This window comes from Petromyzon marinus, chromosome 5, assembly GCF_048934315.1.
Source record: "Petromyzon marinus isolate PM22_M1 ecotype Great Lakes invasive population chromosome 5, UKy_Petmar_22M1.pri1.0, whole genome shotgun sequence".
Lineage (NCBI taxonomy): Eukaryota > Metazoa > Chordata > Hyperoartia > Petromyzontiformes > Petromyzontidae > Petromyzon > Petromyzon marinus.
In genome coordinates this window covers 3,108,747-3,159,566 of record NC_133671.1, presented here as the reverse complement: position 1 = coordinate 3,159,566, position 50,820 = coordinate 3,108,747, and the positions used below count along the sequence as shown (strand labels likewise).

The 50,820-nt window shown below is 49.3% G+C and overlaps 1 protein-coding gene across 3 annotated transcripts; it reads right to left on the bottom strand.

Moving 5' to 3' along the window:
* Nucleotides 1-8,033: 8,033 nt before the first annotated feature.
* MAP2K7 (mitogen-activated protein kinase kinase 7) lies at nucleotides 8,034-50,306 on the bottom strand. Of its 3 annotated transcripts, none has more exons than XM_032946701.2 (14): nucleotides 50,096-50,306; nucleotides 40,306-40,350; nucleotides 33,736-33,854; nucleotides 30,533-30,729; nucleotides 28,696-28,762; nucleotides 27,282-27,395; nucleotides 25,581-25,700; nucleotides 22,676-22,783; nucleotides 20,557-20,736; nucleotides 18,737-18,817; nucleotides 16,598-16,740; nucleotides 16,414-16,459; nucleotides 14,973-15,136; nucleotides 8,034-12,068 (listed from the first exon to the last, which is right to left on the bottom strand). In XM_032946701.2, exons 1-13 carry the CDS (start codon nucleotides 50,235-50,237, stop codon nucleotides 15,008-15,010), a joined length of 1,491 nt encoding a protein of 496 aa, XP_032802592.1. In that variant the 5' UTR covers nucleotides 50,238-50,306; the 3' UTR covers nucleotides 8,034-12,068; nucleotides 14,973-15,007. The 3 variants fall into 3 exon arrangements, with proteins under 3 accessions (XP_032802592.1, XP_032802591.1, XP_032802593.1); XM_032946700.2 differs by having other exon boundaries at nucleotides 8,034-12,071; nucleotides 50,096-50,305; XM_032946702.2 differs by lacking the exon at nucleotides 40,306-40,350 and having other exon boundaries at nucleotides 8,034-12,071; nucleotides 50,096-50,304.
* Between the last annotated feature and the right edge of the window lie 514 nt (nucleotides 50,307-50,820).

The following is a 50,820-nucleotide window of genomic DNA, read 5'->3' as shown; positions in this document are numbered from 1 at the left end:
ATTCAAATGTTCATTGGCAAACTTCAGACGGGCATGTATATGTGCTTACTTGAGCAGGGGGACCATGCGGGCGCTGCAGGATTTCAGTCCTTCACGGCGTAATGTGTTACCAATTGTTTTCTTGGTAAATATGGTCCCAGCTGCCTTGAGATCATTGACAAGATCCTCCCGTGTAGTTCTGGGCTGATTCCTCACCATTTTCATGATCATTGCAACTCCACGAGGTGAGATCTTGCATGGAGTCCCAGGCCGAGGGAGATTGACAGTTATTTTGTGTTTCTTCCATTTGCGATAATCGCACCAACTGTTGTCACCTTCTTACCAAGCTGCTTGGCAATGGTCTTGTAGCCCATTCCAGCCTTGTGTAAGTCTACAATCTTGTCCCTGACATCCTTGGAGAGCCCTTTGGTGTTGGCCATGGTGGAGAGTTTGGAATCTGATTGATTGATTGCTTCTGTGGACAGGTGTCTTTTATACAGGCAACAAGCTGAGATTAGGAGCACTCCCTTTAAGAGTGTGCTCCTAATCTCAGCTCGTTATCTGTATAAAAGACACATCGGAGCCAGAAATCTTTCTGATTGAGAGGGGTCAAATACTGTTTTCCCTCATTAAAATTCAAATCAATTTATAACATTTTTGACATGCGTTTTTCTGGATTTTTGGTGTTATTCTGTCTCTCACTGTTCAAATAAACCTACCATTAAAATTATAGACTGATCAGTTCTTTGTCAGTGGGCAAACGTACAAAATCAGCAGGGGATCAAATACTTTTTTCCCTCACTGTAGTGAAGTGGCATAGAATCAGAAATGTAGCAGCATAGCGCTGGCTGCTGGCGGGGAAGGGGGTCTGCGGCTTACAGCAGCCCTGACGTCGGCAGACCAGGATATACACCAGACGGGATCCAGAGGAAAGGTCACAGAAGGGGCACACCAAGAACCTGCTGGTAGGTTCTAGAAAGAGGGTGTGGCCGGGGGTGGAGCCAGGCGACGCTGACAGTATAAGGGCCCCTGTAGGGGACCTCGGGGCTGTCGTATGGAGTGGGATCTCCGTCGTGCTGCTGAAATTTTCACCCTTCTTCTCGTCATTCATCTCGTTGTCTTCACCATCCTTCTTGTCGTCATTTCCGTCTTCACCACCTCGGGGCGTTAGCAGTCAGGCAGCCTACCAAGTGTCCTGACTGAGTAACGTCGGTGATCATAGACAGACTTATTATAAAGTGTTAACCCCGATGGTGCTTGTTAATAAAGTGCCTCTAACTCTTATTCGTCTCTGAGTTAGTCAATACGCATACATAGAATTGACCCTATAGCCAGTCTCCCTATGCAACCAGTAGTGTAAATTCACCCTATATCCATTCTCCCTACTCTACCGAACGCGTGAATTTACCCTATAGCCATTCTCCATACTCTACTGACAGTGTGAATTCACCCTATAGCCAATCTCCCTACTGTACCGACAGTGTGAATTCACCCTATATCCATTCTCTATACTCTTACCGGCAGTGTGAATTCACCCTATATCCAGTCTCTCTACGCGACCGGCAGTGTAAATTCCCCCTATATCCAGTCTCCCTACTCTACCGACAGCGTGGATTCACCCTATAGCCAGTCTCCATACTCTGCCAGCAGCGTGAATTCACCCTATAGCCAGTCTCCCTACTCTACCGACAGCGTGGATTCCCCCTACATCCAGTGTCCCTACTCTACCGGCAGTGTGAATTCACCAAATATCCAGTCTCCATTGTTCTGCCTCACGGCAGGTGTGGGGGTGTGTGTACATAGAAATTTCTTGTATTTATGTTGAGTGTGGTCACGTGACAGGAAGTTACAATTTAAGATTTTCTAAGCCATGCGGCAGGGTGTCAGCCATTGCACAGAGTATAAAATGAAGGCACAAAAAGCGTCTTAGTGAAGACAGGTGCATCTGTTCATTTTGGGCTTTAAGATGCATTGTCTGCAAGTTCGTTTATGTTCTTATAATACTGGGAATGCTTTGATTTAAAGCTTTCGTGACTGCAGGGATTCATATTCTTGTTTTTTTTTTAACTGCCACTTTGTTAAAATTTTCTTGCTGTGGTTTTCACATCTGATGATGATTGCTTGTGTTGCAGTCGAAACGTCGTGAGAATTTTATTGTTTTATGTTTTTATTATTTTATTGCTTCCCTTCAACGTGACTTTAACGAAAGAACCAAGAATACTGGGAATGCTGTTATAATGTTATAATGGCCGTTATAATGCTGTAAATGCCTTTTAAATGCTGTTAAATTAAATTTCGATTTGAAGCTTTCGTGACTGCAAGGATTCATCTTCTTTGGTTCTTTCGGTAAAGTCAGACAGACAGTCTCGTCCCTTCACCTGATGAAGGCCGCTTGTGTTGTGGCCGAAACGTCATGAGAATATTATTGTGTTATTTTATTTTATCAATTTATTATTTTATTCTCATTCTACGTGACTTTACCGAAAGAACCAAAGAAAATGCTGTTAAATTGTTATGATAAATATGAGGCCTAGTTAACAACGAAGCCTGCCACTTGCATCATTGTGAATGTTACTTGTAATTGAATAAGTCGAGTCAGACTTGTACCCGTGTATCTTGAGAGCAAGGATGACAAAATATCTCACCCACAGTTCAGTGTTATGTGCAACGCTGTACATTTAGGCTGCAGTATGGTGATCACACGATGTGGCCTTATTTAACACAGTAGCCTATTCTCTTGTATAACTATTCAGTACTAAGGTAGGTGCCTGGTCCGTCCAGGATCTATTGTTGAGTTTCATGTTATCTAAGACAATGTTATAATGCTGTAGTGTTCATTCATTGTATTTATATTTCCAAGTATTAACAGATGCTGTATTTGTGCTGTGTTTTTCCATCAGTTTTACCTCGTTCAATTAATTAAATACGTCTGGAGTCAGATGTTCACCCTGGTTCAAGGTTTATTGAATGCGAGGTTATCTACTCGGATAGTGGTGCAACGCAGCACACAGCGAGGCCAAGACAGTAAAAGACAGTCTTGTTGGAGCTCCCAAAAAGCCAGCTCCTCAGGCTTGGAGTTCTCAAGCAGCCAGCTCTAGAGCAAGTAAGATGTTAGATGCGAACTCAGCAAACCTTAGAAATATAGTCCGATGCAACCCAGTCGGCCAACAACACAGTTAGACACTAAACCTGGTTGAGCACGTATTTCAAAAGACTGCTAAATCTTGCGGTCATCTTCTAGGTTGAACACACCAATGTAAACAGAGGATAAGGACTCGTGAACAGACACGAGGTACAAGATAGCAGAGATACAAAGACAGAGAAGACACACAGGGAAAGGTGTTTTGGTCAATACAGAGGGACACAACGAGCAACACCACACCAAGAGACATACACACACGGAGAGGCACACACAGAAGGTCGCCCTGTGTTGCGTTCGAAACGTCGTGATCTATTTTAATTATATTTAAATTGTATTTCTACATACGTGACTTTACCGAAAGAAGCAATGAGCAGAGTATCCAAAGAGCTGTACGTCTCGACCCGCTCTTACTACACGAACCTAATCGTCGACCAGAGGGGCCACTTGCAGCTACTTGGGGAGCGCGAGAGCTCAAAGCTCTCCCAAACTAGAGCTGCAGCCAAGCAGGCACAAAGACCCCCCTTCAAGCCACGGTAGACTTTAATTGAGCCTAGACAGGGAGTCACACTCGAAGTGCTAAAAGCAACCCCAACAAAAAATTACCCCACAAAAAAATCACTGAGACGAGGTAAGCCGACAGCGAGTGGGACGGTAGCAACAAATATGCAACGCAAAAGCTGATCCCACCGCGCATTCTTTGTACCTCATAGCAAGTGGGGAGATGCTAACTCGGCCACTAATAACCACACGAGATGTCGGTGTGCGTGCGTGTACGCGTGCTCCGCGCGACGAAGACGGCATTCGTAGCTTCGCGCGTCACGCGGGACAGGTTTAACGATCATTGGGCGCGTGCAGTGTGGGACGAGTTCATTTGTATTTGAACGGGGAGGAGTAAATTTGGTGAACGCGGAAAGACGCCACGTGGTGGTGGCTCGCGAGGACTGCAATTTGGGATCCTCTGACTGCTTCCAACAGCAAGACTCAAAACGGACTCAAGAATTTAAGAGCGGTAGAGAACCTATGCCTGTGGGCCAAAGAGTGCCCACTACTTCAATTCATATGGCCCATCACAGCCACAAGCGGCCTACCACTGAGAAATGGCCCACAAATAATAATTTCTCAGGAACTGCAAGAGCCCCTTACAGGAACGGAATGAGCCTGAGCTGTGTGAATGTGTGGTTGTCACCAATGATATTTGACAGTCTTGTTCCACCCTCGGTGAGGAAAAGGTTTATGGAACCCAAGTTAACCATCCTATACACGCACAATTGTGAAATCAGGGCCGTGCCAATCCGTTCATGCTGAAACATGTGAACAATAAACGTTATCAACACGCATAGGGACTGTAGTAAGTGTAGTGTGGTAAAATACGCGGTGTGCACTGCTGCCCGAGGGCAACTGAAGGCAGGCAGGTGCGCGTGTGCAACGTGAGGTTGCACGTGCAAACCGCCACCTCATTAACGGGAGATTCGGTTGCAGACGGGGTCGGTCCAGGGTTGTACGCTGGCACCGGAGGTGTCGCCTGAGAGACGTGCGATAAGGAGTGATTGATGGCCTGACAGGCGCCAGCCTGTCGGGCCCTAAAGAGACACAAGGGAGGAGCTGGATCATTTGGAGGAGGATATAAGGGGGTGTGTGAGAGCGGAGCGGGAGTTCGGGTTCTGGGACCAAGGGGAGGACATCTCGCCGCTGCCACTCAAGCCAGGGTCGGACCTCAACCCTCACGAGTCGCCGGGCGGGTGATGGTTGATCCCCCCCCCCCCCCCCCCCCCTGGATCGGACGAGTGAGTGGGTCTGAGGGAACGTAGGCGAGGGCAGCGGCGCAGAAGGAGAGAGCTGTGTGAGCGCTGCTGCGTGAGCGAAGCCTCTGTGTGAGTGAAGCCTCTGTGTGAGTGAAGCTTCTGTGTGAGTGAAGCCTCTGTGTGAGTGAAGCCTCTGTGTGAGCGCTGCTGTATGAGCGAAGCCTCTGTGTGAGTGAAGCCTCTGTGTGAGCGCCACTGTGTGCAAGCCTCTGGGTGAGCGCTGCTGTGTGCAAGCCTCTGTGTGAGTGAAGCTGTGTGCAAGCCTCTGTGTGAGCGCTGCTGTGTGCAAGCCTCTATGTGCAAGTCTCTGTGTGAGTGTCGCTGTGGGCAAGCCTCTGTGTGAGCGCTGCTGTGTGCAAGCCTCTGTGTGAGTGCTGCTGTGTGCAAGCCTCTGTGTGAGCGCTGCTATGTGCAAGCCTCTGTGTGAGCGCTGCTGTGTGCAAGCCAACTGTGTGAGCGCTGCTGTGTGCAAGCCTCTGTGTGAGTGAAGCTGTGTGCAAGCCTCTGTGTGAGCGCTGATGTGTGGAAGCCTCTGTGTGAGTGAAGCTGTGTACAAGCCTCTGTGTGAGCGCTGCTGTGTGCAAGCCTCTAAGTGAAGCTGTGCAAGCCTCTGTGTGAACACTGCTGTGTGCAAGCCTCTGTGTGAGTGAAGCTGTGTGCAAGCCTCTGTGTGAGCGCTGCTGTGTGCAAGCCTCTGTGTGAGCGCTGATGTGTGCAAGCCTCTGTATGAGTGCTGTGTGGAAGCCTCTGTGTGAGTGCTGCTGTGTGCAAGCCTCTGTGTGAGTGCTGCTGTGTGCAAGCCTCTGTGTGAGCGCAGCTGTGTGCAAGCCTGTGTGAGCGCTGCTGAGTGCGTCTGTGTGAGTGCTGCTGTGTGCAAGCCTCTGTGTGAGCGCTGCTGTCTGTGTGCAAGCCTCTGTGCCAGCGCTGCTATCTGTGTGCAAGCCTCTGTGTGAGCGCTGCTGTGTGGAAGCCTCTGTGTGAGTGCTGCTGTGTGCAAGCTCTGTGTGAGTGCTGTGTGCAAGCCTCTGTGTGAGTGAAGCTGTGTGCAAGCCTCTGTGTGAGTGCTGTTGCGGAAGCCTCTGTGTGAGCGCTGCTGAGAGCAAGCCTCTGTGTGAGCACTGCTGTGTGGAAGCCTCTGTGAGCGCTGCTGAGTGCAAGCCTCTGTGTGAGTGAAGCTGTGTGCAAGCCTCTGTGTGAGCTGCTGTCTGTGGAGCTGTGAGTGCGCAGCTGCTGAGAGTAAGAGCTGCCGCAGGCAGGTCAGCGAGGTGTAAAGCAGATAGGGGAAGTTGGTCAACAAAGTGACCGTATAGACAGAGATAGGAGTGCATACAACTGGTGCAAGAGTAATAAAGTGTACGCAGGTGACTTGGAACGTGTCCGACTGAGTGAGCGCTGTGTGGAAGCCTCTGTGTGAGCGCTGATGTGTGCAAGCCTCTGTGTGAGCGCTGCTGTGTGCAAGCCTCTTTGTGAGTGAAGCTGTGTGCAAGCCTCTGTGTGAGCGCTGCTGTGTGCAAGTCTCTGTGTGAGTGCCGCTGTGGGCAAGCCTCTGTGTGAGCGCTGCTGTCTGCAAGCCTCTGTGTGAGCGCTGCTGTGTGCAAGCCAACTGTGTGAGCACTGCTGTGTGCAAGCCTCTGTGTGAGTGAAGCTGTGTGCAAGCCTCTGTGTGAGCGCTGCTGTGTGCAAGCCTCTGAGTGAAGCTGTGCAAGCCTCTGTGTGAGCACTGCTGTGTGCAAGCCTCTGTGTGAGCGCTGCTGTGTGCAAGCCTCTGTGTGAGTGCTGCTGTGTGGAAGCCTCTGTGTGAGCGCTGCTGTGTGAAAGTCTCTGAGTGAAGCTGTGCAAGCCTCTGTGTGAGCACTGCTGTGTGCAAGCCTCTGTGTGAGCGCTGCTGTGTGCAAGCCTCTGTGTGAGTGCTGCTGTGTGGAAGCCTCTGTGTGAGCGCTGCTGTGTGCAAGTCTCTGAGTGAAGCTGTGCAAGCCTCTGTGTGAGCGCTGATGTGTGTAAGCCTCTGTGTGAGCGCTGCTGTGTGCAAGCCTCTGGGTGAGCACTGCTGTGTGCAAGCCTCTGGGTGAGCGCTGCTGTGTGCAAGCCTCTGTGTGAGTGAAGCTGTGTATAAGCCTCTGTATGAGCGCAGCTGTGTGCAAGCCTCTGTGTGAGCGCTGCTGTGTGGAAGCCTCTGTGTGAGCGCTGCTGTGTGCAAGCCTCTGTGTGAGCGCTGCTGTGTGCAAGCCTCTGTGTGAGTGCTGCTGTGGAAGCCTCTGTGTGAGCGCTGCTGTGTGGAAGCTCTGTGTGAGTGCTGCTGTGTGCAAGCTCTGTGTGAGTGCTGTGTGCAAGCCTCTGTGTGAGTGCTGCTGCGGAAGCCTCTGTGTGAGTGCTGCTGAGTGCAAGCCTCTGTGTGAGCACTGCTGTGTGGAAGCCTCTGTGAGCGCTGCTGAGTGCAAGCCTCTGTGTGACGGACGCTATGTGCAAGCCTCTGTGTGAGCTGCTGTATGTGGAGCTGTGAGTGCGCAGCTGCTGAGAGGAAGAGCTGCCGCAGGCAGGTCAGCGAGGTGTAAAGCAGATAGGGGAAGTTGGTTAACAAAGTGACCATATAGACAGAGATAGGAGTGCATACAACTGGTGCAAGAGTAATACAGTGTACGCAGGTGACTTGGAACGTGTCCGACTGAGTGATTCTACACAACACTATAATAACACTGGCTCTTCTCAGCGGCATATTTGGGCATACCCACACACGCGGACATTTCCCTCACCGTTACGACCAAGGAACGCATGTTGCAATAATCTGTGGCTAGCAATGGGCCAAATTTCAGTGGACATCGCAAATACCAGTCTGAAGCCTGAATATTTAAGCACAGCCGTTTCCAACATGCAAAGTTATTCAAATGTCTAAATCCTAAAAGCAGTAACCATGTCTCCAGCGATCCAATAAAATGCAGGTGCATAATGGCCGTGGCCTTTACATTTTAAATAACGTTGCATCAAGCATGTAGCCCGTATTCAAGGTGTTCCCTTTCAAATGCACATCATCCCACAATTATGTGAAGATTGCACGCACCTTTGTAGTTTAGTAGGTCTCATCGCATGCAATACATTTTTACAGGAGCACCAACCAGCTTGGGACAGTAGTTTATTATATTCAAGCATGTTGTAAAGGAAGTCCATTGACGTATTGTCCATGTGTAGCCAACACGTTGAAAGCATATGCTACCACATCACTCATGGGTTTAAGGGGTTGGGTACGTATGTACAGTGAGGGAAAAAAAGTATTTGATCCCCTGCTGATTTTGTACGTTTGCCCACTGACAAAGAAATGATCAGTCTATAATTTTAATGGCAGGTTTATTTGAACAGTGAGTGACAGAATAACAAAAAAATCCAGAAAAACGCATGTCAAAAATGTTATAAATTGATTTGCATTTTAATGAGGGAAATAAGTATTTGACCCCCTCTTAGAAAGATTTCTGGCTCCCAGGTGTCTTTTATACAGGTAACGAGCTGAGATTAGGAGCACACTCTTAAAGGGAGTGCTCCTAATCTCAGCTTGTTACCTGTATAAAAGGCACTTGTCCACAGAAGCAATCAATCAATCAGATTCCAAACTCTCCTCCACCATGGCCAAGACCAAAGAGCTCTCCAAGGATGTCAGGGACAAGATTGTAGACCTAGACAAGGCTGTAATGGGCTACAAGACCATTGCCAAGCAGCTTGGTGAGAAGGTGACAACAGTTGGTGCGATTATTCGCAAATGGAAGAAACACAAAAGAACTGTCAATCTCCCTCGGCCTGAGGCTCCATGCAAGATCTCACCTCATGGAGTTGCAATGATCACGAGAACGGTGAGGAATCAGCCCAGAACTACACGGGAGGATCTTGTCAATGATCTCAAGGCAGCTGGGACCATAGCCACCAAGAAAACAATTGGTAACACACTACGCCATCAAGGACTGAAATCCTGCAGCACACGCTAGGCCCCCCTGCACAAGAAAGCACATATACATGCCCGTCTGAAGTTTGCCAATGAACATCTGAATGATTCAGAGGACAACTGGGTGAAAGTGTTGTGGTCAGATGAGACCAAAATGGGGCTCTTTGGCATCAACTCAACTCGTGTTTGGAGGAGGAGGAATGCTGCCTATGACCCCAAGAACACCATCCCTACCCTCAAACATGGAGGTGGAAACATTATGCTTGGGAGGTGTTTTTCAGGACAACTTCACCGCATCAAAGGGATGATGGACGGGGCCATGTACCGTCAAATCTTGGGTGAGAACCTCCTTCCCTCAGCCAGGGCATTGAGAATGGGTCGTGGATGGGTATTCCAGCATGACAATGACCCAAAACACACGGCCAAGGCAACAAAGGAGTGGCTCAAGAAGAAGCACATTAAGGTCCTGGGGTGGCCTAGACAGTCTCCAGACCTTAATCCCATAGAACATCTGTGGAGGGAGCTGAAGGTTCGAGTTGCCAAACGTCAGCCTCGAAACCTTAATGACTTGGAGAAGATCTGCAAAGAGGAGTGGGACAAAATCCCTCCTGAGATGTGTGCAAACCTGGTGGCCAACTACAAGAAACGTTTGATCTCTGTGATTGCCAACAAGGGTTTTGCCACCAAGTACTAAGTCATGTTTTGCAGAGGGGTCAAATACTTATTTCCCTCATTAAAATGCAAATCAATTTATAACATTTTTGACATGCGGTTTTCTGGATTTTGTTGTTGTTATTCTGTCACTCACTGTTCAAATAAACCTACCATTAAAATTATAGACTGATCATTTCTTTGTCAGTGGGCAAACGTACAAAATCAGCAGGGGATCAAATACTTTTTCCCTCACTGTACATGATGCAATTCATTTCTTTCTCCGAGTTAGGGTCGCCACGTTTCCAATTGTAGGCCAAACATGAATATACTTCTAAATCAGCCGAGGTCCATCAAAATGTGAACAATGTCCTGCAATAGTTCCAACTCAACACCCCACCAGATCTCGGTACAAATGAATTCCTGCCACCTGAGCACAGACACCAATTCCCGGAGCGTCCGGGTAACACGCGGGGGGGGCAGGTGGCGACCCTACTCCTTGAGTGTCTGGCTTCGCCGAGTACGATTCCTTTCGCCAGCAATTTAGGTCTATACACCGAACTCAAAAAGGCACAAAGAGCAAATAAAGACATTTGCAGGAGGTACTTGAACAATGCATAGTGCAAGTCACTGCCGTAATGTGCACACGTATATATGGACGTGACCACCTCTGCTGCCAGTTCCGTTATACACAAAACCCCAATGGGGGGGGGGGGGGGGGGGGGGGTAGCACCGCTGCATTGCCAATGATGAGTGAGGCAAATTTTGAAAGCAGGGAGCAAAGATCATAATTGACGTTGGGCAAAAGCGCGGAGTGGTAGCGCAGTGGCAGGCGCACTGCACTGTGGGTCCTGGTGATCGCAGTTCAATTCCTGGCCGAATAATATTTTACTGTGTTTTCTGGGAGTGATATCTGCATTGGTCTCCCCCCCCCCACCTCACCAACCCACACTGCCCAGCGTGAAACACGGCCCAACAACAACGCCGCCGCCCATGACCTACAGAACACGGAGACGCCTCCATCCAGCGGTGGATTGACAAAGGGCAGTGAATTATTACAGTGACCAAAAATTAACGAGACCCACAAAAAGAAACAAGATCGATAACATTACTTTACATTTCTGTTGAGGGGCCATGTGCCTTTTGCATGCGCGCCAATTGGGATTCCAAAAGATGGGCCGCCGCCATAAATTTGCAATGTCTCAACATTTATAGGAGCTGTTGCGGCATGCTGGGTCTGTGCGACATTGAGAGAGCCCACAGGGTAAAATTGTGGGCTGCCTCGGATATTTTAAGCCAATAATCCCGTGGCGGTATTGTATGGTTTTAAATCGGTATCATGGCACTTTGCGAGATTCTCAGTGCCACCTCCAGAGAAATAACTCGTGGGAGTTATACACATCTACTGCCCCTACATGTGTGCACCTCCTGACAAGGTGCGAGTGTGTTTACATCTTTTCGTTCGGTTCGGCCTCGTGTACTCTGCATCTGGTGTCAGCTGACATTTTGGTCTATGGCCTGCTACGTTTCAAAAAAAGACAAAGATCCCCCGTATCGCCCGAGCAGACTGTAGGGGCAAGTGCAAGCACCTATGAAGGCCAGAACGGTACACGAGGGGGTGGGTGGCCAGCACCATGACCGACCGCCTTTGCCTCCCCCATAGGCGATGTTTACTACACACCACACCAGGTACTAATTTGAGGCTGAGTCGACCTAGGGGAGACCGAGGACCGGTATTGGCCGTGAGCGGGAATCGAACTGAGGTCGCCGGGTTCATAGCGCTGCACGTATGCAAAAAGAACATCGGCAGTTTCTGAAGAACTGCACTCTGGGTCTCCTTGGTCTTAAGTTACCATCAACAAACGTGTGAGCAAACAGGCAGGCAGCAGTGATACAGAGATGGACAACCGTGGACCGGTTTTACACTTCGTGTTGTTTGAAACTTTTTTTTCCGAGCCTGAATTTATAAATTTGACTATGGCCTGCTTCCAAAATTAACTCTCAGGATATCAATAATTCAGAGATGTCAAAATTGCAGCTATCCTGTGCTAGCCAATGGCGTTGCTGCACGTCACTCATTTGATCGATCAGCACGTGACAGTACGAGGGTTGTCGCAGCTGCTCGTGGATCCAAGAGAAGCCGCCACCTGGCTGGATCAACCCCCGGACACACGCGCACTATTACGCTACGGAGAGATGCGCGTGTGAAACCGTGTGTATGCATGCAATACAATTTGTACAGCCTCATTTTTAGGATTTTTAGTTTTTATAACATAACAATGTAAAAATGTACATGATTGTAAGTGCACCCGCTCACACATGCACGCTACATGTTCTGTACAAGCTGCTCATGCTCTAAAGTCAGCACACAATTGTCCGTTTCGTTCCACCGCACGGTATTTCCAGGATTTAGAGGTCGGGCTTCCGACCTGCATTGCCCACAGTGCGATCACCGCTGCAGCAAGTTCACTGTACAACTTTGTTTTCGAATTATCCACTTCACTTCGTGGAACTAATTTGTGCTGCGCTGCAGAACGTCAGCTTCAGTCAACCGCACCTGATCCTTATTCTGCTGCAGAGGAGACACGCATACACAAAGCACAACATTCAAGACGTCATCGCGGCCACGGCCATCGGCACCCCCACAACGCATCACCAACGCTTTCTACCCTCCACCGGATCCGGCAGCTGCTGCATGGTGGACATGATGTACAGGCCACCACGGTCTGCCCTGAGAGTATCCCACAAACTGCCCTTAGGTCTTCTCTTTCCCTTGGTCGCCAAACCCGTGGAGACCACTCTGGGCCCTGTCGCGGAAATTGGCCCTCCACCCATCTTATGTACGTTGAATGCCTGTTGCACCGTACGTAGCCAAACGTGCTAACCGGAGGTGCGCGCACATCCCACTCGGCACAATTATTTTGCCTCATCGCATTTGCAACATTAAGCTGCCCCGTGCTCTTCATGCTTTCCCACCTACCACAACATTAACCACTGAAAATTGTAAATGCAAAACAGAATTTGGCGGCTGGAGATTTTATTTCATTGGTTTGCAATACAATTTTATGAGCAGAGGTACCAAGGGGAAGGAGTTTTGATCAGATACCACCAAAATTACAAAGCTATGCAGAGAACGCTGTAGGTTTGACAAGGTTGTACAGTCTGTGGAGTACAACAGACACATCTAACAAAAATATTTCTTTGAATAATTTCGGTCATTTACTCAGAAGGGCCTCACCTAGTCTCAAGACACTTTTTTTGCAAGAGGTTCCTTGCTAAGTCTGTGCATTTGAGGGCAATGCTGCTTTGTGCAATTCTAATTGAGTAGTTAATTCAGGTAATTTTTCAGCAATGGAATGTTTGGCCAATACCAGTTACATTGTGTGTTTACTTCATGGGAGGAAACTGTAGAATGCAGAGAAAACAAAGACTGATACACACAAACTCGCACAAACACAAAGATCCCCTGTATAACATTAACAGACGGTCGCAGCAAGTGCTGTTAGTTGCGCACTTATGAAGGCCAGAACGGCACATGAGGCGGGTGGGTGGCCAACACCACGCCCGGCCGTCTTTGTCTCCCCAGTGCTGATGTTCACCCACACCAGGTACTAATTTTTAAGGCTGAGTGGACCAGGGGGAGGTTAAGGAACCGGTCAAATTATTCTCCACTGTTATTGGATGATAGCGGGAATCAAACTCTTTTCATCGGGTTGTTGCCCAGTGCATTAACCACTGTGCTACCGTTCCCCGCACAACAACAGCCGCCATTCGCCAGTAAGTGGCGGTGACGACACCAGTGCTTGTGCCAGGCTAGGTGTGCTCTGAGGCCACGTGAAGTGTCGAAGGCTTGCAGACAAGTCACGGGAAAGAGACCCAGGTACACATGGCTTGACTGACTGAGATGACCGGCAGATACAGCACCTGTGTCCCTTACTGTGCCAAGTTGCTTTTTATCTGCCCGGCGCTCCGTTGTGAGCGTCGCTCCACCACCCTCCGCTGTTGTTGGAGGGTAACTGCCTTCAACTGCCCAGCAGCATCCTTCATAGGGGCCGATTTTGACACTGCTGGTGCCAGTCCTCGACAAGACCAATCAACTCCATCCTCCTGTACCGCATCAGCCCATCATCTCTTCTCGAGCCTGTGCTGCATCCATTTAGGTAAACAGCATTACGCAGCTGATGAAAAGATGCCACTCGACTGATTGGGAGTGAGACCTCTGCTGTCAAACCGGAGCTGGTCATAAGCACATCGTCCAGGTACAGAAACTTCACCACTCTCTCTGATAGTAAGGCACTATATTTTAGTGAATGCGCCAAGGTTCAACATCAGTCTCCAACTCCTTCTCAGGGTGAACAGCAATTACAAGATCGTAAGCATATGTAGCATGGTTGACCAATAGGGAGCCATCCCTTGAACCCCACCCAAGCATCGATCAGCCTCCCATTGAATCTTTACCAGATGAAATTCCTTTGGTAAAGCCATGGAAAGCTTCTCGAACGAGGTGGTCGAAAGAGATGTTAAATAATGTAGGAGCCAGTGGACATCCCGGTCGCACCCCCAAGGTGAACAAGGAATGGCTCGGACTCCCAGCTACGCAGCTTTACCTGGGCCCACCCACCACCATGAAGGTCAGGGACATCGAAAGTACAAAGAATAATCCAGAGCCCTGGCCTATGCATGATATCATAGGCCTTGACCAGGTCAATAAAGCGGAGATGTAGGTCCTGTTGAAATTATCTCCACCTCTGCTACAGCACATGGACAGAGAATATGGCATCTGTGCAGGACCGCCCTGGCCTGAAACCACATTAGGGCTCCGCATGTCTTCCTTCAGAATGCATTGCAACGTGATGTTGAATTATCCTTTCCAGGACCTTTCCCAGCACACTCAGGAGGGAGATGCCCCGATAGTTGCTACAATCAGTACAGTCCCGCCCCCTTTTAAATGGCGACCACAATAGCATCCTTCCAATCCTGCGGAGCCCGTCCTGTGGTTCAGACAGTTGTGATGCGATGTAGGACAGTCTGCATACAGATGCCACCCTCTCTCAGCATTTCCCTTTGGAGATGATCTCTTCCGAGTGTTTTTCCCCATCTCAATACTCTGAATCGCTCCTCATACTGCCTCAGCAGATAGCACATCAACCAGCCACTCAACGAGGGTGGCTACTTTCTCCAATATTTAAGGCACTGCAGCCCCAGGAAGTTCATCCCCACCTTGCCCCATGGTGTTATCTGGGTTGAGGTATTTGCCCTCCCCTTTCCACTCGTACACACTCATTCACCCACTCACTCTGCGGAGCAGGCGAACATACAACCGCGCAGAAAGGCGCCTGAGTCAGGGAGTCGATCCCAGGTCCTTCTCGCCGCTGAGGCGCAAGCGTTACCACCGCGTCGCCTCGCCGCCCGAAGCAAGAGTGTGCGAATGGCGGCATCTGAGAGAGCGGTGTGCGCGTGCGAGGAGGGTTACATGGCTGGCAGTGGGCCCGGAGTGGCCGTTGTCGTCTATCGCAGGGAGAAGGGCTGCGCGTGCGATGGAGCCGCGCGCGGAGACTCCGTGGAGGCCATGACGTCGCGGAACCACGTGGCCACGTCCACCTCCACTCGCTCGTACCGCCGCAGGAACGCGTGCTCCTGCGCGTGCGCACACGCCAAGAAGGCATCGGCGTGGATCTCGCGGACGAGACGTTAACTACCTCGCCTGCTATGCAGGTCGTGGGTTCGATCCCAAGTTTGCACGTTCTCCCTGTGGTCGCGTGGATTTTTCTCCGGGTCCCCCGGTTTTTCCCCCCAAATCTCGAATCAACATCACCACGCGTTTAGAGTTTTGGCTGGTATACATGGCCACGTGATAAGCCACTTCATTGAGCTATCATTTGTGGCCTAAGTCGCTTCTGAATAAGAGCTACATAGCTCAGTGGGCCGTACCTGGTCAAATGAAAAGTCAAATCAATCCAAATTTGCCTTTAAGGTACCCAATCTGTTGAGCCCAAAAAAAAGATTTTCCAGCCAGGAAAGTAACTTTCACAAGTTTAACTTTCCTCGCGTCTGACATTTCATTTTAACTCTCTCGCCGTGTATTATTCGTGGTGTACCTATGCCTCTCAATTTGCAATCCAACGACTGACACGGCAAGTGCAAGCGAGCAAACAAAAATGTGACTTGCGACAAGAAATATTCATTCCCCATCCCAACTCTCCAGGATTACAAAGCACCCGTAACATCCCATTACTTTGCGTGCACGTTTGTGTGTCTGATTCTTCTGATTGCATGTTCTCGTATGCATGCACTTTCATGCCTGCGTAGGTTTGCGTGTGTGCGCGTGATATACATGCGGGTTATGGTAATCAAGTGCTGCGTTAGGAGATCAATTGAAAAAATGTTGAGAAGAACATCCCTATCGATGGGACCTTTTTGCCAGTATCCAAGATGTTTACCCTTTCTCGCAATAAAACAGGTGTTAAGATATTTTTAGCTCTTTCGGTAAAGTCACGTTGAAGGGAAACAATAAAATAAAAATATATATAAAACAAACAAAAAATTCTCGCGACATTTCGACCATAACACAAACGATGACGACCGTTTGTGTTATGGTCGAAACATCGTGAGAATTTTGTATTGTTTTATATATATTTTATTATTTTATTGTTTCCCTTCAACGTGACTTTACCGAAAGAGCTAAGAATATGAATTATTGCAGTCACGAAAGCTTTAAATCAGGTGTTAAGATGTTCAAACACCAAATTAGATACCTGTGGCAGAACATGCAAACAAACATTCTCTAACAGGAGCTTGCTAACAGCCCTCGTATCCAAAAAGTCTATTTAAGGCTTTATGGGGAATCTTCGTCTTTGCTTTTCATACATAAACGTGTTTAGGTGCTTTTGCTAAGATGCTGTGTGTACATTCACCAAGAGCTTGTTGTACTTTGGCCGTTTGCGATGATCTTTCGTAAGGCTGTCGAGAGACAAAAACATAACTTAGAAATGGCAGAGACGCCTTCGATGCGAGGACGGAAAGATAGTAAAAAAACACGGCAAAAACCCGGACGTCACCGGAAGGTGCACGTGGGCAACCGTGCAGTGTGCGAGGTACCAGTCCTTTACGAACGCCTGGAAGTCAAGTGAGAAGCCCATGTCGCTTGGCAGGAGAGGAGGGTCTTCTTGAAGGACCTTGGTTAGCACCTCAAAATCTGTCTTGCAGTTCTGGTATGGGAACTGTCCCGTGGCCAGCTCCACCTACACCCCCAAGCAGAGCATCACTGGATTAGTATTGCGTCTGTTGACCCAGGAAACCCTCACTGAGTCTCAAGACATTTTTCAGGAAAGTTCCGCCAGGTTTTGGCAGCATGGGGAGATGTTTGTTCGTGTAATCCCAAGTGAGAAAGAAAATGTGCAGGTAAATTGTCAGCATTGGGATGTTTTGCCAATACCATACAAAACAAAGTGGCAACGTAAACAAACAAAAAAACTCCACGCAGAAAGGCGCAGCGGTCGGGAATCGTACCCAGGTGCTTTGTGCCTTAGGCACGTTATTGTTACTACCGCGCCACCCTGCCACCCAAAGGCATACGCAAATGCAACCTACGGCTGGGCAGGATGGAGCAGCAGAGTGGAGACGTTTCTATACCTAGGCAGTGTGCTTATGACCAGTTCTGGCTGAGCAGCTGAGATCTCGCTCCAAATCAGTTGAGTGACATTACCTTTTCCTCGGTTGCATAATAGTGTGTGCAAGCTACCTAGCCTATGGTTCCATATGAAGCTTTGGGTCTTCTCTGCCACAATTATGCCCTCCCTTCCCTATTCTTGCAATATGTGGACCCCTCTAAAGGAGCATCTACGTCCGTCTGGCCTGCCTATAATCAATCAATCATGAGTTTAACATGGTTGGCTTGTGTGAGGAGCTCAGGTATCCTTGAAAGATCTGGACACAATACAACCGGTGAGCTCCTCCAAGGCTGTGTTGGCTGGGTCACGTAGCCCACATGTCCTGCCACCGCATTCCCAAGCATCTTCTGTTTGGCCAGATATAGGGGGCTAAATGGGTGCAGCATGGCTGGAAAAGACATGGACTGATGTGGTACAAGAGGATGTGAAGCTGATTGGACATGCTGATAACTAGTGCCAGCGGTGTCAATATCAGCTTCTGTGGAGGATCGTGAAGGACACTACTGGGAAGTCGAAGGCAGTTGCCCTCCAGCAACAACGAAGGCCAGCGATGCTCACAACAACGAGCAAAGCGCCATGTGGCGGCAACGCAGCGAGGTGGCAGAGTACAGGTGGGGTATTAGTCAACCCACAACACCTAAGCCACTTGTCAGTGAGCCTTTGACACTTTAAGTGGCCTAAAAGTGTATCTTAGCCTGGCACAAGTGCTGTGGTAACATCACTGCCACTACGTGCCAATTGGTAGCTGTTGTTGCTGTCGTAATGTGTTGAGTTTGTTGTCCTTCACCCGCATCTCCGATTAGCACGGTTGGCTACGTACGGTGCGAAAGAAGTTCAACATACATACAAACATACGTGTGCATGGTGTAGCGAATGTCGTGTGTGTGGTGTGGTTTTGTTTGAAGTGGTGTATGCAGTGCGGTGTACACTCAATTATTCAGAATATATTTTAACAATTCAGGATCACGATTGGAACTCCGGAATCGATGAGTTTGGTGAGAAGCGAAAACAGTGAAGAGACGAGGGTCCGCCAGTGCATCATGACATGCGAGGGCTGTTCAAGGCCAAGTGAATAACGGTGTTCAGGCCAGGATGACCATGTGAGGTATGAGGAATATGCGGCCATGGAGGACACAAGGGAGGAGACTGGCCATGAGTGCGGCGCACAGAGAAAGCGACACGTTTGAAATACGTTTCGCGTAACCAGACGAGAACTCAAGACACTGGGACAGTCTCATGTGCAAGAGTCGTCTGGGTCACCACAAGGGCAAAATCAAAAACGTAATGAACTAAATTCAATAATAACGCAATGAGAGTAAAAACAGCCGGACAGAAATCATAGCCAAGACAAATGCATTATAGGATTTATATATCCAAAAGTAAAAAAAAATAACCAACCTTGATTAAAATTAACTTCCTATAGCTAGAGTTGGCCTCAGATAAATTAATTAAATAAAAACGATCGTAAAACTACGTGAAAGAAAAACATCAAAATGGATTTCGGGCGATTACTGCACCGCTGTGTACATAGGCAGGGATCTACGTGAGAGGATGGATCGGCCTGTACCAGTGAGATTCCCAGACTCCAGACGTCCGCCCGGATGTCATAGTCAGGGTGCGTTGGGTCCGGAGGATCTATTCTCTCAGGCTATGCACATGGGAATGCACGGACACATACGGACGGCACCACCAGCTGTAAGAATAAAAATAATCATAAAAACACCATTCGTTTTCAATGCAGTAACGGGATAAATGTTATCAACTTTCGTTGAATTATGAAGTGCATTGCATCCATCAATCGGATTTGGTACAAGAATGCTCTAATATTCGAGTACATATACATAATAAAAATCTATTTTTGTAAATATAAAATAAATTTTCTGTTTATTAATTTCTACAACCTATAAATGCCTAGGGATATACTACAATGAATGCTGTCGATACACTTTCGAATAATGGCGACGTTTCCACATAATTTTTATTGCATCACATTACAATCATACATTCACGTGTTTTTGTCACGTCTTTACGTTGGGAAAGCTGTGCGTAATCACTCGCTCACGGATTCACTCCGGTCACTCGCTCACCAGCGGTCAGTCACCTACTTGCCACTCTTCTGTCGCTACTACCGTGGCTACTGTACCCGTGAACTTCACGCGTCGAATTCCGCCACCCAGACTGTTTCATCCAATCGAAACTGCACTCAACCACCACCCACTGCAGGCCACAGTCGCCATTCGCCGCTAAATGACGGTGACGTCACCACGGCGCTTGTGCCAGGCTAGGAGCACCTTGAGGCGATGTGAAGTGCCGATGGGTCGCTGACAGGACACGAGACAGACCCAGGTGACCGACTGAAATGACTGTCAGATGCACCATCTTGCGCACCGCACATTTTTGTGAGCGTCACTCGTCTGCTTTCAGCAATTTTTGGAGGGCGACTGTCTACATTATTTTGTTCATAAGAGCCACAACCTGTTTTTTGGCAGAACCAGTCCACCGGAACGCCTGTATCAGCCTCTCCCCTGCAGCGGGTGTGCGGACAATCCACGTGGCCAACTGCAGAGTGGTTTCCTGCTCTTTCTGGAAACCCCCTGAAAACTATTAAACTATTAACTATTTTACCAGGTAAGGCCCCACTGAGCTAAACTGCATAGCTCTTTTTCAGAAGCGAAGTGGCTTATCGTGTGGAAATGTATAGCAGACAACACACATCACAGACGCCTGTTGCCAAGGGTCCTCCAGTAAAAGTACAAGCTTAGTTTGGCTGTTTGCACTGAGGTGGTTGGCAAAATAAATGCAATTTGGAGGGGTTACCAGCCCCTCGCACACACTAACACAAAGATTCCCCATGTAGCCTGAACAGACTGTTGGGGCAAGTGCTGTTAGCGGGTAGCACCTATGAAGGCCGGCAACACACAAGCACCACGCCCCGGCGGCCTTAGTCTCCCTAGTGGCGATGTTTACTACACACCGCAACAGGTACTAATTTGAGGCTGGGTCCACTTAGGGGAGGCCCAGGACCGGTTAAGATAATTGTCACTGGTGTTGGCCGTGGAGCGAGAATCGAACTCGGGTCGCCGGCTTTGTAGCGCAGCGCGCTAACCGCTACACACGACTGCTCCCCACTCACCCACCCACCGACTCACTCAAGCACCACACACCTCAAATCACAACAATTCCGTCCTGTCGTCTCCCCTCACATAGAGCTTTTCTAACCATCTCGCTCAATTCAAGAAACGTTTTGCACTTTTATCCGCGACAACTTTTAAAGTGCCGTTTTGTTGCTGGCCTCTTCGACATTTTGGACCTTGGGGCCCTGTGCTTGGCAGCGGCCTCAAAACCAACAACAACAATACACAGGCCCGGCGGGAGAGAGGCACTTACCGCCATGTAGGCAGCGCAGCCGGCGCCCCGGGTCTTCGCTTTGCTGTCCACCAGGCGACCGCTGATGCCAAAGTCGCAGAGCTTGATGCGACCCCTGGAGTCGAGCAGGATGTTCGAAGGCTTCACGTCACGGTGGATGACTCCGTGCTTCTCCTTGAGGTAGCTCAGAGCCTTCACTATCTACAAAGGTGACAAAGGTCCTCCATTTGGCATTCAACAGACCGTTGGGGCAAAGCGAGCGCCTGTGAAGGCGCTCGCTTTGGGGTGGGTGGCCAACAATAAAAACCGGTCGCCTTTGTCTCCCCAGTGGCAATGTTTACACCTCAGTAGCAGGTACTTATTTGAGGCTGGGTCGACCTAGGGGAGGCCCGGGACCGGTTCAGATAATCGTCACTGGTGTTGGCTGTGAGCGGGAATCGAACTCGGGTCACCGGGTTTGTAGCACAGCGCGCTGTTACACTACCACTCCCCATATCTATATAAAAAAGTCAAAATTGTGTGTGTGTGGGTTTGTGCGTGGGTTTGTGTGTGTTTGCGTGCTTGGCTTTCCAATGGTGGGGTTTACGCAAAAGAAAATAGCCAGGTACCACGCCGTAAGCCCCGCGGTGAGCAAGCGCTGTTCCTTTTTCACATCCGTCAACTTTAAATTAGTTTAATTAGCGATTTAGTGAATTTTTGTGTGCTTCCCTTTTATTTATTTATGACACGTGTACGACTATACCAACTCACGCGCCTTTGGTGTGGGGGGCGGCCCATGCCAAGTCGCACGCCTTTGGTGGGAGTGAGGGGGACATTTTCTTTCGCGTTAAAAATGCTATAAAAATACACTAAACGCTGACATTAATTCTTCACTGTGTGATGTCCCCCCCCACCCCGATGCGTGCAGTTATTATTACTATACAGTCGCTAGATGCTACCACTATAGGCCGTAGATATTACTGCAGAGCGGCCGGGGAGATCGTGGCTGGGGGGGAGAGTCAGGGGTAGCAGGCCAGCCCCAGCCTGCCAAGGTGCCACCTCGGGCGGCTGGACAATCTAGGCGAGGCCGGAGGCTCTGCATGGGACTAGGCCTCACCACGTCACTCTGTCAGGTGAGTACTTTGTGCTATACAGTCGATAAATACTGCTATCGAGTCAGCATGTACTACTCCAGTGATAGCAGGAACCACCACAGTCGGTATGCTCTGCTGTAATCATAGCAGGTACCACCAAAATCAGTATGCACTGCTGCAGTGAAAGCAGGTACCACCACAGTATGCACTGCTGTAATCATAGCAGGTACCACCACAGTCAGTACGCACTGCTGTTAGATTTTTAAGAGTAGTTTTGAAATACTTTAAAGACCCAGGCAACGCCGGTTACTTCCCGCTAGTACTATCTACAAAGACGCCCCGTATAGCATTTAACAGACTCTTGGGGCAGGTGCTGTTACCGAGAGCGCCTTTGAAGGCCGGAGCAGTAAACAAGGGGGTGGGCGGACAGCACCACGCCCAACCGCCTTTGTCTCCCCAGTGACGATGCTTATGCACCACACCAGGAACTAATTTGAGGCTAAGTCGACCTAGGGAAGGCCCAGGACCGGTTAAGATAATAGTCGACCTATCTGCACAAAGATAAAGAAAAATACCCCCCCCCGTATAGCCTGTAACAGACTGTAGGGGCAAGTGCTGTTAGCGAGCACCTATAAAAAGGCCACGAATACGGACGGTTACATCCATGAAAACCCTGGGGTAAATATGAGAATTCCAGCTACGGTCACTTTCCTCCAATGCACAAATGTACAACAACTTAAATGTGCGCTCTCGCGTCGCTGGTGACGCACGCACGCGCGCCCCCCCAGTGTCACATTTTGCAACTCACCGCTCACGCCACTGCTGGCGGAAAACCCTCCGCCGGAACCGACTCCGGAGGGTATTTGGTCTACTCTTCCACGTTAACCTAGGCGATGTCAGGAGAGACGGGCATACCCACACTGTGGCCCACCACACGCGGCCTGCCAATCGACAAGCTGTGCCGTAAGCCATTTTACACTCCGCGGTGGATGAGAGACGGTGGAACTTTCGACACAGTTTCAACTTTCATGCAGTTTGCGACCCGTATACAACGTTCGTAAACTTACCGCAACGGTCATTTTCCCCAGGATATTCTCCGGTATCGGTCCTTGGATCCGTTTTTTTAATTTTTCTGCGCAGGTCCCCATCAGCTCCATTGCAATGAAAACGTCCGTCTATGCAGGCACACACACACACACGCACACACGCAGGTTTACACGCGTACGCAGGCGTCACGTGGTTCACATGAAAGGCAATCCCCGCTACAGGTCTTCTGACTTGCCACCCTTACCTGGCAAGGAGACATGGATGAAAAATGCAGGTCTTAATGTAACGACACAGATTTACAGACTACCGAGTGAATCACGTCTGGGAATAAATATATTTCGTAGTCCATTGTCACCAGGCAAAAACCATTTGGAATTCACCGCCAATATCTTTTAAATAAAATGACAAATCTTCAACATCCTGGAAGTTTGAATCAATTAGAGAGTTTTCCATTTGTGGATATCTCACTGATTTCTAATGACCCTCTTGTATGTATGTACGTACGATGAACTTCTTTCGCACCGTACGTAGCCAACCGTGCTTTTCTCGACATCAGGTGAACACGGCGACACCAAAAAGAGCGTTCCCTGGAGCGGAGCTACTCACACCGACGTACCGCAGCGAGTGGGCGGCTAGATGTGTGTGGCTGCATGTGCGCGTGAACATTCGCGTTGTGCGCGAGCATGCCAAGTACAGTATGGTGGAACATTGGCACGCACCAAAAAAACACGCAAAAAAATGCTACGTGGTAGATCAATCGTTCTCACAATTGATTCTTTCTCACCATAGTACCTTCCAATGGACACAGCACTCTCACCTCTCACAAGCGCCTATCTAGCATCTGTCTCAGCGACAATCTTAGCAATGTCAAACCGCGTACAGCCAAAACATCACCCCCGTGTTCCGGAAAAAAAGACCTCATTAAGTAAACTGTGTAAAAACGCAACACGCGTTCGATAAAATGGCATTGGTTTTCCTGTATTCATAATTATTATTATGTTGCTTGTTTAGCCAGGAAAGCCTCACCGAGTCTCAATCCTCAATTTCAAGAGGGTCCTGCCAAGTCTTGTTTTACTCTACGTAAAGTAGAGCGAGTCATTTGAAGGCAACCTATCAGCGTTCTGATGTTTGGCCAACACCACTTACATTGCATGGTTTTATTTAGCTATGGGAGGGAGCCAGAGAACCCAGAGGAAACCGATGCAAAACAGGGGGAAGGCACAGAAAAAAAACTCCATGACAAGAGACTGTTACTACTGTCCCACCCTCCCATTTACTCTGGGTCTCATCGTTTGCATACTGGTCATGGAGACATGCCACTTGTTCTGGCTGTACTCGGGTGGGTTGTCACCTGTTCGGTTTTCATCCGCAGCCTGGGAATTGGCATCTGTGTTCGGGTGAAGAATTGATTTGTACCGAGATCTGGTACCGGTGTTGTATTGATTCGTTTTTTTTTTATTACAGTAAACTGCACAGTTTTGATAGATCTAGGACAGCAGTGGCCAATACACCAAGGCCCATGATCCATTTTGGTAAATATCAACGCGATCCGAGATGGAACAGAAATCTCCGACCAACGATTATCACTATACAGGAATACAGGAACACCATCGCCAAAGCGGCTTAATGGAACATGTGTTTCGACGATACACGGTTTACCTGAGGTTTGCTTTATGGAACACGTGTTTCGACGATACACGGTTTACCTGAGGTTTGCTTTATGGAACACGGGAGTGATGCTTCGGCTGTACGCGGTTTGACGCTGCTAAGAGTCCCATTCTCATCTCCGCATCGCAGCGTACTGCCGTGAGAGTGCCGCATCCGTTGGAAGGTGAGGATGAATCGACTGTGAGAACGGTGTATTTACCATGTATGTTTTTACGTACGCTTTTTTGTGCGGTAGTGTAACACACTAAACACTCACAACGACACAACGCAAATGTCACACAATGTCGCATGCACCTAGCTGTCCACTCGTTGAGGATGGTAGTCATAGCGAGGCCCAGATGGTGGATCGGTAACGGTGTTAGGGGCGAGCGTGGGGCTGGCAATTTAGGGTCAGGGCTGAGCCTTGGGCGTGAGTGACGCGGTGTGGGAAGAGGAATGGAGAAGGGGTTGATGTGTTGAGGTGAAATTGAAAAATAAAGAGTGTACAAACACACACAAGGATAGCGACGCTGCATACTTTAATACAATAGCAAGGGCGGAAATCACGTAGAATTAGTTCAACAAAGAGGGAGGGGATGATAATTTCGAACCCAGGAACGCAACCCTATTTTCCCCTCAAGGTCTATTATGAGTCAAGCGTGGTTTTGCCCAACGAGGAATTTTCTAGGAACGTAACGCCCTCGTTCGGCGAGGTTTGCATGTATAGACAGAGTACTCGCGCCATCTATTGGGAGAAATTATTTAAAAATATACAAATTCGTAGTCGGAGATTTTCATTTGTCATCAGCCACAATGAAAATTGTCGCCTGCTTATGTTTTCGGATTTGTCCTGAGAGTCACAAACAATATTTTGCAGTCCACCCTTGGATTACGATCTATGCATTTGCCACCACTGACCTAGGCTGATTGAGCAACATGCCCGGGTTTGGTCTATATGTATGTTGAACTTCTTTCACACACTACGTAGCCAACCATGCAAATCGGAGGTGTGGGGGAAGGACAACAAACTAAACACAATAAGCAGTTCTAAGGAAATAAGCTTTAAATCTAGATTTAAAAGTGCATAGCTCCAGTGGCTTCCTAATGTCAGAAGAGCGTTCCAGACGGCCGCAGAAGCGCATCTGAAAGCGCGCGATGCGGTGACCGTCTTTCTTTGATGGCCAGCGAAAAGTCGCTGCTGCTGCTGCGAGGGTGTCTGTGGAGGTGGTGGCCCTCGTGACCCCGGAGGGGAGGGGGTGGAAGGTCGCGGGGGCTCACGTTCGTGATGAAGGAGCCGTGGCACTGCACGATGTAGGGGCAGTCGTGGCTCTTGAGCACCACGTCCAGGTCCATGAGGATCCGCTTATTCTCATCCTTGTTGCCCGAGCGACGCATTTGCTGTCACGAGAGACGCGTGCGCGAGCATGAGCACAGACAAGCGCGATAACGAAGGTGCGTTGCCGGTTTTCATAGGCGCTACTGACTAACAGCATTTGCCCCTACAGTCTGTTAAGGCTATACGGGGGATATTTGTCTTTGTTTATACGCAACACACAGAGCGTTCAGAAAAAAACAAGCGAACGTTGGCAATGGCAATTTACGCGAGCTTCAAAGACATCGGACAGATTACCTGTTTATAATAGATCTGCAAACGGTTTGGCGACCCAAATTCCACAGATTCCAATCCCCTAATATGCAACTGATGAACCCATAATACAGATATGCGTGCGTATCTCTCTGCTCACGAGCCACTATCACACAATATCTTGAGATGGAGCTGCATTAAGATGCTAAGTAAATACAAGTTGCATTACAAAGGCAATACAAACGCAAATACATCCAAACATACACATTGTATGTCTACATTGTTATGTGTACGTGTATATACACAGTACGCACAAATTTATATGATGATCTGTACTAGAGTGCTATTCTAAATACAAGTTTGTTATTTCCAAGGTCACGCCTTCTGGTTTTAAGAATTTTCCTGTGATACTGAAGCACTGGGAGCTTAAAAGACAACCCCCCTCAATAATTCCTGGACATCTTCACAGCTCACAGGATTCCTCCGGGATGAATAAAGATTCTGCTTTTGGCTGGTATAGCGAGGAAGAGGCGTCCCAAAGTCGCGTGTAAATACGAACGGATCAGAACGACACTTTCAGCGGTTGACTTTGAGCACAAATGTAACAAACGGAGAGGACGGTGATAGCAGAAAACCAAAACTTAACTTTTTCATGTGCATGTCGAGTGCACGGGACAGTGTTCCTCACTTGCGCACCAGGGTTTTCTCCAGGTGCCTCCGATGTGTAAACGCTCATTGACAGGCCGATAACACCTGAATATAGAGAGGACTTCAGAGCTTGGGGCTATTGTTGTCGCCGGATCATCGCGTGGCTGCCTTACAGTTCGTCTGTTTCCCCGTGCCTCCGAGTCGCTCTCTTTCTCTCTCTCCACAAGAGTGAGCGAATACTTTGTGCGTTACAATTTAAAATTATTACACCCTAATGTGCAAACATACAGCCGCAGTGCAGTGATCGAAAATGTGCCAGCATACAATGGTATGCCACACCTGGCAATTCTCAGAACACCAGGCACGTGTACGACTGGTACTTTTCACAACGGGCTCCTATTCCTACACTACCACGTTTCCACAGAGAGGACATGGCAGTGAGAGTGTGTAAGGGTGTGGCGTCAGCTAATGTGGGCTGCAGGACGAACAGATTTCACACCGGGGCTTCTACAATCACATTTGGACCGCAATAAATGCACGCGCAACGCGCACAATGGCAAAGCTCCCCTCTGTAGGACCACTTCGGCAAGTGCTGTTAGTGGGCACCGACGAAGGCCGGCGCGTGCGCTAATCGGAGGTGCGATGAGCACGGCAACAGAAACATCGAAAGTGGATCGACGGTGATGACCGTGCTCACGCCACCACGCGGCGAGAAAAACATCGCTTCGAGCGTGCAGCTCGCTCACCTTGACGGCCAGGATGTGCGACGTTGGTTTGTAGCGCATTTTCCACACTTGCCCGCAGGTGCCGCTGCCCATCTCACCCAGGGTTTCCAGCTCGCTGATGTCAGCCCGGTAGCGCTGTTAACCGACACACACCCGCAACGCACCGCATTAACGTGCGCTGCCAACGGAGTGGCTTAATGTCATAACAAGGCCTCATTTAACATTTTGCAGAGACCGTACGACGTATAACGAAGCAAAATGCCCGATCCACAAATGCGAAGGAGACATCACAGCGATGATGCACCACTCCGCTGGTTGTGACACGGTTATCTGGGCTTGACCACCACTGGAATGTGAAATTGTAGTTGTTGATCTGCATCTAACATCAGCAGCCATACGGCAAGAATAAGATTTACAGTTTTTTTAATTCACCGTCTTATTCAACTAAGTGTTGGGGAAGTCAATACGGCAGACGCAAATGGATGTTATTCATATTCTTTCAAACAGCTGCACTGTGAACACAGTGAATACATTTTTATTTCAATAAGCTGCAGTCAGCACCATCAGCCTCGATCGATCCAACGCTGGGTGAAGGCCTCCCCAAGACACCTCCCACGATCCTACTATGCAACAATCCGTCCAGCACCGGCGCACAACCTGATTTCCTTGCTCCAACTTCCCGGTGGACGTCCTCTCGGATGCATTCCATCTCTTGGCTGCCACTCCTGTTATTATCCTTGACCATCCTCCATTGTCTCTTTTTGGCCGTGATGTGATACTGCCCAAACCCACTCACTCTTCTTAACATTTTGCATGATGTCATGAAACTACGTATCTTCACCAATCCATCGATTATAATCGGAAACAAACAATAAAAGGAAGTAAAAATCATCATCATCATGACACGGCACAAGTTGTAGCTGTTTAATTAAAACTATCCTGGTTTGGAAAATGGTAAAGTAACTCAACTGATATAAATGCTTTTGATTTGAATGAGGCGCGTTATCTCTTTCTTACAGTCATTATTGGACTAACTAGTTATTCGTGCGCATTTTTAGGCAAGGGCCATGGTGATGTCAACGCAGACACAATGCGCTTGTATGACTCAATGCCCACGGTATATCTCACGCAATTTCCCTTTAACTCTTCAATGCAAAATGTCCCTTTGTTAACCAGCTCTTATAGACATGCGTGTGTGTGTTTGCAGTGGGGAGCACAGGTGGTGCATCAGCCAGTCATCTCAGTGAACCCACGGGCACCTGGATTTGTTCCATGACCTCCTGCCAGCGAGCCTTTGACACTTCACGCGGCCTCAAAGTGTGCCTAGCATGGCAGAAGCGCCGTGGTGACGTCACCGCCACTTAGTGGTGAACAGCGGTTGTTGTCGTCGTTGTTGTCGATTGCAAGTGCACGGTTTAGTTTGTTCTGCGCGTACCTTCCCATCCAGCGTCAGGAAGCCGGTCTGATTCATGATCTCCTGCAGCTTCTGGTCAATTTCGACACTGCAGAACGCACACAACGGCAAGCGCCACATGTACACACCACAAAGGTGCAGCGACTCCCTCGCAGCTCTGAGGGCAGTGCCCAACAGCGGAGGACCCTCTCGTGTACCGACTGCCCAGAGGTGGCCCCGAGCATCTCTGGGCACGGTCCGAATCTCACGTTCCACAACCACCACCCTTTTTGGTGCCCCAGGTCAGTCGTGAAAAATTTGATTACCCCTTGCCTCTTGAGCTCTCGCCTGGTCAAACAAATCAAAGTCAGCATCCTCAACACAGCCTACCGAAATCCTGAATAGCCACTGCCTCAATAGTTTTACGAATACATTTGTGCCATTCTCAGTCTTACGTGTGGAACATTCTCAATTCACCAGAGGATGAAGGTCTCCCCACATATGAGCGTTTTTTTACCACCACAATATTCCACCATGCCAGTCGCTGCCGATTGGTGGAGGGGTGGGGGGAGTGCAGGAGGGGTTCGGATATTTATTGTCACCGTTAGCCCTGGTCACGATTTGAACTCGGGTTGTCCATGTTCGCAGAGTAGTGCATTAACCACTGCGCTAGCCACGGTGTTCAGCACCGTCATGTATGCGTGTGTTTGACGCAATGATATCTATTTTTTGTTATTGATATTCCACCTATTCACCAAAGGAATGCTCACTTAGTCTAACGAATCTTTTTTCAGAAGAGTCCTGCCAAGTTTTCGCAGTAGGGGGAGCGATAATTGTTATAGCCTCAGGGTGCATTCTAGGTAAACAGCGCTGGAGGTCATTATAACACTAGAGTGCTATTTTGTTACCTATGAGCGATATACGAGGGCTTCATTGGGGCATCGGTAATAGCCTAAACGACACCGAGCACATGATAAATGTACAAAAGCATTATATAAATAAAAATAACTTTGAATGATAACATGTCAAACACAACGGGTGATCCACTCACTCGCGTAAGATTAACCACCGTCTGCCATAAACCCACGAAGCTGTACTAACCAATGGGATTACTCATTCCGTGGATCGCTCGCCAACTAATTCCTGCACCGATTAACCCTCGGTGAATCGCTCCTCGAAAGTGGCTGTTGGATCGACCTTGACCAGAATCGATATAACGGACACCTCGATTCAGGCTCCACAAGACCGTTCTTTGGCTGAGACACGCCCCTACGGGCAACGCCACGACCACTCTCTTCCATATATGGGTTGATCCGCGCAGTAATTTTCCTCCAGGGCAAAGAGCGTCACAAGGAACGAGCGTTATAAAAGGCAGCGCTATAAGAGGTATGCCTCTATTCCAACTGATATAATTAGCCGGTGATTTTTTTTATTTTTATTTGGCAGATTTTGGAGCAAGAAGCCGGCACACAACGTCCACTGTGATGCAGACTGCGCGCATTTTTACGGCTAATAACCCCACGGTGTTAACCAGGGCGGCAGCTGGATTCAAACCGTGAGCCTCTGAACTAAGCAGCAAACCGCGCTGCCACGGGGGGGGGGGGGGGGGGGGGGATGTTACTTCTGCGTGTCGTCGCAAACTGAGTAAGTTTAGTACTGGGATGTTTGGCCAAGACCTGTTATGTTGAGTGGTTTAGCTACGGGAAGAAACTGGAGAACCTGGAGGAAACCCGTGCAGAACGGGGTGAGAACACACAAACTCCACACAGAAAGGCTCCCCCTATTCGGGAATAAGGCCATGCTTGCTATGAGCTGCAAGTGTCACGACTCCGCCACCCTGCCGCCTGAAAGCAAGACACACGAACAAGCGAGCGCTCACCTCTCTAAACTCCGAGGGGTCGAGCCATATGATGACGGAGGTAGCTGCAGTGTCTGTCGAAACCTGGGGACCGTGCCATGCTGTGTGTGCCCCGGAGGCGTGGTGTGCGTGGCGTGCGAGGTGTGCGTGGTCGGCGAGGTGTGTGTTGTGTTTACGCTGTGGTGTGTGTGCGTTGTCCCTCTGGCTTGTAAACACGCCTGCAAACCAGCAAAAAAAAAGCACCCCGATCGAAAAACAACAAGTTAGTCCCGCCAGCAGCCAAAGCCCATGGAGATGCAAACAAACAACCCCTCCCGTCTGTCGGCCATGCTACCCCAGGTCAGTGTTCACCCACATACACACACCGTCAAAGCCTCATCACGCCCGTTTGACTGCGCTCCATTAACTCTGACCATCTTCGTCCTGTCCAACGCAATCAGAATCTTTATTTATCCTGGAGGAATCTGATAAGCTACAAAGCTCTTTCCCACAGATGTCCAGTCAAGGCATGGGGTCAGCCAGAACTCGCTGATAGATTGGGGATGGTTGCATTGCACTCATTTGGAACCGACACTCCTTTCAAAACATTCTGCCCGCCGATGAATAGAGTAAAGTAAAATTTAAATGAAGTTCGCCAGTTTTGCTAACTTTGTAGGAGGAGGCGAGCCAGTGGGCTTGCCACGTTAGCGAGAACTTAGGTTTCGTAACGAGCACCGGCAATGAAGTGTCGTGGTACAAAATACGTTTCTTTCATAGTATGTTTGTGTAATATTTCCGAATGAACAATTGAATCATTTGGCGGGACCCCGGGGACCCCGCAAAAATCATGTCAATAATTATTATTTTTCAGTCCGCCCACTCGTGATCCCGACAGCAAAGCGCCGCCCGCCCAGACTCGCGCCAACAAGCGCCAGCAGCAGCAGGCGGCGATCGACACGATGGGCGCCACCCCACCGGCCAAACACAAGCCCCGGGGGGCGTCCGCCGCGGTCGCGCGCGGCGACGACGCCCTCCGGTCAGCCGTCGATCCTCAGCTTCTTTGCCAATGAGAGCCCGCCCCCCAGGCAGTGAATTTAACGTGTTTATGTAATTTTTCAACTTTTTACGAAACTTAGTGCCCCGAGTAGCTCTCGACGAGGCCAATCGATTGACACTAGTTTTGTTGTCGGTAAGGCAACAAGACTCGTGTCGCTACGCGGTTTTTCCCACCCCGGGGCAGTGATGGGACCCCGGGGTCCCGCCAATTGCTTCAATTGGTGAACTGACAAGGGTTTCACTGCAACCGCAGCGTAGGTCATACAACTTCTTTAAAAGAGACAGGAAAGGTGAAGGGTCGTACATTACGTTGACACCAACAGGGGACTCGGGCCCCTTGTGTATTATTGTTGTTGTGCCGTTTCTTTACCCAGGAAAGCCTCACCGAGTCGCAAGACTCTCTCTCAGGAGGGTCCTGCCAAGTTTTCGCAGTAAGAAGCGATGTTGCTGCTGTGTGTAATTCTAATCGAGTATAATAAATACCCCGCTGTAAGCTGTCGCATTATGTGTTGTTGATTAATTTGGGAACATATTTCATACCTGTCAACCCATACGGTTTTCCCCGTATTCTTGAACAGGGAAATTGAGTTTTCAGGTCTATACGGCGTACAGCCGTTTCAATACGGGCAAACATTTTTTTGTTGTTGTCTATTTGTGTTGTGTTTCTCCATTGTGATGGGACTTTGTAGGATGAACGTTGACATTTATAAGGGGTACACGGGGTGACCGATAAGGTCTGAATTGGTCTGTAATAAGGTAGGCACTGATAAGGGGTTGACAGGTATATTTCCTCGTAAGTGTAATGCGTCGCAAACAAGCGTCCTTATGAAAAAACTGTGCAAGCGAAAAATCTATTTGCACCTTTTTTTTTTTTTACTCGGAACGCACGCGGTCTAAAAAGCTATTTTTTGCCACGTCATACAGGGCTGTACGCGCGTAGTGCGGAACACCAGAAATGCCTCTGCCACGCGCTCCGCCTGCCAGCCCTCCATTTTGTATGTTCGTTGCACACAGGTGAGGTAGAAATACTGCACAGCGTTAGGCGATAGCTAAAACAAAAGAGTTCAAAGGGCTTAGAAGAGTTTTCTTCATTTCAAGGCCCGCGGGCCACTGGCGGCCCCCCGGCAATACACAAATGCGAAAACACCCCCCCCCCCATCATCATCATCATCGTGCTGCTGTCAAACTGCGATGGTTTCAAATGTGTGGCGCCTCTCGCACTTATGATGTCTCATCAACGAAAGTGGCCTGCACCCCTCTGAGTGAAGAACACCAGCTTAGAAAGATGCGTGCAAAACCGACACTAAACAATGACATTGCCTCTGGCAAAAAAAGGTTGAAGGATACGTATTAATCTAGAGGTTAAATGAGAAGTTTTAAAGCATTCTGACGCAGGTGTAAAGGAAGTCTATATTGCCAGAATTATTTGCCTACCCACGACCTCGGTGAGAAGTATTCGACTGAATGCGAGAAACATTATAGAATTTGCTCAAAATGTGGAACCTTTAACTGCCACTAAAACAACTCGTATAGCAGTTGTGGAATTTTAGAAAGACTAACTGTCTGGATTGATCATCAAAATCAACGTAGCTCTTCAACCAGTTGTATCAAATTATATGATTTGTATTTATAATTAGTAAAAACATGCATGTTAAATTGTAATCACATGCACTTTTTGCACACTTCATGACATTTAGTTACGTATTTTTTTCAAGAAATGTCGGCTAGGAACATAACCCTTGAATTTAAACATTATTTCGATGGAAAAATTAGAGTGCGCTTGAAGTAATTTAGAGTTAAGTAGCATTCCCCCCAGGAATGCATCACTTACGTATAGTGGGGAAATTACTGTATTTTTTATGCATTAGGCTGTTTGGCCAATACCAATTACATTGCATCTTTACTTTTATATTCTTGGTAAAGTCACGTAGAAGGGAAACATTAAAATAATAAAGAACCAAGAATATGAATCCCTGCAGTCACGAAAGCTTTAAATCAAAATCTTTACTTTTGTTCTGGCAGGAAACCTGAGAATCCAAAGGAAACCAATGTAGACACGGGTGGGGGGGGTGGGGAGAACATACAGACTCCACACAGAAAGGCACCCGAGTCGGGATTCGAACCCGGGTGCTTCTAGCTGTGAGGTACGGGTGTGTCCCACCGCGCTGCTACGCTGCTGCATTGCTCACCTGTGTGGACTGGTGCGTGTGTGTCGTGTGTTGTGCTCCATGCGTTGGTGTGTGTTGGTGCCTCTGCCCATCGCTCTGATAGGTGGAGGTCTGGGTCGGAGGCTGCAGGGTGAGACCCACTGACACGCGCACACATACAGATATGGGAGCACAAGGAGACGCAATGAAACGCAGCGCCAAGCACAGATGCACAAGAATAAGCACGTATACACACACACACACACACGTGAACACGGGGCAGTGAGACAATTCCATCGATGAGCGCGACAGCCACAAAAATAAATTATTTGGGTCTTTCGGTAAAGCCACGTAGATAGAAAAAAAAATAAACAAGCAATCGTCACCTGATGACGATTGCTTGTGTTGCGATCGAAACGTCGTGATATTGTTATTATTTTTATATTTTTTCTATCTACGTGGCTTTACCGAAAGACCCAAAGAATATGAATTCCTGCAGTCACGAAAGCTTTAAGTCAAGATTTAACCACAAAAAAACGTCGCGTTTTCATATTTTCGACTAAAAGAATGCTCATATTATTTTAGTTTTCAAAACATGTGTCTCCGTCAAGTCTATTTTCCCCATTACCCAAAGATCTGAGTACAATGAAGTTCTATCCATCCACATTCTCACCTGTAAACTTCATCGCTTTACATAAAGACCAAGATATCACCTAAAGCTAAATTATTTTTTATTAGACCAGATAATGTCCACTGAGCTACAGTGAGGGAAAAAAAGTATTTGATCCCCTGCTGATTTTGTACGTTTGTCCACTGACAAAGAAATGATCAGTCTATAATTTTAATGGTAGGTTTATTTGAACAGTGAGAGACAGAATAACAACAACAAAATCCGGAAAAACGCATGTCAAAAATGTTATAAATTGATTTGCATTTTAATGAGGGAAATAAGTATTTGATCCCCTCTCAATCAGAAAGATTTCTGGCTCCCAGGTGTCTTTTATACAGGCAACGAGCTGAGATTAGGAGTACACTCTTAAAGGGAGTGCTCCTAATCTCAGCTTGTTACCTGTATAAAAGACACCTGTCCACAGAAGCAATCAATCAATCAGATTCCAAACTCTCCACCATGGCCAAGACCAAAGAGCTCTCCACGGATGTCAGGGACAAGATTGTAGACCTACAAAAGGCTGGAATGGGCTACAAGACCATTGCGAAGCAGCTTGGTGAGAAGGTGAAAACAGTTGGTGTGATTATTCGCAAATGGAAGAAACACAAAAGAACTGTCAATCTCCCTCGGCCTGGGGCTCCATGCAAGATCTCACCTCGTGGAGTTGCAATGATCATGAGAACGGTGAGGAATCAGCCCAGAACTACACGGGAGGATCTTGTCAATGATCTCAAGGCAGCTGGGACCATAGTCACCAAGAAAACAATTGGTAACACACTATGCCGTGAAGGACTGAAATCCTGCAGCGCCTGTAAGGTCCCCCTGCTCAAGAAAGCACATATACATGCCCGTCTGAAGTTTGCCAATGAACATCTGAATGATTCAGAGGACAACTGGGTGAAAGTGTTGTGGTCAGATGAGACCAAACTGGAGCTCTTTGGCATCAACTCAACTCGCCGTGTTTGGAGGAGGAGGAATGCTGCCTATGACCCCAAGAACACCATCCCCACCGTCAAACATGGAGGTGGAAACATTATGCTTTGGGGGTGTTTTTCTGCTAAGGGGACAGGACAACTTCACCGCATCAAAGGGACGATGGACGGGGCCATGTACCGTCAAATCTTGGGTGAGAACCTCCTTCCCTCAGGCAGGGCATTGAAAATAGGTCGTGGATGGGTATTCCAGCATGACAATGACCCAAAACACACGGCCAAGGCCATAAAAGAGTGGCTCAAGAAGAAGCACATTAAGGTCATGGAGTGGCCTAGCCAGTCTCCAGACCTTAATATAGAAAATCTGTGGAGGGAGCTGAAGGTTCGAGTTGCCAAACGTCAGCCTCGAAACCTTAATGACTTGGAGAAGATCTGCAAAGAGGAGTGGGACAAAATCCCTCCTGAGATGTGTGCAAACCTGGTGGCCAACTACAAGAAACGTCTGACCTCTGTGATTGCCAACAAGGGTTTTGCCACCAAGTACTAAGTCATGTTTTGCAGAGGGGTCAAATACTTATTTCCCTCATTAAAATGCAAATCAATTTATAACATTTTTGACATGCGGTTTTCTGGATTTTTTGTTGTTATTCTGGCTCTCACTGTTCAAATAAACCTACCATTAAAATTATAGACTGATCATTTCTTTGTCAGTGGTAAAACGTACAAAATCAGCAGGGGATCAAATACTTTTTTCCCTCACTGTATGTAGCTCTTTTTCAGAAACCACCTGGCCACAAATGATAGCTCAACGAAGTGGCTTATCAAGTGGAAATTTATAGCAGCCAAATACTCTAAACGCGCGTCGATTCTAAACGTGGAGAGAAAATCCAGAGGACCCCGAGACAAATCCACGCGACCAGGGGGAGAACACGCAAACTCCAAATATACATACAGCAGGCGTCAGGGTAGGTATAGAACCCACGCGCTCCTATATACCAGGTGAGGGAGTTTAACGTCTCACCACCGTGGCGCCCTAAACATGGCATCTCTCTTGGCAAGGCTTCGGCCCTCCTCTCAATCAACGTAGCCCCCACATTCCAGTCACCGTTCGCCGTCACCGTGCTCTTGTGCTGGGAAGTTTTTTCAATGCACAGCGTCTCATCCATGAGGACGCGGTCAGCAGGAACTAGGAAATCCTCATTCGTTACAACGAATGACGCTGTAGCCCAGCAACATTTCCGGTGCTTATTTGAATGACCAATAAAGCCACTCGATTTGAGACCGCAACACTGCGGCAGCATATGCAACGCGCAAGTTGCGGCACGATTCCTTAAGCTACTCCCACAGGCTTCAGCGATCACAGCAAAGTGCAGCTTGCAAAATGGAGACCACTGCAGTAAGGCGGTCCTCACGATGCCATGGTCTCCAATACCTTCTGTCCCTCAGAGCTGTTACAGCCAGGGTCTGCTGGCCCAGGAATGGCCCAGTTCTGGTCCAGACAGAGAACCGCAACCAGGGCCTGATGCTCTGTGAGCCATGGAGAGTCCATGAGCTCAGCCCCTTCCCTAAGCCCCCCCCCCCCCCCCCCGTCCTTACGTTGCAAATAAATTGTAATGTAATCGACGGTGAGGATGGATCATTTTAGCTTGTTTCGGTTTTCGCTCCGCCGAGTGTTTTAGCGCGAACACGGATGGGCGGCCGACATCAAAGTGCGCAGTATATGCTGGACATGTGCTTTAAAAAAAGAGCTTCATAGCTCATCAGATTCCTCCAGCATAAATAAATATCCCGATTCTGATCTCGCTTCCGCAATGATTCCGTGGCATTGCAGCTGCTTGCTGTGAGCGTGAGACCCGGGCCCAGGGGCCCTCGGTACAGAAAACACAAAATCAGGCAGGCTGCAACTGCAGATAAGATCCGACATTCCGAATGAGAAAATGTACTAAATGTTGAAGCGAAAATGCGAGTCCAAGTGAGGTCGCAAATATAGCGGCGGTGTGGCACTGGTTGCTATGTCATAACTCCCACTACAACGGCCAATCAGCTGCCAAGAAGACAACAGCCATGTAACATGACCACCAAGCAACCATACAACATGGTCACCGTGACACCAAAAAATACGGCTACGGAGACAAAGTGACCGAACGCACTTCACCCTTCCCACAGGGATATGCAACGAGGCGGGAAGTGAAAGCCCATTTAGCCGGGCGCCGTTTCCAACCCCAGTGCTGCTTACTTCACGATCGCTATGCGGCGTGCGTACACCGTACCCATAGGTGTGACACACGGCGCGCAGTGCGAGGGCCCCACGCTACATGTGGACACCACGCATGGACCGTTCGTTTCTACCCAAAAGGCAAAGCTTCTCATAAGTAAGTCACATTTAAAGTTACAACGGAACACTGTACAAACAATACGGCATTGTAAAATAGTGATTAATTATTTTTAAATGGTTATACATTACCAAATTAACAAAAGACGCAACACATTCACCAATAACACTGTGGCCTTAAAAGGAAAAAGAAACCATTTATGTATTCAATAGGCGACGATTTGGGCAATGGCCCTTCTTCACAGCACATACCGCACATTCATCACACAAGTCAAGGTCAACACAGGATGCATTCAACTCCCCGAGTTCACACGAACTGCAGAGCCATACAGCAGGAGGTTATACGCACTGTGCACACACCACATCATGCGCAACAATGATGAGAGTTAATAAAACAGGGTAGGTGTGTGTGTGCGCGTGGATGGATTTCGCTCTGAAACCAAACAAAGTAGTCAGCCTGGGTTTCCACTGAACGCTTCAGAGAGCCTCACGTGGCAGCTGCACACTTGAAAACCGCCAATGCGGGCTAGGAGCAGCCAATCACGCAACAGCAGTGCCAGGAGCAGCCAATCACGCAACAGCGGTGCCAGGAGTAGCCAATCACGCAACTCGCATGTGGCGCTGTGGGAAACCCAGCCTGCCTCTGCTTTGCCAGGTTTGCGAAGAGCAAAAACCAGACGCTGAGAACGTAGGTGCCACTGCCACCGCAAGAGTGTCTGCGTGCTGTTAATTTTATAACGGTGCCTGTTAAGAGCGTAAATATCATACGTGAAGTGTTAATATTCAGCTACGTCGGGCACGCGGTTTGGCTGGTTAATGCAGCATGTCGTGAAGGCCGCAGAATATGCAGATAGGTTTTTGGCAAGAACCTCTGTTTTATTAATGGCCCCAAACACCTGGAATTCTATCGCTTCAAAAAACGCCCTCGGTTCCTCTTCCAGCTCGATCACAAGTTGATGCCGAGCTGTCGATTCTGTGCGACAACTTCACGTGCAGCTGTATTTTACTCACAAGCTCTTGTCTGTTTACGCACGAGTACAATAGTGGCCCCAAAAACTATGTCGACGCTCAGCGTAACTTTGATTAAAGGAAATGTATACATTGCATATTTATTTGGGTGCTTATTTTTGCACCAATTCAGTTATATTGGCTCGAAAGATTTTCATTCGCTTTATTGTTGTAAAAATCTTCACTTAAAGCTTTCGTGACTGCAGGAGTTCATATTCTTGGTTCTTTCGGTAAAGTCACGTAGATAGTTTCAAAGACAATAACAAAAAATAACAAACAAAAAACTACGACGTTTCGATCGCAACGCACGCAATCGTCATCAGGATAATTTTTCTTCCTGATGACGATTGATACATCGTAGTTTTGTTTTTTTTCTTTGAACCTATCTACGTGACTTTACTGAAAGACTCCAAGAATACTTATTCTTGTACTTTGATTTTATGCAATCGCTTTTGTCTCCTTGGTGGCCGAGGTCAGATTTGCAATGGAGACCATCCTCGTCTCTTTTTGAGTTCTCAACCTGGTTAAACTTGAAACCTGAACTCTGCATTGCAACGGCTGACCACGTGGATGAGGCACTGATGAGCAATTGTTCATGGTCATTGACGAGCCGCGCTGCAACTAAGTTTCCCCACTTACGCAGTTCTTAAAAGTAAAGGCAGTAAAAGTCCCCTGGACGTGACGCGGCTCTCGTTGGGAGGGCGGCCAGCTCGTGAGCACGCTTGCCACGCACTGTTGGACGAATCAGAGGGTCTAGGGCTCAATTCCTGCCGCTGCCCAATGATGTTTGCAGGAGAACGTACTCAGGTTATGTACGGTACATGTTACATTCCCCGACACTTAGCGAATGCGTTCGAGGCCTTTTTTTGCGCCACAACTCAAATCCCGAATTTGAAAATGAGTCACAAATTGAAACTAAAATCTATTTTTTATTTTACCAGGTAAGGCCCCACTGAGCTATGTAGCTCTTTTTCAGAAGCTACCTGGCCACAAATAATAGCTCAACAAAGTGGCTTATCACGTGGAAATGTAATGCAGTCAAATACTCTGAACGCACGTGTTTAAACGTGGAGGGAAAAACTGAAGGACCGGGTAAATTGCCTCTACGCAACTATGGTGAAGAATAAGGAATTAATATATTTCATTGTGATAATATATGGATGCATGTGTTCATTCCTCCACTTCCAAACTAAGAATACAGAATAATGAAGAACTATAATAATAGAAGATCACAAACTGCTTTTCTATTATTCAGATACCCATCCCAGCAGCTAAGGGATTCAGAGATATCTGCTCACATGACCATAAAGAGCCAATCCTGAGTCTGCTTTCCTCTGAAAAAAATTGACATCCTGGATATTCAACTGACCGGAATGGGCGAGTAAAGAATCCTGGCTGGAATTTCTTTCATTAAAAAAAAGGACAACAAACGATAATGTGAAGCGATGCAAAATGCATGAACTTGCGCAGATGCATCCACGCGAGCCGAGGCCATTAGTCGGTGAGCCGCAAGCGTGCTTGCCGTTGGTGTCGGCATGCTTTACACCTGTGGTGCGGGCCGCCACTCGCGTGGCTTCGGGGCGTGTGCAGGAGCGAGGTTACCGCGCTACGCGATCGCGGTGGCGTGCAGTAGCGGCGGCGGCGCCTCGCTCGCTGGCTCGTGAGGTTACCTTGTGTTTGCTGTCGAGTGGGCGAAGCTAGGGTAACAACAATGACTGAGGAGGGGGGGGGGAGAGAAATGAGATCGACGGCATGACACACACACACACACACGGAGACAGAGAGAAGCACCGAGACGGGAAAGAGAGGGTAAAACATAAAATTTGCAACACAACCAAAAATAAAATGGGATTTTTTTTTACAGATTCATGGAACGAGGGACGCAGAAATGGAACGATGGAACATTGCTGTGAGCGGTGCTGTCCGATTGAGTTCAGTGCAATGTCCTCTTCCACGGAGCACTCCTTTGCCGAGGCAAAGAGGTGTGAGAGTTGCGCAGGCCCGAGTAAGTGCTAGAACTGGATAGGGGTTAACCCACAATGGCCAGCTACTGGGCGAAAGGTGGGACAGAACGTGCTCCCTTCACCAATCTTGCACTGTCTACATGCTGATTGATGATCCAGCACCGACTAATTCCCTCCAGTCACCGGTGGTCAGTCACGTCCTTATCGCTCTCCTATTGCTACTGCCATGGTTACTGTTCCCGTGAACTTGAATCCAACAATGTTGAGGACTCGGTCTACCAGACCGGCCGTTTCAACTCACCCAGTGTTCCACCACCACACTGTAGGTTACAACACACTCACTCACTCACCACAATGGAGGTTACAACTCACTCACTCACCAACTCACTCACTCACCACACTGCAGGTTACAACACACTCACTCACTCACCAACACACTCACTCACTCACCAACTCACTAACCAACTCACTCACTCACTCACCACACTGCAGGTTACAACACACTCACTCACTCACCAACACACTCACTCACCAACACACTCACTCACCAACTCACTCACTCACCACACTGCAGGTTACAACACACTCACTCACTCACCAACACACTCACTCACTCACCAAATCACTAACTAACTCACTCACTCACCACACTGCAGGTTACAACACACTCACTCACTCACCAACACACTCACCACACTGGAGGTTACAATACACTCACTCACCAACTCACTCACTCACCACACTGCAGGTTACAACACACACACTCACTCACTCACCAACACACTCACCAACTCACTAACCAACTCACTCACTCACCACACTGCAGGTTACAACACACTCACTCACTCACCAACACACTCACCAACACACTCACTCACCAACTCACTCACTCACCACACTGCAGGTTACAACACACTCACTACCTCACCAACACACTCACTCACTCACCAACTCACTAACTAACTCACTCACCACACTGCAGGTTACAACACACTCACTCACTCACCAACACACTCACCACACTGGAGGTTACAACACTCACTCACCAACTCACTCACTCACCACACTGCAGGTTACAACACACTCACTCACTCACCAACTCACTCACTCACTCACCAACACACTCACCAACTCACTAACCAACTCACTCACCACACTGCAGGTTACAACACTTCTCTTTCTGCTTCTTCACAAGTGCTGCTCCACTTTGAAATTCCATCCATCATCTCTTTTTTAACAATTCCTTACAACATTCGAGAAATGCGTTAACGCTTTGGTGCACCGCGGTGGCGCGATGTTAACTTCCTGATCTGGTATACAGGAGGTCGTGGGTTTGGTCCCAACCCTGACGCCTGTAATATTTGGAGTTTGCATGTCTCTCCCCCCCCCCTCCCCCCGTGGTCGCGTGGATTTCCCCCGGTTCTCCAGTTTATCCCTCCACGTTTAGAATCAATGTGCGTTGAGTATTTGGCTGTTATAAATTTCCACGTCATAAGACACTTTTGTCGCCAGGTTGCTTCTAAAAAAAAAAAGTTATATAGCTCAGTGGGCCTTTCCTGGTAAAATAAAAAAAAGAGTTTTTAGTTTTATAGTATTACAACTTTAATCGTGCCGCTTGTTGCTGGCCACTTGGCGTTTTGTTCCGTTTGGCCTGTGCTCAGCAACTAAGCACAAGAACCGCTCTCGCACGTCTTTAAAACTGGAGAAGCTTGCCGTTCAGTATGTGGAATAAAAACCTCCAGAATGTGCCCCACTCCCCCTGGCTTCAGAATCGCCCCCTCTTATCGGACGATCTCACACGCCGGGGACGTTGCCCTTTTCTCCCACGATTCTCGGAGTTCCAGGAAAGAGTCTCTCCTCTGACCGTGCGCACCACGACGCAGTTAACGCTTGCAGATGAGACTCTCCTGGTCTCTCTTGAGTTTTCACCGGATTAAACAGAATGAACGTGGCTAGACTCCCGAACCACACAGGGAAAATCCACTCTCTCCTCCCGAGCGCTGAAGAGGCTCTACGCTTCGCGTCGATCTATGCGTGGAACTGTGGAAATTACTTTGGTGCACCCTACAAATGTTCTTTCGGTAAAGTCACGTGACTTTACCGAAAGAACCGAGAATATGAATCCCTGCAGTCACGAAAGCTTTAAATCAAAATTTAATATATCTATATTTTTGTGCGTTGGCTCTGTTTTCCAAACAGGTGAACATTAGCGGGCCATTACAATCACGGGCAGTGTAATTATCGGTCAAGCCTGAAGCAGCAGATACCACAAAGGCCTCGGGCCCAAGCCCATGACCTCCTCTCTTGCCTGGACTCCTCACCTGCATCCCTGCCCAGGACGCAGGAAAGTAAATGGCAAGGAAATGGGCCCGCTTACCCTATGAATTAAATAAAATAAATATATTGACGGTAAATGTGTTCAAACCTCAGTGAAATCACCTTGGTTATTTCCCTAAGAGCTCAGTGAAATAACCAAGGGGAGCGTGTGATGCGCTTGAACAAATATTCATACGATTTAGTTTTTAAGCTCTTCCAAATCCCATTATGAAAATGAAACACCCGCCATGCTGAATGTTTGCATTGCCCCGACCAGCCACGTGACCCACACGAAGCCAATCACAAGGCGCCGGTGCGTGCTGTGAGCTGAGTAGCAAACGCCAACTCGGCGTCCCCTCCTCCCCGTGTCCCCGTGGAGACTGGGATTGCGCTGCCGCATCTCTAGCTCGACTCAGATGGCCGGGCCTTGAGAACTCTGCAGCCGGATCTGCTCGTATTACAAAACAGGGAGAGGTCATGTGACCGAACAAATCAGACAACCGGAGCTCCACACATCCAGCGTCAAGCGCCGCTACACTGCCGGCCGTGGAGACCGAGGCTCACTCTGTGTCAGACGCCTGACGCATGCGCAAATACGGGCACAGCCCGAGTCCACCCACCCCACGAGAGAGAAGTATGAATATATGCTAAACTTCTTTCACACTCACCGTAGATAGCCAACCATGCTAATCGGAGGTGCTGAGAAAGGACAATAAACTCCACACAAAAAGCAGTTCTAAAGAAATTAGTTTAAAATCGAAACGATTTTAAACTCCAGCGGCGTCATAATATCTGAAGAGCGTTCCAGACGGCCGCAGAAGCGCATCCGAAAGCGCGCAATGTGGTGACCGTCTTTGTTCGATGGTTACCCAAAAGCCGCAGCTGCTACGATGATGTCTGGGGAGGTGGTGGCCTTCGTGGCTGTAGAGGTAGTGGTCCTAGCATGGGATGTGAATTCCCTCGGCTACAGCAGTGACCACCCATTCACACAGTAGTGACCACTCACTCACACAGCAGTGACCACTCACTCACAGTAGTGACCACTCACTCAGCAGTGACCACTCACACAGCTGTGACCACTCACTCACACAGCAGTGGCCACTCACTCACACAGCAGTGACCACTCACACAGCAGTGACCACTCACTCACAGCAGTGACCACTCACTCACACAGCAGTGACCACTCACACAGCAGTGACCACTCACTCACAGCAGTGACCACTCACTCAGCAGTGACCACTCACACAAAAGTGACCACTCACTCACACAGCAGTGACCACTCACTCAGCAGTGACCACTCACTCACTCACTCAGCAGTGACCACTCACAGCAGTGACCACTCACTCACACAACAGTGACCACTCACTCAGTAGTGACCACTCACAGCAGTGACCACTCACTCACTCAGCAGTGACCACTCACTCACACAGCAGTGACCACTCACACAGCAGTGACCACTCACACAGCAGTGACCACTCACAGCAGTGACCACTCACTCACACAGCAGTGACCACTCACAGTAGTGACCACTCACACACACAGCAGTGACCACTCACAGCAGTGACCACTCACTCACACAGCAGTGACCACTCACTCACACAGCAGTGACCACTCACAGTAGTGACCACTCACTCACACAGCAGTGACCACTCACTCAGCAGTGACCACTCACTCACAGTAGTGACCACTCACTCAGCAGTGACCACTCACACAGCAGTGACCACTCCCTCACACAGCAGTGACCACTCACTCAGCAGTGACCACTCACTCACACAGCAGTGACCACTCACTCACACAGTAGTGACCACTCACAGCAGTGACCACTCACAGCAGTGACCACTCACACACACAGCAGTGACCACTCACTCACACAGCAGTGACCACTCACTCACTCACACAGTAGTGACCACTCACTCACACAGCAGTGACCACTCACACAGCAGTGACCACTCACTCACACAGCAGTGACCACTCACACAGCAGTGACCACTCACTCAGCAGTGACCACTCACTCACACAGTAGTGACCACTCACAGTAGTGACCACTCACTCACACAGCAGTGACCACTCACTCACACAGCAGTGACCACTCACACACACAGCAGTGACCACTCACAGTAGTGACCACTCACTCACACAGCAGTGACCACTCACTCAGTAGTGACCACTCACTCACACAGCAGTGACCACTCACACAGCAGTGACCACTCACTCACACAGTAGTGACCACTCACAGTAGTGACCACTCACAGTAGTGACCACTCACTCACACAGCAGTGACCACTCACTCACACAGCAGTGACCACTCACAGCAGTGACCACTCACTCACACAGCAGTGACCACTCACTCACACAGCAGTGACCACTCACAGTAGTGACCACTCACTCACTCAGTAGTGACCACTCACTCACTCACAGCAGTGACCACTCACTCACTCAGTAGTGACTACTCACTCACTCACAGCAGTGACCACTCACAGCAGTGACCACTCACAGTAGTGACCACTCACTCACACAGTAGTGACCACTCACTCAGTAGTGACCACTCACTCACACAGTAGTGACCACTCACTCACTCGGCAGTGACCACTCACTCACACAGTAGTGACCACTCACTCACTCAGCAGTGACCACTCACTCACACAGCAGTGACCACTCACACACACAGCAGTGACCACTCACAGCAGTGACCACTCACTCACACAGCAGTGACCACTCACACAGCAGTGACCACTCACACACACAGCAGTGACCACTCACACAGCAGTGACCACTCACACACACAGCAGTGACTACTCACACAGCAGTGACCACTCACTCACACAGCAGTGACCACTCACAGCAGTGACCACTCACTCACACAGCAGTGACCACTCACTCAGCAGTGACCACTCACTCACAGTAGTGACCACTCACTCAGCAGTGACCACTCACTCAGCAGTGACCACTCACTCACACAGCAGTGACCACTCACAGTAGTGACCACTCACTCACACAGTAGTGACCACTCACACAGCAGTGACCACTCACTCACACAGTAGTGACCACTCACTCACACAGTAGTGACCACTCACTCACACAGCAGTGACCACTCACTCACACAGCAGTGACCACTCACTCAGCAGTGACCACTCACTCACACAGCAGTGACCACTCACACAGCAGTGACCACTCACTCACACAGCAGTGACCACTCACTCAGCAGTGACCACTCACTCACACAGCAGTGACCACTCACTCAGCAGTGACCACTCACTCACACAGCAGTGACCGCTCACACACACAGCAGTGACCACTCACAGTAGTGACCACTCACTCACACAGCAGTGACCACTAACTCACACAGCAGTGACCACTCACTCAGCAGTGACCACTCACTCACACAGTAGTGACCACTCACAGTAGTGACCACTCAGTCACACAGTAGTGACCACTCACACAGCAGTGACCACTCACTCACACAGCAGTGACCACTCACTCACACAGCAGTGACCACTCACTCACACAGTAGTGACCACTCACTCACACAGCAGTGACCACTCACTCAGCAGTGACCACTCACTCACACAGTAGTGACCACTCACTCACACAGTAGTGACCACTCACTCACACAGTAGTGACCACTCACTAACACAGCAGTGACCACTCACTCAGCAGTGACCACTCACTCACACAGTAGTGACCACTCACAGTAGTGACCACTCACTCACACAGCAGTGACCACTCACTCACACAGCAGTGACCACTCACACACACAGCAGTGACCACTCACACACACAGCAGTGACCACTCACAGCAGTGACCACTCACAGCAGTGACCACTCACAGCAGCAGTGACCACTCACTCACTCACACAGCAGTGACCACTCACTCACACAGCAGTGACCACTCACTCACACAGCAGTGACCACTCACTCACACAGCAGTGACCACTCACTCAGCAGTGACCACTCACTCACACAGCAGTGACCACTCACTCACACAGCAGTGACCACTCACACTCACAGCAGTGACCACTCACAGTAGTGACCACTCACTCACACAGCAGTGACCACTCACAGTAGTGACCACTCACACAGTAGTGACCACTCACTCAGCAGTGACCACTCACTCACACAGCAGTGACCACTCACTCACTCAGTAGTGACCACTCACTCAGCAGTGACCACTCACAGCAGTGACCACTCAGTGTCCTGAACCCCGGCGTCCGTGCGGGTCAGCGCCGCGGACGCGAGGGTTGGTGGATCGCCACGAGATTCTGAATCCGTCTGCGAGGAGGTTTGCCGTTCCCGCGATCGCGTGGTGGGATTCGCTCACACGAGAAGCCCGCACTCAGGAGCTCTCTCTCCCGTCTCCTACTGCTCCGTGGTGCTCCAAACTCGACCCAACCCCGGTTCGATTCCCGTTCACGGCCACCAACACCGGTGAGGATTATCTGAACTGGTCCTGGGACTCCCCTAGGTCGACTGAAGTCTCAAATGAGTCCCTGGTGCGGTGTGTAAACGTCGCCACAAAGGTGGCCGGGCGTGGTGTTGGCCACACACCCCCCTCGTGCGCCGTGGCCGGCCTTCACAGGTGCTCGCTAACGGCACTTTGCGCCAAAAGTCTGTTAAGGCTACACGGGGGATCTTTGTCTTTGCTCCGTGTTGTTGTAACGTTCGAAGCGTCTCCCGTCTCGGCTGCTCTGTGTCTGGCGTCTCCTCTACTCCCTTCTCGTACCTGCAGGAGAGTCGCGTCTCTACCATGAACCAACATCACCACCACCACCACCAACATCACCATCATCAACACCACCAACATCACCACCACCAACATCACCACCACCAACATCACCACCATCATCATCACCACCACCACCAACATCACCACCACCAACATCACCACCACCAACATCAACAACCGCCATTCGCCACTAAGTGGCGGTGACGTCACCACGATGCTTGTGCCAGGCTATGTGCACCCTGAGGCCACGTGAAGTGTCGAACGCCCGCTGGCAGGAGGTCACGGGGCAGACCCAGGTGCCACGGGTCGACTGACTGAGATGAGTGGCTGATGCACCACCTGTGCCCCCTACTGTGCCAACCTGCTGTGCTTTAGCCACCCGGCGCTCCGCTCGTTGTTCTGAGCGTCGCTCCTCCGCCCTCCGTTGTTGTTGGAGGGCGACTACCTCCAACTGCCCAGTAGCGTCCTTCACGAGCCTCCTCCACAGAGGCCGATCTTGACACCGCTGGTACCAGTCATCGGCAAGTCCACTCAGCTCCACGTCCTCCTGTACCACATCACTCCATCTCTTCTCTAGCCCGTGCCGCGCCCGTTTAGCCCCCTCAATCCGGCCGAACAAAAGCTGTTTCGGCATGCGGTGGCTGGGCATGCGGGCTACATGACCCAGCCAACGCAGCCTTGCCTGCCGGAGGAGCTCCTCACACAATCCAGCCTGGTTAAACCCAGGTTGGATCGTAGGCAGGCTAGGCTAAATGTTTCTAACCGGCGAAGATGTTTCATTAAGGGGGTACACGTTTCGCAAGCGTGGAGAAGAGAGGGAATGACCATGGCCGAGACCTGAGGCTTAGTGCAGAGCAACAGACCAGGTAGCTTCCACACAGCGTTACGCAACCGATGAAAAGATATTGCCGCTCAACTGATTCGGAGTGAGACCTCTGCTATTAAACTGGAGCCGGTCATAAGCACACTGCCCAGGTATGGGAAACTCTTCACTCTCTCCACAACTGCCCCATCACCGATTGGGAGTTGTGGGGGTGGAGTGTCCGATGGTACAAAATACCCAGGCATGTGCTTAGTTTTGGTGGGGCTGATGGAAAGGCCCCATCTCTTAGTGGCACGCTCCAGTCTTAGCAGCAGCGTCTCCAACTCCTCCTCTGAATGAGCAGCTATTACCAAATCATCGGCATACATAACGTGGTTGAGTAATAGGGAGCCATCCCTTGACCGATCAGCCTCCCATTATATCTGTACCAAATGGAGATTCCCCCGGTACAGCTATTGAAGGCTTCACGAACTACGTGGTCAAAATAGATGTTAAATAATGTGGGAGCCAGAGGACATCCCTGTCGCACCCCAAGGTGTACAGGGAATGGCTCTGACTCCCGGCCACGTAGTTTTACCCGGGCCCGCTCACCATCATGAAGGTCCTTAATGATCGTGAGCAGGGGGTCAGGGACTCCAAAAGCACGAAGAACAACCCAGAGCCCAGGCCTACTGATGGTATCATAGGCCTTGACCAGGTCAATAAAGCAGAGATGTAGGTCTTGTTGGAATTCCCTACACCTCTGCTGTAGCAGACGGACAGAAAATATGGCATCTGTGCAGGACCGCCCTTTCCTGAAACCGCATTGGGGCTCCGCAAGCCTCTCCTCAGCGTGCCTGGCAAGGCGATGTTGAATAATCCTTGCCAGGACCTTTCCCGGCACACTGAGGAGTGAGATGCCCCTGTAGTTGTTACAGTCTGTGCGGTCTCCCTTCTTAAAGAGGGGGACCACCAGGGCACCAACATCACCACCACCACCATCACCACCACCACCAACATCATCACCACCAACATCACCACCACTATCATCACCACCACCACCAACATCATCATCATCACCACCAACAGCACCACCACCAACATCATCACCACCACCACCAGCATCACCACCACCAACATCACCACCACCACCAACATCACCACCACCACCAACATCACCACCACCACCAACATCATCATCATCACCACCAACATCACCACCAGCATCACCACCACCAACATCAACATCATCATCACCACCACCACCATCACCACCAGCATCACCACCACCAACATCACCACCACCAACATCACCACCACCAACATCACCACCACCACCACCAACATCACCACCACCAACATCACCACCACCACCAACATCACCACCAACATCACCACCACCACAACCAACATCACCACCATCACCATCGTCAGCCCCTTTGCGTGACAATTACATGAAATGTGCAAGGAATCGAGACGATTCGACTCCAAAGCGAGATCGATTCCACGCAGCAACTCGCCCCCCCACCACCAAAGCGGGGGAGAATCGATTCTGTAATTAAATTACAAAAGTCGCGGGGAATCGATTCGGGGCCTAGTGCCGCTGAGGGGGGGGGTAGGGGGGTAAATCCGCGCCTCCTTCGGCTCCGTCCTCACCGGGGCGGGCGCGGCGCGGGCTCGGCTGGGCCGGCAGGTCCAGGCTGAGGTCGATCTGCGGCTTCGCCTCGCGCTTCTCCTGCTTCAGCCGCTCCTGCAGCCGCGACAGCTTCTGCTCAAGAGACGATGACGCCGCCGACATTTTTCTTCGCCTCGCTCGCTCTCCCTCTCTCTCTCCCCCTAACACTTCTTCCGGCAGAGTCTACCAGCCCCGGTAGATCTGCCGAATTTCGCAGAGTCTGCCGAATTTCGCAGAGTCTGCCGAATTTGGCAGATTCTGCCGAATTTCGCAGAGTCAGCCGAATTTGGCAGAATCTGCCGAATTTCGCAGAGTCTGCCGAAATTCGCAGAATCTGCCGAATTTAGCAGAATCTGCCAGCCCCGGCAGAGTCTGCCAAATTTCAAAGTGTCTGCCAAATTTCAAAGAGTCTGCCGAATTTCGCAGATTCTGCCGAATTTGGCAGAATCTGCCGAATTTCGTAGAGTCTGCCGAATTTGGCAGAGTCTGCCAGCCCCGGCAGAGTCTGCCGAATTTCGCAGATTCTGCCGAATTTGGCAGAGTCTGCCAGCCCCGGCAGAGTCCCACTGAACTATGTCGGCCTATTTCAGAAGTGACCTGGCCACGCATGATAGCTCGACGAAGTGGCTCATCGTGTGGACATTTATAGCAGCGGACAAATACTCTAAACGCACCTTTTTTAAATTGTGAGGACCCGGAGCAAAAT

Bases quoted from the DNA above. Each gene is read 5' to 3' on its own strand.
- MAP2K7 (XM_032946701.2), bottom strand. From the start codon at position 50,237: ATGTCGGCGGCGTCATCGTCTCTTGAGCAGAAGCTGTCGCGGCTGCAG. The intron at 28,763-30,532 runs GTGAGCGCTCGC...TGCGTTCTGCAG, and splicing joins ACCCCTCGGAGTTTAGAGAG to TGTCGAAATTGACCAGAAGC. The intron at 18,818-20,556 runs GTAAGTGCCTCT...CCATGTGCATAG, and splicing joins GCTGCGCTGCCTACATGGCG to CCTGAGAGAATAGATCCTCC.